The sequence below is a fragment of the Lactuca virosa genome, chromosome 9 (assembly GCF_052849685.1).
Source record: "Lactuca virosa cultivar CGN04683 chromosome 9, Lactuca_virosa_CGN04683_v6, whole genome shotgun sequence".
Lineage (NCBI taxonomy): Eukaryota > Viridiplantae > Streptophyta > Magnoliopsida > Asterales > Asteraceae > Lactuca > Lactuca virosa.
Genome location: NC_136434.1, coordinates 195,819,041 through 195,891,129, shown reverse-complemented (window position 1 = coordinate 195,891,129; position 72,089 = coordinate 195,819,041).

Genomic DNA, 72,089 nt, shown 5'->3' with positions numbered 1-72,089 from the left:
TGATATGCCAATCACTCGAAAGGCATTTATCTTTCATTGTTTCAACTCAACTGCTGTCATTCCCTCTCTGGACCCGAAGGTAGATCGGGATCTGTTGGAATTTTATCTGGAGTTCGCTCAGCCACATTTCTTGACCTGGAGCTCACAGAAGATTACTACGGTCAAGGTACTGAAGCCTTATTCAGCAGGAAAATTTGTCAATTTCAAGTTTAAAGTGACCCGAGGCTCTGATAGCTCGGTTCATAATTTTTCCCTGGCTGATCTACCAAACCTTAACCCTCACGATTGGATACTCCTTAATAATATTTTGCTGTCCAATCCTCAGGAGTATCAGCCAATCATTGACCACATCAAGCGAATGCTTGTTTGCTACATTCATGAAGTAGCAAAGATGGATCAAGAAATCGCATCTGCCATTCACAAGCGACCAACGATCAAACCAATTGGAAGAACTGGCAATGTGAACGCGATGGTCAAGGGTAAAATCGACCCAAAATTTCACACAGTGATGTTCGTTAGAGGCGAAAGTCAAAAATGTCTTTTTGCTCTTATTGATAAGCACCTGTTCTCAACTGCTTGCTTGGAGCATATTTTGGAGATCATTCATAGGTGTGATCAGAATTCTGCAGCCGACAAGAAGTTGTTTACTGATATGCTACGCTGGTACATTCAATTTCGGTAGACACTTCTTGCTATCATTCCTCGGCTGTTCAAGGTTGTGAAGAAAGTGAAGGCTACACAACAGAAATAATCTCTCGCCTCATTTGACGCAAAAGGGGAGATTGTTGGGTTGAATAGTTTTGCGTCATGGGCTCGGTCCTTAGCCTAGTTTTGCTATCCGGTTTGGGCCTGTCCAACCGTGATTGTTTTGTTTAGGGTTTAGTATTTAAGGTGCATGCATGCAGCCTTTATGGGCAGCGCTTTTATTATTATCAATTGCATTGTACTACAAACCCTAGCTCGCCTCTACAGTGGAAGTTCTTTGTCGAGCTCTGCTGAGGCGTGACTACATTTGAATCATTAAGCATCATTTGGTTCTATATTGTGTTCATTGTGTTTATTTGATTTTATTGTTCAACCTGTTGATGATCTAATCGATCTAAGAGTTTTTCAACTCAACAACTACATCCAACTACCTCCTCTGTCTCATATTCAGGTTGGGCTGATCCATAAGGAATCTCAGGCTCTTATGGTCAGTGTATATGGTACATCGAAAACCATAAAGATAGTGGCGCCAAATCTTGAGGGCGAATACCACCATTCTAGCTACAAATCATGGGTGGGATATCTCGTCTCGTGAGGCTTCATTTGCCTCGACGCATATGATATCATGTGCCCTCTCTGCATCAACACAACACCCATTCTTGATATGGATGCATCATAGTAGACTACGAAGTCCTCTACTCCCCCAGAAGGGCTAGCACTGGAGCTTCGCATAATCTCTGGCGAAGGGTCTCGAATGATGCCTACTGCTCAGGCCCCCAAGCAAAATTAATACCCTTCCTGGTCAATTTGGTGAGAGGAACAACAATCTTGGAGAAATCTCTGATAAACCTCTGATAGTAGCCTACCAGGCCCAGAAAACTCCTGATCTCGGATGGGGACCTCGGCACCTCCCACTGCATAGCTTCCTCAATCTTTGCCGGGTTGATCAAAATCCCATTCTGGTTAACGAGGTGTCCCAAAAACTGGACCTCTCGTAACTAGAAATCACACTTGGAGAATTTGGCATAAAGCCTCTCCATCCTTAACACCCCAAGAATCTCCCGAAGATGCTCCTCGTGTTTTTACTTAGGCCTCGAGCACACCAAAATATCGTCGATGAACACGATCACCGACCGATCCAACATGGTCCTACACACCCGGTTCATTAGGTCCATAAACGCTGCCGGTGCATTGGTGAGCCCGAAAGGCATCACCACAAACTCATAATGCCCATAATGAGTCTGAAGGGTCGTCTTCTGGATATCCTCCTCACAGACCCTCATCTGATGATACCCGGATCTCAAATCAATCTTGGAAAACCAAATGTTCCGTGTAACTGATCAAACAAATCGTCGATCCTCAGTAGTGGGTAACGGTTCTTGACCGTCAACTTGTTCAACTCCCGGTAGTCGATGCACATCTAGTGTGAACCATCCTTTTTCTTGAAAAAAAGGATCGACGCTCCCCACGGCGAGCTATTCGGTCTAATGAAACCCTTCCCCAACAGCTCCTGGAGCTGCGAGGATAACTTCTGCATCTCGGGCGGTGCAAGGCGATACAGTGCCTTGGCAATAGGTGCCGCCCCTGGAACCAGATCAATATGGAACTCCACCTGCCTCTCAGGAGGAACACCCGATAATTCCTTGGGGAAAACATCCGTGAAATCACATACTACTGGAACATCGGAAACAAAAATCGGCCTCTTTGTGACAACCCGCGTATCCACTACATACGCTAAAAAGCCCATGCATCCCAGTTGTAAACTCTTCCTTGCCCTGGTGGCAGAGGAGAAAGCTGATCCCGATCTAGTTCCCTCGCCATAAAACAACGAGTACCCCCCACTAGGGTCTCGTATCGTTACCATCTGACGCTCGCAGTCAATCACAGCTCCAAACCGGCTCAACCAATCCATGCCCACTATGACATAGACATCTCCCATCGCTATCGACACCAGATCTATCGGAAGCTCAACACCGAAAATCTCCAAAACACATCCCCGAAATACATCAGTGGAAAAAAACGCATACTCGTCGGCTATAGAAACCCATAGCGGTCGACTCAAAGCCTCGCGTCTAACACTAATGTGACGACTAAAAGATAAAGACACGAAGGATCGACTCTCACCCGAGTAAAATAACACCAAGGCAGGCACATAATTCACAAAAAATAGTACCTATATAAAACACAATATAAGCATAAACAGATAATAATAATATCATGAATAAGGAGGTACATACAAGCAACAATGTCAGGTGTTGTGCAGACCTCCTCTGCAGTCAGCTGGATGGCTCTCCCACGAGCTCCCAGAGCCTCGGCCTTCCCCGGCCGGCCATTAGTAACGCGCAAAGCAGCAGGAGCAGAAGCCTGGGCTGGTCCCTAAGTGAGATGAGGACACTCGACCTTTCGGTGGTCAGTCTGGTTGCAATGAAAGCAAACCGAATATCCCTTGGGGGCAATCCTTCGTCATATGCCCCTCCTTTCCATATTTGTAGCAAATCTCTGATTGGCAAAATCCCTCATGTAACATACACGTTTTGAAATCGTGTTTTAAGTAAATAATATTATGAAATATTATGTGATATTGAGTATTGAGTTCTAACAGATAGTTTTTACTAGAAATGAAGTAAAACTATGTTTAGAATCACTCATAAATTATTGGAAGTCTTATGAGATTCCAATTAAAAGCCAAATAGTGAAATTTAGCGAAAATATAAAATTTGAAATAAGTAAAATTTTATTATTGAAAGTTGTATATAATCTCGTTAGAAACATGTAGGCGAAAACCTCGTCGAAATCCGAGTTATAACGAAGAAGTTATGACCAATCGAAGATCCGCGACAAAACCGGCACGGTGCCGAATGACGTAAATAAGTGAGTTTTTGATAAACTACTTTTTAGCCTTAGTGATCTAAATGAAAGTCGTATTATTCGTTAAACCGAGAATTTTGATAAAAAGAACGCCAAAATCTGACTTCGTATGAGGAAGTTATGATTTTTCTAAGTTTCAGCTTAGCAGTAGACAACTAAAAACTCGAATTTTAGATTGAGTGATTTTTAGCTTACACAACCTAAACGAGAATCGAAGGTATCGTCATTAGCAGTACAACGGTAAAAAGTCTGACAAAAACGGACGTCGGATGAAGAAGTTATGAATTTTTAACGGATTTACCAGTCCCGGTCTGTTAAAAATAATAATATAAAAATAAACTCAAAATTTTCCGACGAAGTCTAAACGAAAGTTGTAGAGCATAAATTTCCCTACGCGTGCATATAAAGAACGTCAAAAACGGAGCCCGTATGAGAAAGTTATGGATTTTACAAGATTGGGCACAATTTTCGAGAATTTTCGCATGAATAGTGCCAGCCACGTCACCCTCGCTCTGAGCTGGCCACGTGTCCGAAGTTGCTGTGTGGCGCGTTCGAGAAGCGATGCGTGTCGCACATGGTCCAAAGTTGATCACGTGATTCTCGCATGCGTCCCTCGTGCCCGAACCGCGTGTTGTCTCCTGATTCGACCGAGGATGCTGTCCCGATCCGAAGCAAGTAGCCGCGTCATCCGACCAATCCGAAGCGCACACCTGTCCGACCCTCGCATCCGAGCCTCGCCGAAGCAGCCAGCTGGTCCGAGCCTTGCAGCCACCTTCCTTCTTCCCCTCGCTTCGGATCCGGACCTTCGCACTATAAATAGTGCATGCGAGATCTCCCGGGTAAAGTTTAAAAATTTGCCCTTTTTCACCCTTTTTCCATATTTTCACCACTTTGATATCCCCCGAAGCCCCGGGATTAATTCCAACACCCGAAACACGCCCCGAAATTCCCGAGAAGCCCGAAAAATTTATCTTTTTGGTTTCGAAGCCCAACCCTCGCAGGGCCCGGTTTTCAAGAAAACTCCCGGTTTTCAACGAAGGAAGTCGTATTTAGAGCCGAAGTGCTGCCCAAATTACTATTTTAACCCCGGTTATTTCACGGTGAGTTTAATATATAGGAACAATTGTATGTTATGTGTTATATGTGCTATGTGCTTTTCCATGATTATCATCTTGTGTTATTATTTCTGCTATTTTTATAGCAAGGCTGTACCTCTGACCACGAAGTGTATGACATAGGCATCACTTGGGTATTGGTATGAACCATTGACCATGAAGTGTATGACATAGATATCACTTTGGCTTCGGCAGTATGCTAAGATAAGGCTGAAAGCCTGAATATTCTAGAAAAATGATATTCCTGAGTATTTTCTGTGCCATTTGTGCTGAAACTTTATTGATTGTATATCAAGTATGGAAATTGTTATGTCTCATTGATTGATATGGAAAGCTTTTCGCATTATGTCTTTGTTGTTCCTTGATCCTCTTTGCCTCTGTCATATTGAAGTATATATATGGCATAACGTTATATTGTATCTATTATTGAACTCACTAAGCGTCACCGCTTACCCCTCTCAATGTTTAACTAATTTGCAGGAGATAAGCATCAAGTATAGTTATATACTGATAGAAGATTTTTGAATAGTTTGAAACTATTGTATTGATAGAAGATTTTCGAATAGTTTGAAACTATTGTATTTTGCACTCCCATATGTATAAATCTATAGAATCCTAGGAAGTTATGTAATATATAACACTTTGGAATAGTTGGTTTGTATCCACTAGTTTGTAATCACTTTATCAATATAAAATATTGTTTTTATGAATATGCACGTAGCATGTTTCGGAGTAACAATTGTTAAATATGAAAGTGTGGGTCTTTCAGTATTGAGGCAAGACTGTCATGAATGGTATATATATCACATAACGTTATATTGTATCTATTATTGAACTAACTAAGCGTCACCGCTTACCCCTCTCAATGTTTAACTAATTTGCAGGAGATAAGCATCCAGTATAGTTATATACTGATAGAAGATTTTTGAATAGTTTGAAACTATTGTATTGATAGAAGATTTTCGAATAGTTTGAAACTATTGTATTTTGCACTCCCATATGTATAAATCTATAGAATCCTGGGAAGTTATGTAATATATAACACTTTGGAATAGTTGGTTTGTATCCAGTAGTTTGTAATCACTTTATCAATATAAAATATTGTTTTTATGAATATGCACGTAGCATGTTTCGGAGTAAAAATTGTCAAATATGAAAGTGTGGGTCTTTCACCTCATTACTCTTGTCGCACTTGCCACAGGTGCGACCCTTCTGGCCTCCTGCTCTCGTATCAGCTGACTTAACTCGCTTGGTCGTCGGCTGCAACTGCACTGGTCTCATGTCTCTCCCCTGAGACTCTACATCCTCTCTAGTCTGAATCTCCAGCTCAATCTCCATCCTCCTGGCATTGGTATGTAGTTCAGCCAATGTCCGATATGATGAGTTTGCCACGAACTCCCGAATATCTCGCCTCAAAATGCTCAAGTACCGGCTCACACGTTCTTGCTCCGTAGACACGTGCTCAGGGTAGAACAACGCCCTCTCATGAAACATCCTCATAATCTCTGTCACTGTTTCTATCTTCTGCTTGAAAGACAGAAACTCCTGGGCCAATCGTTCCCTCTCTACCTGGGGAATGTACTCATCTCGAAATAATTGGGCGAACCTCACCCAAGTCACTGTTGCATGCTCTTCAGGAGAGTAATCAGTCGTCACAAACATCCACCAGTCCTTCGCTTCCAAGCGAAGCTGGTTCAGCGCAAATCAAACCTTCAGGTCCTCAGGGCATGAACAAGTATAGAAACATCCTTCGATATCTTAAATTCATCTCATAGCAGATATCGGGTCCTGGGTCCCTTCGAACACCGGTGGCTTCGTGTTACTAAACTCTCAGAACAACAACGAATCACCCCTCTGTGGCCTCTGTAACATCCGGATTCCAAGGTATCTTATTTTAATTATTTATCTTGAGTTTTATGGAGGGACTCGGCGAGTAGACGCTCAGACTCGCCGAGTAGGATCGCGAATTCTTGTCTGGATTAATGATCGGACTCGACGAGTCGATGTGTGGACTCGGCGAGTCCGCGCTGTAAAGTGAAACCCTAAATCTCAGGGCCTGAGCCCTATTTAAAGGCCCTTATGGCCGTCATTTGCGTCCACTACTCCCCTGTGAAAACCCTAGAGAGAAAAAGAGAGCTTAGAGAGCATTTTGGAGGCTAATTCTTCATCCTTTGGTGTGTTCTTGCAAGAAGGAGTGAGAAAATCCAAGCTAGATCGGTTGTGGAGCTTGGATTTGTGTTGTTCACACTGAGATTCACGTTTTGAGGTACAAGTTCCTTCCCATTTCATGTATTTGATAGATTCCTTGAATCTAGGGTTTCCTTTGCACAATTTTGAGTTAGATTGTGAAGCATATGAGGTCCCTTTGGGTATAGATGATAGATCTGGACTTTGAGAGGTCCAAAAGGTCCTAAGCTTCCAGCTTTATGAGGTTTCATGTGAGCCTTGAGAGTAAAACCCCATTTTAAAGGTTATTTCTCCATTTTTGGTCTTATAAGCATTGCATGAACGTAAAGTTTGAACCTTTAGGTGACTTTCGAGTGTTAGAAGGTTGGATCTACTGGTTGGTGAAGCAGATCTGACCTCAAAAGATCGTTTGAGTGTTTTCATGGGAGGAACTCGCCGAGCCCATAAGGGACCCGACGAGTCGAGTCGGGTTGCCCCGCGATTCACGACCTGTGATAACCCGTTGAGTGTAGGGTTGACTCAGCGAGTCGAGTGAGGACCAGGGGCGAAGAGGACATGCATGTACTCGCCGAGTCACACGAGTGCACTCGACGAGTCTGGTCAAGTTTTATTGTTGACTTTTGTTGACTTTTAGGGTTTGGTCAATGTTAGGGTCTTTGAGCCATGAGAGGGGTAAAATGGTCTTTTACCCTTCTGAGAGTACTAAGAGAGGGATTAGTCTAGCCTTGAGGGTTGTATTGATTAGAGTGCTTATTCCATGTGATTAGGCGGGGGGCTAAACCAGATTTTACCGAGCTCGAGATTTACCGAGTTACCCGAGGTGAGTCTTCTCACTATACTTTACCTAGAGTGGTAATTAGAGTTATGTGACAGAGTATCTTGTATGCTATTTATGTGATTGTGATACACTGCATTATTTCTATGTGATTCATGCCGTGTATGTTCCAGAGTTTACAGAGTTAGAACCGGAAGGTTCACAGAGTTAGGACCAGAGGGTCCACAGAGTTAGGACCGGAGGGTCCACAGAGTTACAGCCTCGAGTGGCTAATATATGTTATATGTGGTATTTTGGGGAACTCACTAAGCATTTATGCTTACAGTGTTGTGTTATGTGTTTCAGGTACCAGTGAGGATCGCGAGAAGGCGCCGGCATGATCAGTACACACATGAGGAGTTTTATACATTATGATCTTGGGGTTGTGTTTCTATGGATTGATATGTGATACAATGACGTTTTTATAATATTTATGAATGAAAGTATGTTTTTGAAAATATGAAAAATTGTTTAAAATTTCGGTGTTACAGCCTCGTAGCTACAAGGGCTGCGGCGGCTGCGGCAGCGGCAGTCTCCGTGACAGCAGCATAACGCTCGTCAAAAGTCTCAATCAACATGATCTTAATAAACTCGAACATCTCTGGAATGGCCTCCTTGATAACCGTGGCCACCTCCTCAGCAATGATCCTACGGATCTCCTCGTCACTGATACTCCCCCCGGGGGTTGCTACGAGTAATCACCATAGTCTCTCTGAAACACAACATAGAAGTCATCAGGGACTGGATAAAGCACACACACAACTACTCACCCCTACATGCTTCTTAGTATCCTAAGGTTCTTACTTGGTTCGTGTACAGATCTGGTGCTTTCAGTAGTATGGTCCCAATACTACCTTCTACACCAATCTGTAGTTGTCCCAAGTCCTCCACCTAGGATCCTAATTCACAAGTACTCTATACCTCACGTATATCTAACTACTCTCTCAACAGACTTATAACATCCTGTTTCAGATCGTCTGTGATTAGGGTTCGTGGGCTGCAAACCGGGAATGAGGAGGTCTCAGGGATGCGATGAGTTTCTAGAAGCACAGGGGATCTCGTCACCTTTCCGTGGGTTTGAGGTTCATGGGAATCAGGCTTATATCGAGGAAGCGATGGAAGTTTGAAGTTGTGGTAGGATAAGTCCCTTATTTGAGAAAGGTGGCAGCTGAGTACGCTGGGCGTACATATGTGTACGCTTAGCGTACTCGTGTGCGTGATTTTCAAGTGGAGCCACCTAGTACGTTTGGCGTACCAGAGGGTACACTGGGCGTACTACGCAAAAAGTGGAAACCCTAAGTTTGGATGTGTCCCTATATAAAGAATCAGATGGCCTCATTCCTGGCCACCATCCTCAGTCTATAAACCCTCTAAAACCCTAATCCTTCGTTCATGGAACTTGTGAATGAATTTGAGAGCCTTGAGTGGTTTTGGTGTGTTCTTGGAGTAAAGAAGGAGCTTTGGAGAAGAAGGAGTGAGAAGTCCAGGCCTTGGATCTGAGCATATCTGAGTTGGAAGCTTCATATAGAGGTATAAAGCTTCAATCTTTCTCATTCTTTTGTTTTGAGCATTATATTAGAGTATTTTAGGGTTTTTGTCCCAAAATGTGGAGACTTTATGAGATAGTGAGCTCCAGAGTCTATGATCAACCCCTTTGAGTGTGATTTGTAGTGTAATGTCAAAAATTCAATCTTGGTCGTTGGAATCAAGCCATGCATGAGTTATGAGCTTTTTGAGATAAGGGAACGAGTGTTTTGTGTGTTTGTGACCTTTCCAGCCATGCAAAGGCTTAAAGTCACTGATTTTATGGAGTAAGAGCCATTTGGGAGTCCAGATCTGGGATTTGAGTTAATGTCTTATCTGATTAAGACCAAATGAGTAGAAAAAGTGAATCTTGGGAGTACGCTGAGCATAATTCTTGTACGCCCCGCGTACTGCCCCAGTGTCCCCGATGGCCAATCTGGATTGTGAGTACGCTGAGCGTACCAAGGGAGGTACGCCCCGCGTAACCCCACTGTGGTCTTTTGGGCTAAGTCTCATATTGGGCCTTGAGTGTTGGGCATGGAGTTTGGGCTTGTTGCAATAGAGTTTTGGACCAGAGGATTATATATAAGTGCTTTGGGCCCTTGAGTTGGGCTTGCCATTTAGATTTGAGAGTTGGGCCTCGGGAGAGCCCATTTATTATTGGGCCTTGGTGGGCTCAATGGGTCTTAGGTTGTTGATGGTCGGGTTGGTGGACTTCCTTTAGACTTAATGAGTGAGCGTCTGGACTTAGTTCCTAATTGGGTTAATTGTGGATTTGGTTCAGAGTTAGAGGCCGATGCGTAGCAACAGCGTTTATAGGGGCTGTTCATCATCCGAGGTGAGTCTTCTCACTATACTTTACCTAGAGTGGTATTTATGTGTGACCAGAGGGTCGTATGTGCTTACTTGAGTTATGAATTTATCTGTGTGATATATATGCTATATTATGTGTTACCGAGACTGGACCGGATGGTCCAACGAGCTGTGAGACCGGAGGGTCCTCACTGACACCGGACCAGAGCAGTGTGTACGATCAGCCAGCGCCCGAACGGTGATTTCCCAAAATACCCTTATATTATGTGTTATGAGATATGAAATAATATGTTATGCATGCTAGAGTAGGCTAGGCATTCTTATTAGGACTAGAGTGGCCTGATTTGTGATGCCTTAGCCTAGGGGTTTTGCTACTAGGAGATGCTTGAGAGTGAGTAGATAGCAGCGATGAGCTTATGAGAGATCTGCTAGAGAGTAGACTATGCATAGTTAGAGTAGAGTACTTGGGATTTGGGATCCTAGGAGGAGGACTTGGGGTGAATACTGATGCGGTGTGGATGGTAGTATTGGGCCCGTACTACCGAAGACACCGGATCAGTGCGCGGCCCAAGTAAGAATCCTTAGGGTACAAGGGATCGAGTAGGAATGGTATATCGAGTGTGTGCACACTCGAGTGAGTCTATGATATTTTGTGATTGTATTTCAGAGAGACATCATGGTTGGGACACGCCACACACCTGAGAGCAGTGATGTTAGTGATGAGGAGATCCGCAGGTTGATTCATGAGGAGGTGGCTGCTGCCATCCGAGCCGAGATAGCAGAGATGTTTGGGTCTATCAAGACCACCCTGATCGAGACTTTTGACGAGCGTTACGCTGCTCTTACTGATGCTGCTGTTGCTGCAGCCACCGCAACCGTCGCTGCTGCGAGGCCGCAGGGGGTGACTCGTTGCTGTACCGAGAGTTCAGCAACACGAAGCCACCAGAGTTTGACGGGACGCAGGATCTGATCGCTGCGATGAGATGGATTTCTGATATTGAGGGATGCTTTTATACGTGTTCTTGCCCAGAGCATCTGAGGGTTCGGTTCGCGCTGAACCAGCTTCGCTTGGGAGCGAAGGACTGGTGGAAGTTTGTGACAGCGCACTACTATTCTGCAGAGCTTGCCGCGGTGACCTGGGAGAGGTTCACCGCTATGTTTCATGATGAGTACGTTCCCCCGGCGGAAAGGGAACGTTTGGCCCAGGAGTTCTTGACCCTCAAGCAGGGTACCGAGTCTGTTACAGTGATCACCAGGATGTTCCATGATGGGGCGATGTTCTGCCCTGAGCACGTATCTTCCGAGCAGGCACGCATGAGTCGGTATTTGAGCATTTTGAGGAGAGACATCCGCGAGTTCGTGGCGAACTCGTCGTACCGGACATTTGCCCAGCTTTAGGCAAATACCCGGAAGAGGGAGATTGAGCTCGAGACTCAGGCCAGGGAGGAGGCGGAGTCTAAGGGAGGGATCGGCGACCGGCACAGTCCCAACCGGCAGCCAAGCGGGCCAAGCCCGCCGATTCGAGATCAGGGAACCAGAAGAGCCGCACTTGTGGCAAGTGCGGCAAGAGTCATGAGGGGGTTTGCAGAGCAGGGTCTTGCTACAAGTGTGGCAAGGAGGGGCACATGGCCAAGGATTGCCCCAAGGGGTTTGCAGTCTGTTTTCACTGCAACCAGACCGGACACCGGAAGGCCGAGTGTCCGCAGTTGCGGGGGTCAGCCCAGGGAGCATCACATGGATCTGCCCCTGCTGCCGTTCGAGCTGCAAAGAGTCGGCCAATGAAGGCCGAGGCGCCAAAGGCTTGCGGGAGAGCCTTCCAGTTGACAGCGGAGGAGGTCCGCGCAGCGCCAGATGTTGTGGCTGGTATGTATTCTTTCACCTATTTATTTTGAGTTTATGGTGTTATGCTTATATTATGATATGCGTAGGTACATTTCTTGTGAGTTCTGTACCTGCTTTGGTGTTATTTGACTCGGGTGCGAGTCGGTCTTTTGTGTCGTTAGCCTTTAGTCAGCACATCAGTATCTGTCGAGAGGCGTTGAGTCGACCTTTGCGAGTTTCCGTAGCTGACGAGATAGCGGTGTATGCCACTGATGTGATTCGAGGATGTCTACTCGAGATCTTCGGCGTTGAGTTTCCGATTGATTTGGTCCCGATTGCGATGGGAGATGTCTGTGTCATCGTGGGCATGGACTGGTTGAGCATGTTTGGAGCGATTATCGACTGCGAGCAACAGTTGGTGACCATACGAGACCCTAGTGGGTGAGTTCTTACGGTTTATGGCGAGGGTACCCGTTCTGGGTTAGCATTTTGTTCGGCCGCTAGAGCGAGGCAGAGCCTACAGCAGGGCTGTAGTGGGTTTGTGGCTTATGTGGTGGATACGAGAGTAGATGCAGAGAGACCGAGGTTGGTCGATGAGGTCCCGATAGTGCGTGAGTTCCCGGATGTTTTCCCCGAGGAGTTGCCGGGTGTGCCTCCCGTGAGGCAGGTAGAGTTCCGTATCGATTTAGTTCCAGGGGCAGCACCTATCACCAAGGCGCCCTATCGCCTTGCGCCACCAGAGATGCAGGAGTTATCCTCACAGCTGCAGGAGCTGCTGGGGAAGGGATTTATTCGGCCGACTAGCTCACCGTGGGGAGCGCCGATCCTTTTTGTCAAGAAAAAGGATGGTTCACACCGGATGTGCATTGATTACCGGGAGTTGAACAAGCTGACGGTCAAGAACCGTTACCCCTTACCGAGGATCGACGATTTGTTCGATCAGTTGCCGGGAGCATCTTGGTTCTCCAAGATTAATCTGAGGTCTGGATATCATCAGATGAGAGTGTGTGAGGAGGATATCCAGAAGACAGCATTCAGGACTCGTTATGGACATTACGAGTTCGTGGTGATGCCTTTCGGACTCACCAATGCACCAACGACGTTCATGGATCTCATGAACAGGGTGTACAGACCGATGCTGGATCGGTCAGTGATCGTGTTCATTGATGATATTTTGGTGTATTCGAGATCTAGAGAGCAGCACGAGGAGCATCTGAGAGAGATTCTCGGGGTATTGAGGACGGAGAGGCTTTTCGCCAAATTCTCCAAGTGTGATTTTTGGTTACGAGAGGTCCAGTTCTTGGGGCACCTCGTTAACCAGAATGGGATATTGGTCGATCCGGCCAAGATTGAGGCAGTTATGAGATGGGAGGTGCCGAGATCACCCACCGAGATCAGGAGTTTTCTAGGATTGGCCGGCTATTATCGGAGATTTATCAGGAATTTCTCCAAGATCGTCGTGCCTCTCACCAGGTTGACCCGGAAGGGTGTTGCTTTTTCATGGGGTCCGGAGCAGCAGGCGTCGTTTGAGACACTTCGCCAGAGATTATGCGAAGCCCCAGTGTTAGCCCTCCCGGAAGGGATGGAGGATTTTGTGGTGTATTGTGACGCATCGATATCAGGGTTGGGTGCAGTACTTATGCAGAGGGGGCATGTGATAGCGTATGCATCGAGGCAGCTGAAGCCTCATGAGACGAGGTAGCCCACTCACGATCTGGAGTTGGGGGCAGTGGTGTTCGCCCTCAAGATCTGGCGTCACTATTTGTATGGGGTTCGGTGTACCATATACACGGACCACAAGAGCTTGAAGTATTTGATGGATCAGCCCAATCTGAATATGCGCCAGAGGAGATGGTTGGACGTGGTAAAGGATTACGATTGTGAGATCCTGTACCACCCGGGCAAAGCTAATGTTGTAGCTGATGCCCTGAGCCGTAGGGCGGAGAGTGCCCCGATTCGAGACATTTGTATGCGGTTGACAGTGATGACTCCGGTGATGGACACCATTCGGGAGGCCCAGGCAGAGGCCGCGAGACCGGAGAACCGTAAGAGAGAGCAGGTGATTGGGTAGGTACCTGAGTGCGTTACCGATAGTCGCGGGCTTATGACCTTTCAGGGTTGGATTTGGGTGCCGTATGCAGGCGGGGCTGCACCACCTTGATGGAGGAGGCGCATAGATCGAGATTCTCGATCCATCCCGGGGCCACTAAGATGTATTTGGATCTGAAGAAAGATTATTGGTGGCCCTGTATGAAGAGGGATGTCGTGTGGTTCGTAGAGAGGTGCTTCACCTGTCGCAGGGTGAAGGCCGAGCACCAACGTCCGCATGGCAAGTTGCAGCCACTTGAGGTTCCTCTATGGAAGTGGGAACAGATTTCTATGGATTTCATCACCAAATTGCCGAGGACTGCGAGGGGTGTCAATGCAATTTGGGTGATCGTCGACCGGCTGACGAAGAGCGCCCACTTTCTTGCTATCAGTGAGAGCTCTTCTGCAGAGAGGTTGGCAGAGTTGTATGTGAGGGAGGTGGTATCGCGGCATGGAGTGCCAATCTCGATTGTGTCAGATCGGGATGTACGTTTCACTTCCAGGTTCTGGAAGAAGTTCCACGAGGAGTTGGGCACGAGGCTGCATTTCAGTACCGCTTACCACCCACAGACGGACGGACAGAGTGAACGGACGATTCAGACGCTCGAGGACATGCTTCGGGCATGTGTGTTGGACTTCGGAGGGAGTTAGGATACGTATTTGCCGTTGGCTGAGTTTTCCTATAACAACAGTCACCATCCGAGCATTGGTATGCCTCCCTTCTAGTTGTTGTATGGGAGGAGGTGTCGGACACCCATCTGTTGGGGAGAGGTAGGGCAGCGAGTGATGGGCAGCACTGAGATAGTGCTTCAGACGACAGAGCAGATACAACAGGTCAGGCAGAGGTTGTTAACAGCTCAGAGTCGCCAGAAGAGTTACGCGGATAGGCGACGATCCGAGCTCGAGTTTCAGGTTGGAGACTTCGTACTCCTGAAAGTATCTCCTTGGAAAGGAGTGATTCGATTCAGGAAGAGGGACAAGCTGGGGCCCCGGTATATTGGGCCGTTCAGGGTGGCCGAAAGGGTGGGCAGGGTAGCATATCAGTTGGAGCTACCTGCGGAGTTGAGTCAGATACATGATACCTTCCACGTGTATCAGCTGAGGAAGTGTATAGCCGATGAGTCGGCGGTGGTACTACTGGAGGATGTTCAGGTGGATGCGAGCCTGAATTATGTTGAGTGGCCAGTCGTGGTGGTGGATCGGAAGATCAAGGTTTTGAGAAACAAGGAAGTGCCACTGGTTCTGGTTCAGTGGCGGCATCGAAAAGGGTCCGAGCTGACATGGGAGCCGGAGGCGGAGATGCAGAAGCTTCATCCAGAGCTGTTTGTGGAATGAGACTTCGAGGGCGAAGTCTGATTCTTGTGGGGGGGGGGGGAGAATTGTAACATCCGGATTCCCAGGTATCTTATCTTAATTATTTATCTTGAGTTTTATGGAGGGACTCGGCGAGTAGACGCTCAGACTCGCCGAGTAGGATCGTGAATTCTTGTCTGGATTAATGATCGGACTCGACGAGTCGATGTGTGGACTCGGCGAGTCCGCGCTGTAAAGTGAAACCCTAAATCTCAGGGCCTGAGCCCTATTTAAATGCCCTTATGGCCGTCATTTGCGGCCACTACTCCCCTGTGAAAACCCTAGAGAGAAAAGAGAGCTTAGAGAGCATTTTGGAGGCTAATTCTTCATCCTTTGGTGTGATCTTGCAAGAAGGAGTGAGAAAATCCAAGCTAGATCGGTTGTGGAGCTTGGATCTGTGTTGTTCACACTGAGATTCACGTTTTGAGGTACAAGTTCCTTCCCATTTCGTGTATTTGATAGATTCCTTGAATCTAGGGTTTCCTTTGCACAATTTTGAGTTAGATTGTGAAGCATATGAGGTCCCTTTGGGTATAGATGATAGATTTGGACCTTGAGAGGTCCAAAAGGTCCCAAGCTTCCAGCTTTATGAGGTTTCATGTGAGCCTTGAGAGTAAAACCCCATTTTAAAGGTTATTTCTCCATTTTTGGTCTTATAAGCATTGCATGAACGTAAAGTTTGAACCTTTACGTGACTTTCGAGTGTTAGAACGTTGGATCTACTGGTTGGTGAAGCAGATCTGACCTCAAAAGATCGTTTGAGTGTTTTCATAGGAGGAACTCACCGAGCCCATAAGGGACTCGACGAGTCGAGTCGAGTTGCCCCGCGATTCGCGACCTGTGATAACCCGTTGAGTGTAGGGTTGACTCAGCGAGTCGAGTGAGGATCAGGGGCGAAGAGGACATGCATGTACTCGCCGAGTCACACGAGTGCACTCGACGAGTCTGGTCAAGTTTGACCGTTGACTTTTGTTGACTTTTAGGGTTTGGTCAATGTTAGGGTCTTTGAGCCATGAGAGGGGTAAAATGGTCTTTTAACCTTCTGAGAGTACTAAGAGAGGGATTAGTCTAGCCTTGAGGGTTGTATTGATTAAAGTGCTTATTCCATGTGATTAGGCGGGGGACTAGACCAGATTTTACCGAGCTCGAGATTTACCGAGTTACCCGAGGTGAGTCTTCTCACTATACTTTACATAGAGTGGTAATTAGAGTTATGTGACAGAGTATCTTGTATGTTATTTATCTGATTGTGATACACTACATTATTTCTATGTGATTCATGCCGTGTATGTTCCAGAGTTTACAGAGTTAGAACCGGAAGGTTCACAGAGTTAGGACCAGAGGGTCCACAGAGTTAGGACCGGAGGGTCCACAGAGTTACAGCCTCGAGTGGCTAATATGTGTTATATGTGGTATTTTGGGGAACTCACTAAGCATTTATGCTTACAGTGTTGTGTTATGTGTTTCAGGTACCAGTGAGGATCGCGGGAAGGCGCCGGCATGATCAGTACACACATGAGGAGTTTTATACATTATGATCTTGGGGTTGTGTTTCTATGGATTGATATGTGATACAATGACGTTTTTATAATATTTATGAATGAAAGTATGGTTTTGAAAATGTGAAAAATTGTTTAAAATTTCGGTGTTACAGCCTGGTAGCTGCAAGGGCTGTGGCGGCTGCGGCAGCGGCAGTCTCCGTGACAGCAGCATAACGCTCGTCAAAAGTCTCAATCAACATGCTCTTAATAAACTCGAACATCTCTGGAATGGCCTCCTTGATAACCGTGGCCACCTCCTCAGCAATGATCCTACGGATCTCCTCGTCACTGATACTCCCCCCGGGGGTTGCTACGGGTAATCACCATAGTCTCTCTGAAACACAACACAAAAGTCATCAGGGATTGGATAAAGCACACACACAACTACTCACCCCTACATGCTTCTTAGTATCCTAAGGTTCTTACTTGGTTCGTGTACAGATCTGGTGCTTTCAGTAGTATGGTCCCAATACTACCTTCTACACCAATCTGTAGTTGTCCCAAGTCCTCCTCCTAGGATCCTAATTCACAAGTACTCTATACCTCACGTATATCTAACTACTCTCTCAGCAGACTTGTAACATCCTGTTTCGGATCGTCTGTGATTAGGGTTCGTGGGCTGCAAACCGGGCATGAGGAGGTCTCAGGGATGCGATGAGTTTCTAGAAGCATAGGGCATCTCGTCACCTTTCCGTGGGTTTGAGGTTCATGGGAATCGGGCTTATATCGAGGAAGTGATGGAAGTTTGAAGTTGTGGCAGGATAAGTCCCTTATTTGAGAAAGGTGGCAGCTGAGTACGCTGGGCGTACATATGTGTACGCTTAGCGTACTCGTGTGCGTGATTTTCAAGCGGAGCCACCTAGTACGTTTGGCATACCAGAGGGTACACTGGGCGTACTACGCAAAAAGTGGAAACCCTAAGTTTGGATGTGTCCCTATATAAAGAATCAGATGGCCTCATTCCTGGCCACCATCCTCAGTCTATAAACCCTCTAAAACCCTAATCCTTCGTTCATGGAACTTGTGAATGCATTTGAGAGCCTTGAGTGGTTTTGGTGTGTTCTTGGAGTAAAGAAGGAGCTTTGGAGAAGAAGGAGTGAGAAGTCCAGGCCTTGGATCTGAGCATATCTGAGTTGGAAGCTTCATATAGAGGTATAAAGCTTCAATCTTTCTCATTCTTTTGTTTTGAGCATTATATTAGAGTATTTTAGGGTTTTTGTCCCAAAATGTGGAGACTTTATGAGATAGTGAGCTCCAGAGTCTATGATCAACCCCTTTGAGTGTGATTTGTAGTGTAATGTCAAAAATTCAATCTTGGTCGTTGGAATCAAGCCATGCATGAGTTATGAGCTTTTTGAGATAAGGGAACGAGTGTTTTGTGTGTTTGTGACCTTTCCAGCCATGCAAAGGCTTAAAGTCACTGACTTTATGGAGTAAGAGCCATTAGGGAGTCCAGATCTGGGATTTGAGTTAATGTCTTATCTGATTAAGACCAAATGAGTAGAAAAAGTGAATATGGGGAGTACGCTGAGCATAATTCTTGTACGCCCCGCATACTGCGCCAGTGTCCCCGATGGCCAATCTGGATTGTGAGTACGCTGAGCGTACCAAGGGAGGTACGCCCCGCGTAACCCCACTGTGGTCTTTTGGGCTAAGTCTCATATTGGGCCTTGAGTGTTGGGCATGGAGTTTGGGCTTGTTGCAATAGAGTTTTGGACCAGGGGATTATATACAAGTGCTTTGGGCCCTTGAGTTGGGCTTGCCATTTAGATTTGAGAGTTGGGCCTCGGGAGAGCCCATTTATTATTAGGCCTTGGTGGGCTCAATGGGTCTTAGGTTGTTGATGGTCGGGTTGGTGGACTTCCTTTAGACCTAATGAGTGAGTGTCTGGACTTAGTTCCTAATTGGGTTAATTGTGGATTTGGTTCAAAGTTAGAGGCCGGTGCGTAGCAACAACGTTTATAGGGGCTGTTCATCATCCGAGGTGAGTCTTCTCACTATACTTTACCTAGAGTGGTATTTATGTGTGACCAGAGGGTCGTATGTGCTTACTTGAGTTATGCATTTATCTGTGTGATATATATGCTATATTATGTGTTACCGAGACCGGACCGGAGGGTCCAACGAGCTGTGAACCAGAGGGTCCTCACTGAGACCGGACCAGAGGGTCCAACGAGCCATGAGACTAGAGGGTCCCACTGAGACACATAGACCGAAGAGTCTTACAGAGTTATAGCCTCTAGTGGCTAATGTGTTGTATGTGGTATTTTGGGGAACTCACTAAGCCTCATGCTTACCGTGTTCTGTGTTATGTGTTTCAGGTTTTTCTCAGGATCGCGGGAAGGCACCGGCTCGATTGTACACACCAGAGAAAGAGTTATGTTTTGAGGATCCTGGATATTAATCAAACAATTATGGGGATGCGTTTTGTAAACTTAGTAAATGGGATTTTGTGAAATGCGTTATGAGAATTATATGATTTTAAAATGAAAAAAAATGTTTGGAAATTTACGGTGTTACAAGTTGGTATCAGAGCCTTGGTTTGAGGGATTCGGATGCACCTTCGGGTATATCTGGACTCACACTGAGGATTTGAGAAAAACTTTCAAAAAGAAATGATTTTTCTAAAATGAGCAAGAGTTTCTAAGAGAAAAACGAGAAGGAGCAGTGTGTACAATCAGCCAGAGCCCGCACAGTGATTTCCCAACATACCCTTACTTATTTGTGTTATGAGTTATTATTGAGATATTAGTGATGCATGCTAGATGATAGGCTAGGTATTTCATATTTTAGGGCTAGAGTTGCCTGATTTGTGATGCCTTAGCCTAGGAATTTTGCTATTTGTGATGTGCTTTGAGTATGTGCAGAGTAAGAGTATCCAACAGATATCTTTTAGAGAAAACTTGAGTAGAGGAGTAATCTAGGAGAGATACCTAGAAGAGCATCAGAGGAGCCTATTAAGAGAGTAATTAGATACCCGCGAGGGGTAGAGTTGCTTGAGTTCGGTGATACCATTTGAGTGTGAGTAGAACAAGTGGAGTGGTAACCTAGAGTGGTTTTACGTGTTGGTAGAGATTATTCGATGCCCGCAGGCTGCTTGCTTCGTGCTTTGTGGAACTATTGATGATGAGAGTCAGCTACTAAGTGAATATGACGATATTCAGGAGGTAGGTGGCTGGCATCATAAGGAGTTCTTCAGCAGCTGATGGCAGAGAAGTGAGGGAACCTAGGAAGAGCCTAGGGAGTGGCCTTAGTCAGATGAGTACGCTGGCAGAGGAGAGTGCTCGCTGGAAAGCGACCAGGTTTAGCGGGATTGGTGATCGAGAAGGTTGAGGAGCTACTTAGGAAGTCTGGGACGATCCGTGTGGAAAGTACAGGTAGATGTGGCAGGTAGTATGGGCCCGTACTACTGAAGCAGAGGACTTGTACTCGAAACAGGGAGAACACCATAGGTTCTAAGTAGCATATTGAGAGGAGATAACATGGTTCGAGTACCATGATTTGTGGCGGTTAATGAAGGGTTTTAGTATACTACAACATCCTATGGTGCACATACAACCCTAAATACCTTGGATCTATGTTTTCACTAATTATACATGCAAATGGTTTCCAAGGCATTAAACCTATAACTGGCATGCAATTTTTCATAAACAATACAAGATACTAGTTAGAGTAACATACCTTTTATGTGGCTTGAAGTCTTGATGTATTTGGTGTTGCTTGAAAGACTTTGGCCTTTAAGAGTTTAGTGCCCCAAGTGTTGCACCTCAAATGGAATCACAACTCACCTAGAACAAAGGTGACTCTTGCGAGAGAATTCCATGTACCCAAAAACCTCCATATTTCACTAAGAAAAGAAACACTTTCAAGTGGTGATTTTGGGCAATAGAGTATGTATTTATATGTGGTATTTCAAGGGACATGGGTATAACCCAAATCCATACCCATGGGTATTATGATCCATGGTTCATGTGACCCAACTCTTTATGTATCCATACATAAACTTGGTCCAACATGGATCATAAGCCCAACACATATAAATATAACTAATTACCATAATTAGTCCCAAAAGATTTGATTAGTCTCTTTTGATCACTAAATTAATTCCAAATTAATTCTTGATCAATACTAATTAAAACATATTATTTCATATTAATATATTATAACTTACAATATACTAACAAATCATATATAACCTTCTCTCAAGAGTTAATCCTAACAAATTGTCCTGGTGTTATGCAAACCAAATGGACCATGCTACTCTCAGGTCGAATACATACCAATAATATTAATAGGCTTAGACATCTAATCCAACAGTCTTCCACTTGGATAAGTCTAAAACTATTATTGCGTATGAATACAATATCCCGACTAGCAATCGTAGCTCTTAAAAGCCGCTGTCGAACTCTGACCTAGTCAATGACTTATCCATAAGATAAGGGATCATATATTCCTCCATTCTAGATATCATATAGACTGAGACATGGATTATAATCATTCTCTCTGTGCATTTGTTGTTTCCCGATTTCCGATTTATGATGACTGACTAATTGTGAAGGGTCCAGTTAATGGTTTGGTCTAGGCTTTCATTGTATTTTGTTCAGTAGGAGTCTGTAATACAGTTTGTGAGTTGTTTATGTGTCTTTGGTCAGAAAATGTGTTTACGACCGTAAACAGAGTTTACGGCCGTAAACGGTTGTAAACCCTGTTTGCGGTCCTGTCTAGTATAAATAGCAGAGGTGTAGGTCATTGTGCGGTTGTTGATGCCATTGCGTTTACAGGGTGTTCCATCGAGTTGTACCTGACGTTTTTCTGAATATAAACGTGTGCAAGCTCAATTTCTTTTCTTCTTATTCTTCTATCTGTGATTGTTTGTTGCTTGATCATTGGTAAAGATCCTTTTCAGGACCTTACAATTGGTATCAGAGCAAAAACCGGTGTCAAAGCTTCATTCAATCGAGATTTGGGCTGCTTAAACTGATATTCTTATCGTTCGAAGATTGGTTTTAGTGTTTTAGTGGTTAAAGGAACTGAATCTACTGCAAAAACGTGTTTTTGAAGGCTTTCTGGGAGTTTACTGCCAACCGTAAACCCTATTTACGGTTGTAAACTCAAGATCTTCAACAACTGTAAACTGTGAATCTTCAAAAACCGTAAACCAAGCTTCATTAACCGTAATCGCTTAAACCGTAAACGTACAAACCGTAAACTCATCAACCGTAAACGTAGTTTACGGTCGTAAACAGCTCAACCGTAAACCCAGTTTATGGTCGTAATCACTTAAACCGTAAACCAAGTTTACGGTCATAAACTCTTCAACCGTAAACCCAGTTTACGGTCGTAATCATCATCAATCCTTAAGCTCTTTTGTGACTTCAATCTACTTTAATTTTAAATGGAATCTCAAAGTCAAAATCATTTTCACGAACATGATACTGTCATGGGCACTACTACGCGTATTCCAAGATTAATGTCTGCAGATGGTTTTCCTGAGTGGAAGTACAGAATTGAAAAATACATTAAAATGAAGGATTTCAAAGTCTGGAGAAGCATTCTTAGAGGCCTTGTTAGAATCACTATGACAGTCGGAGGCCAAGTGATTGACAAGGCTATTGAAAACTACATTGATGAGGAGTTTGAGAAAGTTGAAGAACAGGAAAGGGCTTTAGCCATTCTAACCATGGCATTATCTCCTAATATTGCTCAAGGGTTCCGAGAGCACACTTCAGCTAAAGATTTGTGGGAAGCCCTAATTGAGGTATATGAGGGCAATGAAGATATGAAGGAGAGTCGCCAGGACATGTTGAGACAAATGTTCAATATGTTCAACTACATTCCAAGAGAGACTCTTGAGGCTCAGCTGCAACGGTTCACAACTCTCACCACTGACATGAACATATCTGGGATTTTCTTGAACAAGTCAGAAATTAACAAGAAACTTCTAAATGCTCTTCCTAGATCATGGGATATGAATGTTGCTGTGATTAAGAAGACCAAGGATCTAAACCGCCTCACTCTTGCTGAAATCATGGCGATCATCAAAGCTTGTGATATTGATGACAAACAGAAAGAAATAAACCATGTGAACTCGTACTCTACTGCAAACCTTGGAATCTCATCCAACAATGCTCTCTCATCAATCATGACTTCCTCAGGTCAAGCTTTTGCTGCTCAACAACCTCAGATTCAAACCTTTGCTGCTGCATCATCCATTCCTCACTCTCAAAGCCATCCATTTGTCACTCCACAAGTTGTTCCCTCCCCAAATGTGCCTGTTGTAGCCTCTTCCTCAAACACTAAAGACACTGATGAAAATCTGGCTCTAGCCACTGGTAGAGGTGCACAAAACCTGAATCCGATCCGATCCGATCCGGTTTCGCTTACATCATCAAAAATCCGATCCGGTCAAAATCCGATCCGGTTCCAACCAAAATCCGAATCCGATTCTAATCTGATTTGAAACCGGTTTAAAACGATTTTAGTGGGTTTTAATCGGGTTTTGGGGCGGATTTGGATCCGGTTTTTAGCGAATCCGGTTTACGATCCGGTATCAAATCCGATTTGGAATATAGGATTAGGATCCGATTGAAAATCCGGTTTTAAATCCGATCCGATCCGGTTTGGTCAAAACCGGTTTTGACCCAATCCGGTTTCGGATTGGATCCGGTTTTGAATAGTGAAACCGGTTTTTGTGTGCATCTCTAGCCACTGGGCTTGTTAACTGCTACAATGCCTTTGTAGCTGGAGAGCTTCCACCTCAACTGTCATTTGCGGACCTGGATCAGATTCATCCTGAAGATGTGGAAGAGATGGACATTACATGGCAGATTGTTATGGCTGTTTTCAGGGCCAAGCAGTTTGCTAAGAAGACAGGGAAGAGCAACTGGGGCATGAATACTGACAAGAAGGTGGGATTCAACAAGGGCATGCTGCGATGTTTCAACTGCCACGAGCCAGGTCATTTTGCTCGTGAGTGTCCAAAACCAGATCGTAGGACGAACAACAACATGACGATGGTTGCAGTGGGAAACAACCGTGCAGGTGGTGCAGTTAATGGTGAAACTGCTATGGTCGCTCAGTCTTTTGACTGGGAGGACCAGATTCAGGCTTTGAATATCTCAGGGCCAGAAAATGCTCACCTAACTCAGAGTGATGATGCTTCCTTGAAGAATGATGCAGCTGATCCCGAAGCAGAAATGATGGAGCTGCAGTTTGCCCTAATGGTGTCTTCTACTTCCGAGCCCAGGAAAAGTGAGGTAAATCTACCATCTTGTTCTCAGGCTTGTAATGAATATGTCAAACTTCTTCATGATGAAATTCAATTATTACGTAGAGAAGTAGAGGACCTTAGATATGAGGGGTATCGGCTTAGGAAAGGACATAAACCCCTTAAGGCCCAGTTAGAGACAAAAATAAAGGACTTTAAGAGAATTCAAACAGAATACAGTGAAAAATGTGAGCTTTATGATTATGTTAAGAGACAAAATGATGAGTTAATTACCGAGCTTGATACATTGAAAAGAGAATTTGAAACTACAAATTTTAATTTTAGAAAATTTGATGGATCAAGCGAGGTAGTTGCCAACATGATTGATCACTGCATGCAGTTCAAACGAAATCAGTCAAAGGGTTTAGGATTTGATAGTGTACCTCCTCCTTATAATCATACATATCAGTATCAACCCTTATCCAAGGATGAGATTGCCAATGAACCGTTTATGGTTTATGGGAAGCCATCTGGTTTCGTTTCAGGAGGATTTATTAATGTTGAAAGTACTGACATTTCTACTTCCCCTGCAGATCAACCATTAGATCAGGCAAAGCATGCAGCTGGATAATTTTTTTCTGTTTCTGTTTCTGTTCCTAATTCTGATATTTTTGTTTCAAATGAAAATGTTTGTGATTCTGATGTTAAGACTGATAATGTTTCGTGTGATGTTTCTACTTCTGCTACTGTTGAACTTAATTTCTTTGATATGTTTGATGAATTGTTTGGTAATTCTGATGCTTGTGATTCTCATGAAAACCCATCAATTCCACAAGTCACACCATCTGAGGCACCCTCACTTATCTCACAACCTATTTCTCATGCATGTTCTTCTGAGAAGAGTAAGAGTGTCTGTCAAGAAAACAAATCTGAGAAATGTAGTACAAGTTCAAATAATAAACAGATTTGTTTTAATTGTGGTGTTGGTGGTCATATAGCTAGGAATTGTCAAAATATGATCTTTGTGAACTATATGTCACCAAGAGGAGAGAATGAATCTCGAGGAAGGTCTTTAATTAGAAAATCCTCAAGAACTCGTTCTCGAAATGATGATTGGAAAGATGATCGAAGCAGAAAAAGGGCTGTTTTTCAAAAGAATAAAAAGGTTTTTACTAACAAAGCTCAAAATAGTTTGCCAAAACCGAACAAGGCCCCGCCTAGATCGGTTTCGTCAAAAAGCAATTCTGGATCTTCAACCACTTCTGGTAGAACATCCAGAGGCTCAGTGCAAACTCAAAAGGAACCTATTTCAAAACCACCTGAGAATGTTGTAAAATCTAAATATCATTGGATGCCCAAAACAATTTCCAATCCATCGTCTACATCCTCTGAAGTGATTAGGAATGAGGATCCTAATTTGAAATCTTTAAAAGATAAATCAGAGAAAGCGAAAAGGAAACCCAAGACAGTGATGACCTGGGTTCCCAAATCTAAATGACCCTGCTCATTTTGCAGGGACAGTTGCGGAGGAATGTCGTCCGTCCCTGGTACGTCGACAACGGCTGCTCCCGGCATATGACTGGAGACATCTCCCAATTGAGCGACATTCAATCTTTTAATGGGGGTTATGTTTCCTTCGCGGGCGGAGATGGTGGCAAGATCACTAAAAGAGGAACTGTTACAAATGGAGTGCTAAGCTTGAGAATGTCAACTTTGCTCCCGAGTTAAAGCACAGCTTGTTGAGTGTTTCCCAAATTTGCGACAAAGGCTATTCTACCCACTTTACCGATAAAGAATGCATGATTCTCAAGCCAGGCATGGTCATCCCGGAAGAGTGGATTCTCGTCAAATGTAAGCGGGATGGGAATGCTTACATTATTGACATGAACAGCAACATCCCTGAACAAGTCACTTGACTATTTTCAAAAGTCTCCGAACAAAACGCAATGCTGTGGCACCGACGACTCAGTTATGCTAACGCGAAAAACCTGAATCGCCTTGCTAAGAATGAGATGGTACGAGTCTTACCTGTCAGGGACTTTATTACATTTGAGAAGTGTGTGTCCTGTGCCCAAGGAAAGCATCATAGAAAACCACACCTGCCCAAGCAAGTCAACTCAATCAGTCAGGTGCTCCAACTATTGCATATGGACCTATTTGGTCCGGTCAACGTCCTGAGCATCAACAGAAGCTCGTACTGTCTAGTTGTGATCGATGATTTCTCTCGTTTTACGTGGGTCTTTTTCTTATCCAACAAAGCGGGGGTTGCTGATCTGATAAAGAAGTTCATTGTGATGATTGAGAAACAAACCAACAACCAGGTGAAGGCGCTTCGTACTGACAATGGAACTGAGTTCAAGAATGCGGTTCTTGACCATTTTTGCGCAGAAAAGGGGATCGTGCGTCAATACAGCTTTGCTCACACGCCTCAACAAAATGGCGTTGCTGAAAGGAGAAATAGAACTTTAAAAGACGCTGCAAGGACAATGCTTTGTGATTCAAAATTACCTGTTTTCTTTTGGGCCGAGGCGATTAACACTGCTTGCTACGTGCAGAATCGTGTTCTAATCAACAAAGCACAGATGAAGACACCGTACGAGATTCTCTATGGACACAAGCCTTCAGTCATCCATTTCCATGTATTTGGCTGCCCTTGCACCCTTCTTCACTTGGAATCCAACCCTAAATTCAATGCCAAAGCCGATGATTGTTACTTTATAGGGTATGCTGCGCGCACCGCGTATAGGGTTTACAATAAGAAGACTAAGCAGATTGTTGAATCCTATGACGTGCGCTGGTTGGAGGAGAATGAAACAGACGCTCGAGTGGGTCCTGACTGGTTATTTGATTACACATCGCTTTTCAAATCCTTAAATGTGTCTTCAGATGGCTCAAATGGATCCTCTTCTGGTTCAAAGATTGTTTCTGAAGACGAAGACGAAGAAGTTGTTTACAGACCTCCAACGGTTGAGGGGGAGTCCTCTGCTCCATCTGAGGGGGAGTCCTCTGCTCCACCTCAGGGGGAGTCATGTGATCGACTTGATAGTCCAGAGTCTAAAGTTCAAGATGGAACTCCTGATGCTGATGCTACACCTCTTACCCCTATTGAAAGAGAGTTCATGTCTAGAGATGCTTCCGCTGTCAATCGAACTTTTATGGAACTACTCTTTCCTGAAGAAATTGCTAATGAGTTTGTAGTAGATCCATCCAATATGGATCAATCAGCAAATGATGGAGGTTTCAACATTCACACTCTTCCTGTTTCACTCAATGATATCAGCCAAGATATTCCTTCAAGAATTCAACGCGATCATCCGATCGATAACGTCATTGGCCAGGTGGGTGACGGAGTTAAAACCATAAGTCAGAGTGGATATGTCAATGCATGTCTCTATTCTTGCTTTATATCTCAAATAGAGCCCAAGAACGTTAACATGGCTTTGAATGAGCCCAGCTGGGTAGATGCGATGCATGAAGAGCTAAATCAGTTTGAAAAGCTCGGGGTTTGGAAGTTGGTTGAGTTACTGAAGGGCAAAAGGTCTCTTGACACGCGTTGGGTCTATCGTAACAAGCAAGACGATTCTGGTGTAATAGTGCGCAATAAAGCAAGGTTGGTGGTTCGCGGGTTTCGACAAGTTGAGGGTCTTGACTATACTGAGGTTTATGCTCCCGTGGCTCGATTGGAGGCTATTCGTATCTTTCTCGCATACGCTTCCTACATGAACTTCACGGTCTACCAAATGGATGTCAAGACTGCCTTCTTGTATGGCAAGGTGAAGGAAGAAATTTATGTTGATCAACCCCCTGGGTTCGTTAACTCCAAGTTTCCTAATCATGTCTACAAGTTGGACAAGGCATTGTATGGGTTACATCAAGCTCCTCGAGCATGGTATGCGACTCTAACAAAGCATTTGCTCGAACATGGATACTCTTGCGGCACTATTGATCAAACTTTATTCATCAAGCATGTTGGTAATGATCAGATACTAGTCCAGATCTACGTTGATGACATTATCTTCGGGTCTACCTGTCCAGAGCTTTGCAAAGAGTTTGAAGGCGTGATGAAAAAGCGGTTTGAGATGAGTTCACTGGGTGAAATGACCATGTTTCTGGGGATTCAGGTCAAACAAAATTCAACCGGAATCCTGCTACATCAAGCTAAGTATGTGGAGGATATTCTTGAGAAGTTCGGGTTTCAAGACGCGAAACCTGCATCGACACCAATGGCTGAAAGACCCCTGCTGAATCCAGACATTGATGGCGAATCCGTAGATCAGACACACTACAGATCGATGATCGGATCGTTGATGTATCTTACTGCAAGTCATCCCAACATCATGTTTGCAGTTTGTCAATGTGCTCGCTATCAGGCTAATCCTAAACTCTCTCATCTTATTGTTGTCAAAAGAATTTTTCGGTACATCAAAGGCAGCCCAAAATTGGGTCTTTGGTATCCGAAAAATTCTGAATTTGATTTATATGCTTTTGCTGATAGTAATTATGGAGGCAGTGAGCTTGACAGGAAATCAACATCAGGAGGGTGCCAATTCCTTGGCGATATGCTGGTGTCGTGGCAGTGCAAGAAACAGCATACCGTCTCTACCTCAACAGCAGAAGCGGAATATGTTGCTGCATCTGCCTGCTGTTCTCAAGTTATCTGGATCCAACATCAGCTATTGGACTACGGTTTGAATTATCTAGAAACCCCAATTCACTGTGATAATGAGGCCGCAATTCAAATAACTAAAAATCCTGTCCAACACTCCAAAACCAAGCACATTGATATCAAAATTCACTTTATCAGAGATTGTTATGAGCGCTCGCTCATTAGGCTAGAACAGGTTCCCACTGCCAATAATGTGGCGGGTCTGTTCACCAAGCCTTTTAACAAAGCTCGATTCGATGTGCTTGTGAGATTTTTAAAAATGATTCGTTTTGGGGATTAAATTTTTGTTATTCATTAGGTTAGTTTAAATTTGCGCATTTTAGTGTTTTCATTCTCACCCATGCACAAATTTAGGGGGAGAAATAAACAAAAACCAAACAAAAATTGAAAAATTAAAAAAAAAAAAATCCAAAAACATCTTGTTTCTGTTTTATTTTTTTCAGAAAACATTCAAAAATCCAAAAACATTAGAAAATCAGAAAATCCAAAAAAAAAAAATATGTTGGTTATGAAATGAGTTTGAGGGAGATGTTTTGGGAAGTGCTATAATCATGTGATAACAGGCAATCTGAATCTGTGTAAGGGACTGAATCTGAATTGTCTAGGCTCTGTGTTTGATGCGTTGGTAGGCACGAAAGATTCTAAATGGACATGACTAGGCAGAGTTGAACTTAAGGAATTCATAGACTTGACAAATCTTGACCTAGTTAGATCCGTTTAGCCTGACAATACGACGCTTGGATAGGTTGAACAGGGAGATATATATATGGGAATCTACTGGTCACACTAAAGAACCTGTACTTGGAACCGTGGATTAACTTTTCCTCGATGTGCGGATTCTGTCCTTAATTCCGGTATTGATGGGGTGACTGGTGAATTCTGATGAATTAGGTCTGTAGAAAATTGTTTTCTTTCTCTATCTGTCTATTAGTCATATGTTACCTCCTCTGTGTGACTCAAAATCCGACCTGGACTGTAACATATGCAATTCTATTTCTCTGCATCCTCTATCTATGCAATTCTTTCTATCTGTTAGCCATATACTGTCTCCTTTGCGTGACTCATAATCCGACCTGGTACACAGTATATGCACCATTCTACTTCTCAATCCCTTTAAAACTTCAGTTAGTCATATGTTCTACCCTCTGTGTGATTGGAAGAGATCCGACCTGGGTGTATAGCATATGCATTCTAAATCTATCTTCTCTCTTAATGATTGTCTGCTCACCCGATGTAAGGAGTATTCTGGAAGTCCTTGATTACTGGAGCATATCAGGAAGCGGGAAACATGTTCCAGTACAATTAAAATTGAACACTCACAGATTGTCTATAGATCTCGCTGCTAAATTTAGGTGGACAACAATATCCCTGGTCGTCGTCAGCTGAATGGTCCTTAAGATATAGTATCTAGGAACTTAGGATCACTTTGTCCTATAATTAATAGTATGTCCTAATTTTGTCACAATTTTTCGTGTTTAAGTGGACCACAATACCGACGATCAACCAGACAAAGACGTGAAGATAGACGGTACCGACAAGTGGAGTAAGGCTGTCTAACAACTTTGATCCCATTGTCACAAGATAATTTTCAGTGAATTTTGAGATAAATTTTGTCTGTGTTTATTCTAATTTTATTTTTATTTTTATTTTATTTTTATAATTGTCAAAAATTTAATTTTTAAATCTTTTAATTCTTAAATTTTAGAAATTAGTTTATTTTATTTTCAGTTTAATTTTAATTTTACTTTTATTTTAATATCCTCAAAAAGTTTTATTTTTGAAAATTTAATCGGGATTTGGACTGTGCATAATACTGTGTGGGAGACAGATAAACTCTAAGAAGGTATAAAAGGTTAGGTTTACTGCTGTAAACCCTTTTCACCTTCCTTTTCTCCTTGCGGCCGCAAACTCTTTCTCTCTCTACTCTCTCTCATCCTCGAAATTTTCTGTGAGATTTTGCGAAATCAGTAAGTTCACTTCGAAGGTATGCTAAAACCGACTGGGGAAAAGCTATTGGTTCATCGATTCGACTGAAACTGGAGGATTAATCGTCGTTTATGTGTTCGTCGGCGTTTACGGTTTGGGGAGATTCAACGACCGTAAACTCCTTTTGGGCTTACGACCGTAAACTCCTCTGAGTTTACGACCGTAAACTCAGTTTACGGTCAGGTGACCATTGCAATGGGTTTACGGCCGTAAACCCACTTTGGACCGTAAACTCTTGTTTGACCAATATTGACCGTAAACTCAAATTATTTTGATCAAAATAAATTTTTTTAGGCCAAAATAAAATTGTTTAATTAAGAAAACTTAAAGCTTTAATTGTTTAAATACTTTGTTTTCTTACTTGGCCTGGTTTAGTGCAGATCAATGGCGAGTCTTAAGTTTGCTGACATGCATAACCTGGAAATTGTGTTGGATGAGCCTCCTGTTGCTCATGGAGATTTCAGATCAATGATCTACAAACTAAGAGAATGCTGCCTGGCTTGTGCCATCACTGTGAATCCAATCATTTATCAGAACATTGTCAGGGAGTTCTGGCAGACGGCCAAGATGTCAAAAGACAATGGTGCGTTCGCTGTTAAAGCTGTGGTTAAAGGATGCAAGATCATAATCACTGAGTAGTATATCAGAGAAACATTGCTGATCAATGATCAACCCGATTTTCCTACTGAAATTGGGATTGATGATGTTCAAAAGGTTCTCAAAAGGATGGGATATGAGGGCATCTACCCTCCCATGGTGAAGAAGCTTCTGCCTCTCTACTGGAGATTTTTGGCGCATGTGTTCGTGAGCTGTATCTCGGGGAGGAGATCAGGAGCTGATGAAATCTCTCTCAGGAACATAGGGGCAATCATTTCACTGGCTGCTGGCATCAAATTCAACTTCTCGAAGTTCATTTTGGATGAGTTCTTGGTAAATATCAATGCTATAAGCCGGGAGACCAGAGATGCATTCTTGCTATATCCGAGATTTATTCAGATGTTCATCGACAATCAATTCCCAGAGATGATCAAAGATGGTGACAAGCTGGATATAAAGTCATTAGGCCCACAAACGATTGGTCTCATCAAGCAGAATCGAAAGGGCAAAGTCGTCTTCCAAGGCCTACATCCTCTCGTGAAATTCGAAAAATTTGCTGAAATAGATGAATCTTCCAAATCTCATGGAACGTCTGACAAGATGTCTTCTGAGCCCACTTCCTCCGAGAGAGTTGTTTCTGAAGATGTCATCACAGTTTCGGATCATGATGAAGAAGAAACTCCAGCTGCTAATGCTCAAGTAGCTGAGGAACACGAATTGACATCTGTTCAGGTACAAGGAGATTACAAATGAGGGGTCTGGAACGGAGACTGATTTGTACGAAGGCCTCGACCTCACAGGATTCGATAACGATGAAATTCCTCTCAACTTCGGTAGCAATGAAGATTTCATGACCGACGTAAAACTCAACACACTGCTTGAAAATATCAATGAAGTTGCTCATTCAGCAACGGAGATAAGGGAAAAACAAGACGTTCTCAAAGCCATGCCTCCTCCTTCCAATCCAACGGCGGAAATAGCAATTCCTATGGTGACAGTATTAGGGATTCCTCCCCTTGATGTTGTTTTACCTACATCTGAGCCATTGGAAAGTGATCACCCAACTACACAGGCCTCTCAACCTCCAACAAAAAGACGAAGACTTGACCCTAGACAGGGAATTCTTGACTCGGGTACACTTCAAAGTTTTACAGCTCCACCAACAACAACTCCTGTTATCGTTTCATCTGAAATTGTCAGTGAAGGTCCTAGTACCTTCTATGAAGCTGGTGGCTCTTCCTTCCCCACAGATTTCTCTCCTCCTAGGCCAGAGCATGATGTTGCCTCGGTTAAGTTAGCCAGGCTTTTGGCCAGAGAACAACTCACAACGCCTCCCTCTCATGGCAAAGGAATTTCGATTGGGGGTGGCAGCTCAGGAGAAGAGAATCCTTCACTCCTTGGACTCCAGAAAGAGATCGATGCTCTGAATCAGAAAAATGTTGATTTAGATCAGAGAAATATTGAGCTGGATATCAAGGTCGCAGACCTTCAGACTGAGAATACAAAGCTCAATATTCAAGTGGCCGAACTTATCGAAGACAAAGCTCTATAGTCGAAGCAAATTACTGACCTTCAGACGCATTTCGGCCTGTTGACCGCCAGCTACTACGATCTTAAGAAGAAGTTGGAAGAAAACTTTGGCGACAAATTCAAGTCATCTGTTGACGAGCCAAAGATCTATCTTCCTGATCAAGATACTCCCATAGTTCCACAACCTACAAGGACGACCACCGTCGTTAATCGTTTTGAGAAAGAACCGGCTCAGGCTCCAAGTGTAATGGCATTAAAACGCGCTAAATTGGCCAAGTCAGCTGAAAAGGGTCAACTTCTATTCAAAAGGAGCGCATATCATAATGCCCCCCCTGGGATCAACCACAGATCACCGTTACGGATCTGGGCGAACATCGTTTCAGAGACGTTTATGGTGATAGGTCAGGAATCATCTCGTGGGGATTCCATGACACTATGAATATGTTTATGGTGAGAAGAAAGAGCGCCAATACTGAATTATACAAAGATGCTCACGATTTTCATTCCTTTACTAGGATTGATCTTACGGAGCTGTCTAAAGCTCCTTTCTCAAATCCATCAAACAATCCCAGGGCGACTCAGTTCAAATCATTTTTGGAAGATCAAGTAGCTAAGGGCTTCCCTTCGATGAAGACTGCTGAGTCTATAATCAAGGTTTACTCTAACGTCATTGATCCCAAAACAAGTCAGCCCCTTCGGTCAGTGACATGGCCCGCTACTGCTCAAGTTAAGAAAATTCCCGTTCTTCAAAATTATCCAGATGGATCTCTCGCATCTATGCTATATTGGGTGTATGATGAATCCACAGCTGCTGCTGTCATCAAGCTTAAAGACGATTGTATCCGCTTGTATGACAAGAGGGATTTTCTTCAATTTGGTAAGTGGGATATACATCAGCTCTCCGTTCATCAGATCGTGGTGGCTGAAGAACTTTTTGAGTCCGCTGCAAAGGAGTACACTTCGATGGTTGCTGAGATTATCGAGAAAGAGATGTGGAACGGAGCTATGGGAAAATCTGATGTGTTGGTGGTCGACAAAAGCTGAGTCCAAGCTAGCACCAAACCAAGGGGGAGATTGAAGGGTCCAGTTAATGGTTTGGTCTAGGCTTTCATTGTATTTTATTCAGTAGGAGTCTGTAATACAGTTTGTGAGTTGTTTATGTGTCTTTGGTCAGAAAATGTGTTTGCGACCGTAAACAGAGTTTACGGCCGTAAACACGTTTACGGCCGTAAACCCAGTTTACGGTCGTAAACCCTGTTTGCGGTCCTGTCTAGTATAAATAGCATAGGTGTAGGTCATTGTGCGGTTGTTGATGCCATTGCGTTTAAAGAGTGTTCCATCGAGTTGTACCTGACGTTTTTCTGAATATAAACGTGTGCAAGCTCGATTTCTTTTCTTCTTATTCTTCTATCTGTGATTGTTTGTTGCTTGATCATTGGTAAAGATCCTTTTCAGGACCTTACAAATTGAACAAATCAAATCAGTCCAGGCCCGGCCGAGCACTTACGTTTGTCATCACTAAATCATCACGGGGCCCACAAATATAGCTTTTATCCCTCTAAGGGTAAAAGGAATGGATAAACTTCAACTCATATGCTTGCTCTATATATTTATCAAATCACACACAAAATTGTGTTTTATAACACCAAGTTACTGGTGCGTTTTCACATAATCAATGTGTAACCGACTTGTAGACTGCAACTCATATCTCTTGGTTTGAAGAATATAAGATATTATCGTCTCATGATCACTCGTGATAAAATCCATGAAGTGATTCAAATGAGCGTGGGTTTAATCCAATACTCGAATCTCATTCCAGGAGCACTCATGAATACTTGCAGCTATGTCTAGGCCACCTAGACATACTACAGACCCATTCATGACAGTCTTGATTCATACCTACATCAAAAGTATGATTGACTGTGGAGAGTTTGAATAACCTAGTAATTCGGGAAGTCAAAACATGCAAAGTGAAACACAAGAATAATACTAATCCTATATGGCCCCAAGCACCTTTGAGAGTAAATAAAACACCTTTTATTTAAACACCATATTGATTACTCATTATTCATTGTATAATGTTTCGAATAATCAACTTTATATTTGAATCAAAACAATAGTCATGCCATGCTCCAAGCATGCACACTATGTTTGTCCAAACAATAGTTTTGCCATACTCCAAGTGTGCACACTATGTTTGTCTATGATCCTTACTTTGTGGAATAGATCAATTGAACATAATTCCAATGATTCTCATTTCACAATCCCAATTCCTTATCGTAAATGTAAGAATTCCAAATTCCTGCCATTTACCGAAATATGTTAGATTCTAAACTTGTATGCATTGATCCTCTTGTAATGACTATACACAAAGTCACAAAGACTTGCCAACAGACATTACAGAGTATTCCAATGGAGATCAGTTCCATGGAGACGAAGTCTCAAATTTAAAGTACATTCCTTTGAACATCCTTCTTGCATTAAGTTTTCTAACCTTACACAGATTTAATGAAAAACTTCCACATATGGAAACATTTCCATATTCCCATTTTGACTATCACTTCTGAACAAGAGTTGCCTCCTTTGAGAATATATCAATATGGTCCTTTCAAAAATTTACACCGTACTTCCAACTGTCCATGAGCAACCAATCTTTGGTGAACCTCAGATTGTCCTCGACAATTGCTTAATCATTTTAGTCATATCCAATTCTATACCTTTTCCCCTCTTAATTCCCTAGGCATTTGGAAAATTTAGAAAGGATAAATATTATAGCACATGTAATAGATCCTATACCCGAAGCATATGGGACACGATTCATGATGTCTCGCATAAAGACATGATCCTAGACCAGTCTTTTTCTACAATATTTTTTATATGCCATGTTTTCATAATTCGACTATGAAGAGGGATGCCGTAATCATAATCGAATTTTGAGAACGCAATATATATAGAATTTTCTTATTTTGAACCATTCCAACATAAAATTCATATATATATATATATATATATATATATATATATATATATATATATATATATATATATATATCATTGTCTAAAGATGATTAAAAATCTCAATCTAAGCTTTTAGAATTGAAATGAAGTATAATTTCCTCTCCCTTAATTATAGCAAAACAACTTTTCCCAATTGAAACTTTTGTTTTCTATAATTAACATTGCTAACTTGCAACACTTATCATAATTATCATGCTCCCACTAACATGATAATTATTAGTATAACAATTATGCTCCCACTAACTTTGACATGTACTCAGAAATCAGTTAGACTTCTAGAAATCAATACTTTATTGACTTTCTTTCCAAAGTTCAGATTTTTGATACGAGAAGCTTTGATATGACTTTATCAAAATCATACACATTTCCTTAGATAGCTCACATGAGTGTCTAAACAATTTTTAAACCTATCAAAAGGGATGCCGTAATCATAGTCTCAATTGTTTAGACCTTTTCCATTTCTCACAAGTCCATGTTAGTGTGTCGGTTAACCACACACGCTCCACTAACGACTTTGAGAATGCAAATATCACAATTGCTATCTACTTAAAATCTATTTAGTGAAAGCGTTTCCTCACCATCATCGTCATGAATAGGAGAGAAACCTTATGACACTTATATTTTACGGTGTATGTGTTCCTATCCATGTGAATTAGTCATAACCATAATCAGAAGACAAAGTTAGTGACAAATCCATACTAAATGGACCGAACTTGTTTAATCTTAATTTCTTGCCACCTGGTAGCACAAGGCCTACCATTGCTTCCAAGTAGTTATGCAAACAACTTAGAACTCATAGAACTCACATGCATATTCAACTTTAACTGGAATGGGCACATAAATAAGAATATGTCAACACGATAGGTTGCAAACCTCAAGTCGTGTGCTAGTGATGAACAACAGGTTTTATTCTTGATTAGTTCTTGAAACTTTTTCAAGATCTTTAAGACTCCCACTGACCTCTTGACATATAAGATTCTTTTGTCAAGAACCATTCCTTGACAAAACAAATATTCAAGAGTTAGTGTGGATTCTTATCAAGATAACACTTCACACAATTCATCTCAGTTGGTCTTTGTCTTATCCAAGACATCACAACTTACCAACTTCAAATGTACAATAATAAGAAACATCTTATTCTACATTTGACAAGTGTTATAAACCTTCTAAAGATTATATCACTCAAGTTACAATCTTGGAGCATCACTCTAAGAATTGTTTTGGGACGAAGTATGATTCATCTTCTTGATTTAACCATTTCAACAATTCACGATTCCTCTTCTTAGCCAAACAAATGCACTAAGATGTCCTTAGAGAATCAATTGTGATATGGTTTCATAATCACCAAGATAATCATAAACAAGATACACAAGTACTCTCCCATATTTTCAGACTGGAGAAACTTTTATCTTTCTTCCTAATTTGATTCTTCTCATCCGTTCTGCCTTACATTGAAACTTTTCCAATGTTTTAGAATTACACTTAAACTTGTAAGCATAACCATATTTACTAAACTTTAGTAAATCATGACGAATAGTCTTATCGTTCTCTATGATGGACCTGACCAGCGCACACGCAAGTGTACCCGATCCCCTAATCCTTCACTTGACTCACATGTACATGTGATCAAGGAATTAGTCTTAATTTCCCAAAGATGAAAAATTCTCATTCATCATACAATACAAGTTGCATGATTCTATGTTTCTATCCAACTGAAACTTGGGTGATGAGAATCTTTCCTTATTTGGTAAATTATGACACTACCACAAACGAAAGAATCAAATCCATTTTCCAATATTGCTATCAATGGAATCATATAAACAACAATTTTTTTCACAAATGCCATTGTAAGGATATTTAAAAAAAATAAAATTAAAACCTTTTCTTTTATTTTAAAACTTGCGGAAAAACTTATCCTTACAATGCAAATGCATATGAAAACAATGTTGTTATTTATTCCTAAGCAATTTATCACAACTCTTAAGCAACAGCTCAAAATTCTGATCACCGAACCATGCGATCGAAATTCATCTTCGCGATCAGAATCAGCATATTCTTCCTTTAATCTTCCTCTCTTTTCTTTGATTTTTTTTAAAACATCAAAATGCGACCTAGTCACATCATGTAATAAGAATCTCAAAAGAGGAACTTAATAGAGTTAGATAGTGGACTTTATCCGAAGTAGAGTCAAACTTTTTGACTTTACCATCCTTATGATCTTTCAGGTAAATAGGGCAGCTTCGCAACCAATGCCCCTTCTTTTGGCAATAGTAACATATGGGCTTTTTGGGAATGGTACACGGGACTATCTCAGACTTAGCCTTTCTCTTTACCATTTCATCAACCGAGTTGACTATGGCCGATCTGTTTCCATTGGGAAAAGAAATCTTTTCTGGATTTCCAATGTTACCATTGTCAATGTCTATGGAAGTTTGGGAAGTCGATCTTCCAATCAAATTTGCGTTACCAGTGCTCCAAATCATTGTTGATTCAACAGCATAAACCAAATAGGTAAGATCATTAAGGGTCATGTCATGGTCCGTCACATAGTAGTCCTTAAAGAACTCACTATGTGACTCAGAAAGTGATTGAAGAACCTAGTCAACAACCGACTTCCTCAAGACTTTGACACCCAACTCTCCCGGCTTGTCAATATGTGACTTCATCTCCAAGATGTGAGCACACATAGACTTTCCTTGCCAATAGGGCTTGAGTGACCTTGAATTTTTCAAGAACTTGTGGGTTAGGGAGAATAATTGGAGAATAATTGGAGAAGGTGGAGGAAGTGAAGTATGATTTCCATGATCCAACCACGGGACATTATCTTCATTAGGAAAGCTTGTTCCAAGAGATTTGGGAAGATCATAGTTGTCTGAACCAGACATCTACAATGGGAGAAATTCAAGTTAGTTGATTTAAGTCCTTAATATAACACTCAATATGAAATATTAAGGCTAGGACCGAACACAACATTTTATAACTTGGAAGAGGGATGTCGTAGTCCAAGCTATAAAATATTTGAAGGTAGGCAAATGACGATTCACCAATTTCCACCATGAAAAACGAAATAGGTATTAGGTTTTAATTGGTTTGAAACTCCTAGATCTTTTGAGATTCATTGAACTTTTCAATGGCATGTTTAAATCTCGATTGTGCCCTCTCAAGTTTGTGACTGGGATGCCGAGGATCACAAACAAGGTGTGAATAACCATGCAAATTAACTTGGTACCCTTAATATTTATCACCTAATCGATGTGCCGTTTACCCACACGCGCTCCACCGATATATGATAAACATTAATTCACCCTTTGCCACTCTTACTAGTCCATGTTAGTGTGTCGATTACCCACACACGCTCCACCAACGACTTGGTAAGGTACAAAGTGTAATTTCATGGGTTAGCACCAAATTCACATTTTCCTAAGTAACTAAGATTGGGAATTTATAAGTGTTTAGTTACTTAGTATTTATCATTATACTTTTAATGAAGGGAGAATTAATGTCTTGTCAAACCCGTTCGGCTAACGACCCTCCACCAGTCAACGAAGCGGTGGGTGAGAGTGGACACCCATTAAACTGCCATTTTATAGGCAGTAACCTTATACCCCCTTATAGACCGGCTTCGTGAATGAGGCCTTCTAACGGTAAGACTGACATACTCTTATACATATATATAAATATTAAACCTATAATATTATAATAGTATAAGGATTAAATTTTAAACTACTAAAATTCTAAGGGTTCAACTTGGAATTAAAGTATTCATGGGGGGAAACTTTACAAATTCCAAAACTTTAGGGCAAGTTTTGAACAATTCAAAAACTTTTGGTTTCCATAACTTATGAGTTTAAAGTAGTTTTAATGGAAAAACTCTTCAAGTTCCATAACTTGAGGACAAGTTATGGAAGACTTTAAAACATTTAAAAAAATGAGACTCTTCATTTTCATAACTTATGGAAATCTTATGAGTTTTAAAAATCATAAATGAGACTTTTCATATAACTTGAGGACAAGTTACAAAAACACATTTTATGAAAAACTTTTAGATCAATTTGGATAGAAAACAAATTATCACATAATTTTTTTATTAATCTAAACTAACTCATAAGAACACGATAATTCAGATATTCAATCTTCAAGAAATTAGCATGAACATATAAACTAATACAAATCTTGAAATTATGACAATTATCTTAGAAATTGGATTAACATGATCATTACCACATCAAAAACAGGTTTATAAGTTCAAAATTAGCTTAGGGTAATGTTCCTAGTCCAGTTCTAGCCAAAAAACTCGAATATATGCTGTCAGGGGCTCCAACTCGCCGAGTGCAAGAACAAACTCGACGAGTTGGATGAGTTTGTACATGGACTCGTCGAGTCCCTCAATGGACTCGTCGAGTCCCCTGTCCAGACAGCAAAAAATTCAATTTTTTCAGCTTTTTTCCAGCAATTTGCATCAAGTATAATTGAAAACAAGTCTTGGCTCTGATACCACTGAAGGGTTTTAGTATACTACAACATCCTATGGTGCACATACAACCCTAAATACCTTGGATCTATGTTTTCACTAATTATACATGCAAATGGTTTCCAATGCATTAAACCTATAACTAGCATGCAATTTGTCATAAACAATACAAGATACTAGTTAGAGTAACATACCTTTTATGTGGCTTGAAGTCTTGATGTATTTGGTGTTGCTTGAAAGACTTTGGCCTTTAAGAACATAGTGCCCCAAGTGTTGCACCTCAAATGGAATCACAACACCTAGAACAAAGGTTACTCTTGAGAGAGAATTCCATGCACCCAAAAACCTCCATATTTCACTAAGAAAAGAAGCACTTTCATGTGGCGATTTTGGGCAATGGAGTATGTATTTATATGTGGTATTTCAAGGGTCATGGGTATAACCCAAATCCTTACCCATGGGTATTATGATCTATGGTTCATGTGGCCCAACTCTTTATGTACTCATACATAAACTTGGTCCAACATGGATCATAAGCCCAACACATATAAATATAACTAATTACCATAATTAGTCCCTATAGATTTGATTAGTCTCTTTTGATCACTAAATTAATTCCAAATTATTTTTTGATCAATACTAATTAAAACATATGATTTCATATTAATATATTATAAGTTATATTATATTAACAAATCATATATAACCTTCTCTCAAGAGTCCATCCTAACAAATTGTCCTGGTGTTCTGCAACCCAAATGGACCATGCTACTCTCGGGTCGAATACATACCAATAGTTATGGGCTTAGACATCTAATCCAACAGTTAGTGCTTCTGGTTTACCACTTGTCCCGTGGTGGTTGATTAGTCTGAGATCAGATGATAGAGTGTGGGGCCAGAGGGCTATTTCGAGCAAGTTTTAATGGGGTATACCTTGAAAGGGAAATCGAGTTCGTTTCCGAGGGATTTTATTGGTGAAATGTTAGTTGGAGTCGCAAGGCTCAGGGATGAGTAGAGATGATGCTTATTGGAGGATCGAGGTCTGAGTCGAGCCATCAGATGATGGATGAGACGTCACCTTCTGTGGCAAGAGTTGCGTTGCTCCCGTTTCTGGGAGAAGCGAAGGAGATATCGAGCTTCCGGGTTCAGAGTTTGGAAGTAAACCACGTGGGGTAGCATATGGTGGTGACCTTTTCATCAGAGTATTTGGGCAGATTGTCTGTTGTGAGTTATTTCTTGTACCATGGAGTCATTAGTGGAGGCTGTTGGGTTTTGAGCATTCTAACACTCCTAAGGTGTTCATGCAACCCTAAATACCTTGGATCTATGTTTTCACTAATTATACATACAAATGGTTTCCAAGGTATTAAACCTACAACTAGCATGAATTTGATATAAACCATATAATATACTAGTTAGGATAACATACCTTTTTGATAGAGCTTGAAGTCTTGATGTATCTAGCCTTAAGATCTTAGCCCCAATAGTGTGGAAGCCTCAAGTGGAATCACAACACATCATGAACAAAGGATGAACTTGAGAGAGAATCACCATGCACCCAAAACCACCATGAACTCGAAGAATACACTTGTAGCGATTTTGGGCAATGAAGTATGTATTTATATGTAAGATTTATAGGGTCATGGATATAACCCAAATCCATACACATGGGTCTTATGATCCATGCTTCATGTGGCCCAACTCTTTATGTATCCATACATAAACTTGTTCCAACATGGATCATATGCCCAACACACATGAATACAACTAATTAACATAATTAGTCCCCATAGATTTAATTAGTCTCCTTTTGATCACTAAATTAATTATTGATCAATACTAATTAAAACCATATGATTTCATATTAATATATTAGTACTTATAATTTATTAATAATTCATATATAACCTTCTCTCAAGAGTCCATCCTAACAAATTGTCCCGATGATATACAACCTAAATGGACCATGCTACCCTCGGGTCAAGTGCATACCAATAATAGTTATGGGCTTAGACATCTAATCCAACAGTCTCCCACTTGGATAAGTCTAAAACTATTATTGCAAGTACGACTTCATAACCCAACTAGCAATCGTAGCTCTTAAAGTCGCTGTCGAACTCTGAACAAATCAATGACGCGTCCATTAGATAAGTGATCATATATTCCTCCATTCTAGATATCGTATGTACTGAGACATGGATTATAATCATTCTCTCTGTCCATTTGTTGTTTCCCGATTTTCGATTTATGATGACCGACTAATTGAACAAATCAAATCAGTCCAGGCTTGGCCAAGCACTTAGGGTGTCATCACTAAATCATCGAGGGGCCCTCAGATATGGCTTTTATCCCTTTAAGGGTAAAAGGAATGGATAAACTTTGACTCACATACTTGTACTAACTACTTGTTGAATCATACACAAAGGCACGTTTTATAAGATCGAGTTACCAATGCGTTTTCGTGCAATCAATGTATAACCAACTCATAGTCAACAACTCATATCTCTAGGTTTGAAGAATATAAGATATTATTGTCTCATGATTCACTCATGATAAAATCCATGAAGTGATTCCAGGAGCACTCATGAATATTGCAGCTATGCCTAGGCCACCTAGGCATACTACAGACCCATTCATGACAGTCTTGCCTCAATACCTACTTCCAAAGTATGATCGACTGTGGATGGTTTGAATAACCTAGTTATTACGGAAGTCAAAACATGCAAAGTGAAACACAAGAATAATACTAATCCTATATGGCCCCAACAATTTGAGAGTAAATAAAACACTTTTTATCTAAGCACCATATTGATTACTCATTATTCATTGTATAATGTTTCGATTTATCAACTTAATACTTGAATTAAAACAATAGTCATGCCATGCTCCAAGCATGCACACTATGTTTGTCCAAACACTAGCTATGCCATACTCCAAGTATGCACACTATGTTTGTCTATGATCCTTACTTTGTGAAACAGATCGATTGACAATATTTCAATGATGCTTATTTCACAATCCCAATCCTTACTTTGTAAATGTAAGAATACCAAATTCTTGTAATTTACTATGATCTGTTAGATTCTAAACTTACATGCAATGATTCCCTTATAATGACTATGCCCAAGCCATAAAGACTTGGCAACAAACATTACAAAGTATTCCAATGGCGATCAATTCCATGGAAATGAAGTCTCACATTCAAAGGACATTCCTTTGAATATCCTTCTTGCATTAAGTTTTCTAATCTTACACAAATTTAAAGAATAACTTCCAGCTATGGAAAAATTTCCATATGCCCATTTTGACTATCACTTGTGAACAAGAGTTGCCTCTTTTCAGAGTATGTCAATATGGTCCTTTCCATAGTTTAACACTATACTTCCAACTGTCCCTGAGCAACCAATATTTGGTAAACCTTAGATTGCCCTCGACAATTGCTTAATCATTTTAGTCATATCCACTTCTAATCCTTTTCCCTCTTAATGCCCGAGGCATTTGAAAATTTTAGAATGGATAAATATTATAGCACATGTAATCGATCCTATACCCGAAGCATATGGGACCTGATTCATGCTATAAAATTTTTATTTTCCATGTTCTCAAAAATCGAACTATGAAGAGGGATGCCGTAATCATAATCGAATTTTGAGAATGCAACATATATAGAATTTCCTTATGTTGAACCATTCCAACATAACATTCATATATATCCTTGACTAAAATTGATTAAAATATCAATCTAAGCTTTTAGAATTGGAATGAAGTATAAATCCTCTCCCTTAATTATAGCAAAACAACTTTTCAAAGGGAATTGAACCTTTTGTTTTCTATAATTAACATTGCTAACCATAATAATCATGATCCCACTAGCACAATGATTATTATCTTACTAGCACAACACTTATGCTCCCACTAGCTTTGACATGTACTCAGAAATCAACTGGACTTCTAGAAATCAATACTTTATTAACTTTCTTGCCGAGGTTCAGATTTCTGATACAAGATTGCTTTGATAAGATTTTATCAAAATCATACACCTTTCCTTAGATAGCTCACATGTGTGTCTAAACAATTATGAAGATGGATGCCATAATCATAATGTTTAGACCTTTTTCCATTCTCACAAGTCCATGTTAGTGTGCCAGTTAACCACACGCGCTCCACTAATGACTTTGAGAATGAAAATATCACAATTGCTATCTACTTAAAATCTACTTAGTGAAATCGTTTCCTCACCATCATTTTTGATGAATCGGAGAGAAACCTTATGACACTTACATTTTTTATGGTGTATGTGTTCCTATCCATGTGAATTTGTCATAGTCATAATCACAAGACAAGGTTAGTGACAAATCCAAACTCATATGGACTGAACTTGCACAATCTCATTTTTATTGCCACCCGGTAGCACAAGGGCCTACCATCGCTTCCAGGTTGTTATGCAAACAATTGAGAACTTACAGAACTCACATGCATAGTCAACTTAAACTGGAATGGGCACAAAAATAGAAATATGTCAACACAATGGGTTACAAACCTCAAGTTGTGGGCTAGTGATTATCAACACTAGGTTTCATTCTTGATTAGTTCTTGACACTATCTCAAGATCTTTTAAGACTCCCACTGTCCTCTTGACATATAAGATTCTCTTGTCAAGAACCATTCCTTGACAAAAAAAATATTCAAGAGTTAGTGCGGGTTCTTATCAAGTTAAACACTTCATACAATTGGTCTTAGTTGGTCTTTGTTTTATCCAAACCATCACAACTAACCAACTTCAAATGTACAAGAATAGGAAAAATCTTAATCTACATTTGACAAGTGTTATAAACTTTCTAAAGATTATGTCACTCAAGTTACAATCTTGGAGTATGACTCTAATAGTTGATTTTTGGAATGAAGTATGATTTATATTTTGATTTAACCATTTCAACAATTCATGATTCCTCTCCTTAGCCAAAAAAATGCACTAAGGTGTCTTTAGAGGATCAATTGTGATATGGTTTTATAATCACTAAGATAATCATAAAACAAGATACTCAAGTACTCTCCCATCTCTTCAGATTGCAGAAACTTTTATCTTTCTTCCTAATTTGATTCTTCTTATCCGTCCTGCTATACATTGAAACTTTTCCAATGTTTCAGAACTACACTTAAACTTGTAAGTATAACCATATTTACTAAACTTTAGTAAATCATGACGAATAATCTTATCATTCTTTGTGATGGACCTGATCAGCGCACAACCTAGTGCACCCGATCCTTTAGTCCTTCTCTTGACTCACATATACATGTGAACAAGGACTTAGTCTTAATTTCCCAAAGATGAAAATTCTCATTCATCACACAATACAAGTTGCATGATTCCAAGTTTCTATCCAACTGAAACTTGGGTGATGAGAATCTTTCCTTATTTGGTAAATTATGACACTACCATAAATGAAAGAATCAAATTTTATTTTCCAATATTGCTTTCAATGGAAACAACGATTTTTCACAAATGCCATTCTAAGGATACTTAAAATAAATAAATCAAAACTTTTTTTATTTTAAACTTGCGGAAAAATATTATCCTTACAATGCAAATACATATGAAAACTATGTTGATATCTGTTCCTAAGCAATTTATCGTAACTCTTAAGCAGTTGCTCAAAATTCTGATCACTGAACCATTTTCGCGATCAAAATCAGCATACTCTTTCTTTAAGCTTCCTTTGATTTTCTAAAACATCAAAATCTAATTAGATTACATTATGCATTAAGAATCTCCAAAAGATACTTAATAGAGTTAGATAATGGACTTTACCTGAAGTAGAGTCAAACTTTTGACTTTACCAGATCTTTCAGGTAAATCTGGAAGCTTTGCAACCAATGCCCGTCTTTTGGCAAAAGAAACATATGGACTCTTTGGAAATGGTACATGAGACTATCTCAGACTTATCCTTTCTCTTTACCATTAGGTCAAATGACTTTACCATGGCCGATCCCTTTCCATTGGGAAGAGAAAGCTTTTCTGGACTTCTAATGTTACCATTGTCAGTGTCCATGGAAGTTTGGGAAGTTGATCTTCCAATAAAATTTTGCTTTACCAGTGCCCCAAATCATTGTTGATTTAGCAGCATCAAGCAAATATGTAAGATCATTAAGGGTCATGTCTTGATTTGTCATCAGGGTGTGACTGAAGAACCAAGTCAACAGCCAGCTACCTCGAGACTTCGACACCCGACTCTCCCGGCTTGCCGATAGGGATTGAGTGACCTTGAACTTTTCAAGTATTTGAACTTGTGGGATAGGGAGAATAATTGGAGGAGGTAGAGGAAGTGAAACATGATTTCCAGTCCCATTAATGCACAACAAAGGGATTAATCTTTCACCTTGATTGCCATGTGGGATATCATATTCAATAGGAGAGCATGTTCCTAAAGATTTGGGAAGACCATAGTTGTCTTAACTAGACATCTATAATGAGAGAAATTCAAGTTTAGTTGATTTAAAGTCCTTAATATAACACCCAATATGAAATATTAAGGCTAGGATCCAACAACCTATTTATAACCGGAAGAGGGATGCCATAATCCAAACTATAAAATAGTTGAAGGTAGGTAAATGACGATTTACCAATTTCCACCATGAAAACGAAATATAATTAAGTTTTAATTGGATTTGAAACTCCTAGACCTTTTGAGATACATTGAACTTTCAATGGCATGTTTGAATCTCGATTGTGCCCTCTCAAATTTGTGACTGGGATGCCGAGGATCACAAACAAGGTGTGAATAACCATGCAAATTGACTTGGTACCCTCAACTTTATCACCTAATTGATGTGCCGGTTAACCACACACGCTCCACCAATCTATGATAAACTTAAGTTACCCTTCGCCACACATTGTCAGTCCCATGTTAGTGTGCCGGTTAACCACACACGCTCCACTAACGACTTAACAAAGGTGCAAAGTGTAATTTCATGCGTTAGCACCATTTCACAATTTCCTAAGTAACTAAGATTGAGAATTTATAAGTGTTTAGTTACTTAGTATTTATCATTATACTTTTAATGAAAGTAGAATTAGAGTCCTATCCTACCCGTTCGGCTAACGGCCCTCCACCAGTTAAGGAAGCGGTGGGTGAGAGTGGACACCCATTAAACTGTCATTTTATAGGCAGTAACCTTATTCCCCCCTTATAGGCTGGCTTCGTGAATGAGGCCTACTAACGGAAAGATTGATTTTATCTTATACATATCTATATAATTAAAATTATAGTAATAGTATAAGGGTTGAATTTTAGACTTTTAAAATTCTAGGGTTTGATTTGGAATTAAAGTATACATGGGTAGGTAACTTTGCAAATTCCAAAACTTGAGGGAAAGTATTGAAACTTTTTTAAAACTCTTGGATTTTCATAACTCATGAGTTTAATTAAAGTTTTAAAAACTTTAATGAAAAGACTCTTGAACATCCATAAGTTGAGCACAAGTTATGGAGTCATAAAACAATTTAATGAGGAAAAGACTCTTCATTTTGTAACCTATAGCACTTTTATGAGTTTTAAGATTCATAAATGCGACTTTTCATATAACTTGAGGACAAGTTACAAAAACACATTTTATGAACTACTCTTAGATCAATTTGGATTGAAAACAACTAACACATAATTTTTCCATTAATATAAATTAACTCATAAAACAAGGTGACACAAAACTTTAGGTAATCCATAACTTGAGGACAAGTTATGGAGTCCATACAATTTCATTAAGATCAAGAATTACACTAACAAACAATTTGCATATAATTCCTATGATCTACCAAAACTCATAAGCATGAACAATCCACATCAACAATTTTCAAGAATCATATAAACATATATAAAACTTGAAACTTTGATAATAACTTTCAAATTGGTTTACCATAATCATTACCACATCAAAAACAGTTTTTATAAGTCCAAAACAGTTTATGGTAATGATTCTAGACCAATTTCAGCCTTAAAAGTAGAAAATATGCTGTCAGGGGCTTCTACTCGTCGAGTGTATGAACCTAATCGACGAGTAGGATGAATTTCTTCATGGAATTGGCGAGTCCATCAGTGGACTCGACGAGTCCAGTGCCCAGGAAGCCAGAATTTTCGATTTTTAAGCTATTTCAGCATGTATAACTTGAAAACAAGTCTAGTCTCTGATACCACTGTTAGGTTTTGAACTTTCTAACACTCCTAAGGTGTTCATGCAACCCTAAATACCTTGGATCTATGTTTTCACTAATTATACATACAAATGGTTTCCAAGGTATTAAACCTACAACTAGCATGCATTTGATATAAACCATATAATATACTAGTTAGGATAACATACCTTTTGATGGAGCTTGAAGTCTTGATGTATCTAGCCTTAAGAGCTTAGCCCCAATAGTGTGGAAGCCTCAAGTGGAATCACAACACATCATGAACAAAGGATGAACTTGAGAAAGAATCACCATGCACCCAAAACCACCATGAACTCCAAGAATACACTTGTAGCGATTTTGGGCAATGAAGTATGTATTTGTATGTGGGATTTCTAGGTTCATGGATATAACCCAAATCCATACCCATGGGTCCTATGATCCATGGTTCATGTGGCCCAACTCTTTATGTATCCATACATAAACTTGGTCCAACATGGATCATAAGCCCAACACACATGAATACAACTAATTAACATAATTAGTCCCCATAGATTTAATTTGTCTCTTTTTGATCACTAAATTAATTCTAAATTAATTCTTGATCAATACTAATTAAAACCATATGATTTCATATTAATATATTAGTACTTATAATTTATTAATAAATCATATATAACCTTCTCTCAAGAGTCCATCCTAACAAATTATCCTGATGATATGCAACCCAAATGGACCATGCTACCCTCGGGTCAAGTACATACCAATAATAGTTATGGGCTTAGACATCTAATCCAACAGAGGCTGAGATGGAAGAGACACAGGAAGGTGCCTTTATGAGTGTGGCATGCTTTTAGCAGCAGTTTCAGGTGGTTAAAAGGAATGTATCGGGGCGGTGGACCTCGTTGTCATGTTGTGTATCGGTTGTGAGAATGAGGTCTCGTGATTTGATGATGATTCCCATGTTGGGAGGCTGGTCGAGGAGTCAGATATGAGGTGTGTGATACTGCATTATTTCCGGACTGAGGGTCAGGGTTATTTCGGAACAGTTGAGGTATCCGACAGTGTGTTAGTCTGAGGTTTCAAGATGACTAGAGGCAGTCAAGTTAGGAGGATTCTGTGATTCTTGTCTGAGTTACGGGATATTTGGAGTTGCTTGGTTTCCATCGGGAAGATCATTGAGTATTTGCGTGGTACGTTCCAAGAGTCAAGTGTGATGTGCCTGGTGAAACAGTCCATGGAGTAAATTGTTGGTATGCCAACTGGTGATGGTTCGAACCCTGAGTGGGGGAGAACTGGGTATTCATTTAAGAAGATCATCAATTCGTTCAAGTGCAACTGATTATGGAAATCTGCGGTGCGGGCACATGAAACCTGGGATATTGGTGGATGCGGCGAGGTGCGAGGCGGGATGATGTATGAGTATGTGCTTAAGGGAGGAGGAGTGAATCCACGGCAGGTGGCCGTTGGTTAGAGGATTTATTATGGCTAAAATTTTTTGGGTTTGCAAATGTTGAGTTCGAGGCGGATGGGTCGCTGAGTTCCGGGTACAATAGCTGAGATTTGCGGGTATAGGTATAGATTGTAATCTATACTCCAGAAGAGGGCAGCAGTTGGTTTGTCGACCAATTTTAGAATCGGTATGAGTAGTTCCTATGGGCGGTGATCAGTAGAGGGTGGAGCTTCGGATTTTCGTCAACGTGTATTCAGTAGTTGACGATTCCTCCGTGTTTCAATTTGGGATATGGGAGTATTTCGAGGTTTCGAGTTGTGTAAGTGGAAGACCAGTGGTAAAGGAAAGACCGCGTGAGACGTTGTGATGGTGTGCTGAGGTACCCGAGTGTGATGTCCTAATTTTTGGTCATGTTAGGACTCGAGTTGTGAGATGGCGAGTGGAGTTCCGAGTGATTTTGTTCCAGTGGGAACCCATCAGTTAATTGTCGCTGGAGTGAGACTGTCTAAGGGTGTATCTGTGTTGAGACTAGTGCCTTGCCTGCAAGAACTAACATCATGAGTGGTGGTGCATAAGCGGGATGAGTGTAAGCACCTATCTATGTCTAGCTGTGGAGCATGTTTTGGTGAAATTAGTGTGGTGATGACTTGATGATGAGGTTATGGGGTGACAAGGGAGCAAGTGGATCCGGGTGGGAGTAATCACTTGGGATTATCAGGAGAAACCGTGGAGTGAGCCTATGGTGAGTGAGTGAGCGAGAGAGTGTTGTATGACTACGGGGAGCTGTAGCATCCATGAGTCAGTGGAAGAGAGTGTCGTGATACTACGGGGAGCCGTAGTATTCACTGGATAGTAGGAGAGGACTCTGATACTGCAGGGAACAGTGCTATTCACTAGTCAGTGAAGGAGTGTCGTGATACTGCGGGGAGTCGTAGTATTCACTGGTTAGAGAGAGAGTGTTGTGATACTGCGGGGAGCTGTAGCATTCACAAGTCAGTGAGAGAGTATCGCAAGACTACAGGGGAGGCCGTAGCACTCAGTAGTCGATAATGGTGAATATTGTTCTGCCGGGAGCTGTAGTATTCACTAGTCAGAGTATGGCGCAGAGGAGTTCTTAGGCTTGGGTAGCCTTACCACTTGAGTCTTCGGGAGCCTGGTAGCCGAACCAGGGGAGAGACGGGGGTCTCCGTGTCAGTTGGGAATTGTTATATCCCAGTTTGAGTAGGGATTATCGTAATTGAAAGGAATTCGAGAGATGGTATGTGCATAAATCCGTGAGTTTTGGGTCATGAGGTTAGTACCAGATTGGAAACAAGTGGTTCCAATTCTGATGTTGAATCAGACTCTCGAGCTTGATTCTGGATCCATTCGTGTATTGAATAGGAAAGATGAGGTTTCAGATTCGTGGATGGGTTTTATTTTGAGGGGGGTATTGACCTCCATGATATCTTAGGCTAGAGTGGACCAGTTTTGTTGGTATGGGAAGAACCGCGGGGTGCATGGAACCAGTGGGTAGTAGACGACAGAGGTCGGAGGTGAGTTAATTTCATATGAGTTGTAGCATTCACTTGGGGTGAAGCGAACTTCGTGACTTGTGTGTCGCGATTAGCCGATATAGTTATCGTGAGAAGGAAGTCGGTGAGACGTTTTTGGTTGGCAATGAGTAACCTTTGGAGGTTCATCTTTTGGGTCGGGAGCTGACCTGATGCTCAGTGTTGACGGGGATAATTGAGAGGAAGTTGGGGCTTATGTCTATAGATATCAGAGGATACTTCCAAGCGAGCATAATCTTTTCTTGTGTTTGAGTTTTGCGGTTCTTTCCTTCCAATGAGTTCTGATAGTTGTTCAGGTGGTGGGTCCTTAGGGGATTATGACCTTTCCATTCCTTTTGAGTTGCGATCGGGAACGATTAGAGAATCGGAGTTGGAAGAGTTTTCTTAGAATATGTTAGTCCATGGGCGATTAGCAGAATGATGTTTTGCGAGGGTGGTCTGGCAGGGAGATAGACCACTAGAGTTTCAAGTTCTGGAGAGTCAGATCAAGTATCGCAGAGACAATTGGGTATGTCCTTCTTTAGGGTCGGGATTCCTTGTCGGGTTCAGGTGCTTTTGGATGAGATTGTTGTAGTATATTGGGTCTTTTCGGTGGTGCTTCTCGGGTTTGGGTTCGATCTATGTGTTGATAAGGAGCGATTTCGAGGGCGAAATCTAAGTCAAATGGGGGAGAATTGTAACATCCTGTTTCGGATCGTCCGTGATTAGGGTTCGTGGGCTGCAAACCGGGCATGAGGAGATCTCGGGGTTGCGAAGAGTTGCTAGAAGCATAGGGCATCTCGTCACCTTTCCGTGGATTTGAGGTTCATGGGAATTGGGGTTATATCGAGGAACCGATGGAAGTTTGAAGTTGTGGAAGGATAAGTCCCTTATTTGAGAAAGGTGGCAGCTGAGTACGTTGGGCGTACATATGTGTACGCTTAGCGTACTCGTGTGCGTGATTTTCAAGCAGAGCTACCTAATACGTTGGGCATACCAGAGGGTACGCTGGGCGTACTAGGAACAGAGTGAAAACCCTAAGTTTGGATGTGTCCCTATATAAAGGATGAGATGGCCTCATTCCTGGCCACCATCCTCAGTCTAACCCTCTAAAACCCTAATCCTTCGTTCATGGAGATTGTGAGTGCATTCGAGAGCCTTGAGTGGTTTTGGTGTGTTCTTGGAGTAAAGAAGGAGCTTTGGAGAAGAAGGAGTGAGAAGTCCAGGCCTTGGATCTGAGCATATCTGAGTTGGAAGCTTCATATAGAGGTATAAAGCTTCAATCTTTCTCACTCTTTTGTTTTGAGAATTATATTAGAGTATTTTAGGGTTTTTGTCCCAAAAGGTGGAGACTTTATGATATAGTGAGCTCCAGAGTCTATGATCAACCCCTTTGAGTGTGATTTGTAGTGTAATGTCAAAAATCCAATCTTGGTCGTTGGAATCAAGCCATGCATGAGTTATGAGCTTTTTGAGATAAGGGAGTGAGTGTTTTGGGTGTTTGTGACCTTTCCAGCCATGCAAAGGCTTAAAGTCACTGACTTTAGCCCTGTCGAAAATACCCGATACCCGAATTACCCGCCCGATTTTTTCGGGTATCGGGTAAATTTTTTTGGGTAATCGGGTAACCCGATTTTTTTTCGGGTCGGGTAAAGGGTACATTTTTTGGGTTTCGGGTATACCCGAATTACCCGAATTATTTTAAAAATTCTTTTTTTTTGTAGAGCTTGTACTATATAGCAGGTATTTGATCACGCTTAAACTAACTATCATTATTGGAAAACATGAATCTATTTATTATGACAATATGACACTAACAATATTAAAAGTAATTGTTTATATATCATCATGTTCTTTAAAACTTAACTATTTTCTAGATTATAGTTTTTATTGCAACTAACAAACTTATTATCTTGACGAAACTTCAGAACATGACAAAACTTATGGCTACAATTATCTTAAACATTTTAAACTTTTAAATTAAGATCTTTAAATATTTGTTTTTTTAACATCTTATTAGATTAGATTAAGTTGTTAAAAAATTACTTCATATCTCAGGTATTATTGACTAAAAAATCTCAATGTTCAAAGCTTGAGTAACTTCGTTTATGTCTCGTTTGTTTATATAAACAAGACTAATAAAGCACGACGTATTTATTTCATTAAATTTATTTTCAGGTGAAATTCAAAAAAAAAAATTATATATTTCGGGTAATACCCGAATTACCCAAACCCGACCCGATACCCGAATTACCCAAACCCGATTTACCCGAATTTAGTTTGGGTAGGGTAACGGGTATTTTTTCCAACATGAAAAACCCGAATTACCCGACCCGAATTACTCGAAACCCAAAAAAATTACCCGATCAACACCCCTAACTGACTTTATGGAATAAGAGCCATTAGGGAGTCCAGATCTGGGATTTGAGTTAATGTCTTATCTGATTAAGACCAAATTAGTAGAAAAAGTGAATCTGGGGAGTACGCTGAGCGTAATTCCTGTATGCCCCACGTACTGCCCCAGTGTCCCCGATGGCCAATCTGGATTGTGAGTACGCTGAGTGTACCAAGGGAGGTACGCCCCGCGTAACCCCACTGTGGACTTTTGGGCTAAGTCTCATATTGGGCCTTGAGTGTTGGGCCTGGATTTTGGGCTTGTTGCAATAGAGTTTTGGACCAGGGGATTATATATAAGTGCTTTGGGCCCTTGAGTTGGGCTTGCCATTTAGATTTGAGAGTTGGGCCTCGGGAGAGCCCATTTATTATTGGGCCTTGGTGGGCCCAATAGGTCTTAGGTTGTTGATGGTTGGGTTGGTGGACTTCCTTTATACCTAATGAGTGAGAGTCTGGACTTAGTTCCTAATTGGGTTAATTGTGGATTTGGTTCAGAGTTAGAGGTCGGTGCGTAGCAACAACGTTTATAGGGGTTGTTCATCATCTGAGGTGAGTCTTCTCACTATACTTTACCTAGAGTGGTATTTATGTGTGACCAGAGGGTCGTATGTGCTTACTTGAGTTTTGCATTTATCTGTGTGATATATATGCTATATTATGTGTTACTGAGACCGAACCGGAGGGTCCCACTGAGACACATAGACCGGAGGGTCTTACAGAGTTATAGCCTCGAGTGGCTAATGTGTTGTATGTGGTATTTCAGAAATCAGCTGGACTTGTATGATAATTATTCCTGAAATACCTAGCCTACCATCTAACATGCAACTCTAATATCTCAAAAGTATCTCATTTTATAATATAAACAAGTAAGGGTATTTTGGGAAATCACCGTTCGGGCTCTGGCTGATTGTACACACTGCTTCGTCTCATTTCCTCTTAAAATCTTTGGCTTGTTTAGAAAATCATTTCCTTCAGAAAAAGTTTCTCAAATCCACAGTTTGAGTCCAGACATACCCGAGGGTATATCTGAATCCCTCAAACCAAGGCTCTGATACCAAATTGTAACACTCTATATTTTCAAATAAAATTTTCATTTTTAATTCCTCACAAAACACAGTTTAACATCTCTCGTACTCAATTTATAAATGTTTCAAACACAAGACATGAAAATCGTTTGTCAAATATCCCAGAATCCTCAAAACACAAATCAACTAGCTGGTGTGTACAATCATGTCGGCGCCTTCCCGCGATCCTGGGATGTACCTGAAACACATATCACACAACACTATAAGCACGAAGCTTAGTGAGTTCCCCAAAATACCACACACATATAATTAGCCTCTCATGGCTATATCTCGATAAGGACCCTTCGGTTATGTGTCTCACTGCATACCCTCCGGTCTCACAGCTCGGGTTGGACCCTCCGGTCCTATATCTCAGTGACGACCCTCCGGTCTCACAACTCGGTTTGGACCCTCTGGTCCTATCTCAATAAATGCACAAAATAATATACAACATAAATCACAAAGATAGAATGCATAATATCACATATCTCAGTATAAGCACATAAGACCCTCCGGTCAATAACGCAGGTAAGACCCTCTGGTCGCACAATGATTACCACTCAGGTAAGTATATTGAGAAGACCCACCTCGTATGTAAAGGAAAGTATGTCTCTCACTACTCTGCCTATCATATATCGCAATCATCTCTAATTAATAATTGATATTAACAACGCCCAAAGATGTTAGGCTAATTCCTCTTCTAAATCTCAGAAGGGTAAAATACCATTTTACCCCTTCATGGTCTCCAAGTCCAGAACTTGACCAAACCCTAAAAGTCAACGGAAGTCAACACTCAAGTCAACAGTCCATGTTGACTCAACTCATCAAGTACATTTATGTGACTCGTCGAGTTCCTTCAGTTCTCCGAAAACCGGGAAAGTTCGAGTCAACTCGCCGAGTTGTCTCGCCAACTCTTCGACCTTGCAGAGTGTCCAGAATATCGGGTAAAACCCTAACCAACTAGTTGAGTTGGCTAACCAAATCGTCGAGTTCCTTCAGCCCCTTTTCTCATTCAGACGCTTTTAAGAGAACCCAAGGCTCCAAACCATAGATCTAGTCTTTTTAGGGATAAGATCCCACTTAAAGCTGCAAGCTTTACATCCATGCATGGCATCTTGGGGCTAACTTGCCAAAACAACGCTCAAGAAGGAATTTAAGGCATGGAAGTTGGCCAAAGCTTGATAAATCTTGAGTCCTTAGGCCTAAGGGGCCTAGTAGTGTCCATATCTGAAGTCTCAACTTCAAAGCATGCTCAAAACCATAACTAAAGAAGATGCTAGAAATGGCCATAAACTCTCTAATGGAGAGATCTAACAAACAAGTGATCAAGGTAGCGAATTTTTACCTTCAAATGGTTGCTACAACTGAATGGATGTCGGATCTATAGACTCCTTCTCGTTCCAAGCTCTTAAATCTTCGAGTTTCTCTAAGGAATGCACCAAAACACACACTCTTAGCCTTACACACTCTCAAAATGGAAGGTAGCTCGATTAGGGTTTGTCTCTGGGTGATTAGGTGATCAAGGAGGTTGGGTAGAGGACTTAAGGTCCTTTAAATAGGGTGCAAACCCTAAAAATTAGGGTTTTCACACTCAGCTCCTACTCGTCGATTTGAGTCCTCCAACTCGTCGAGTTGGTTCTAAAGTTCAAGCGACCATCTCAGTCCCTACTCGACGAGTTGGGGCCTCCAACTCGTCGGGTTGACCTATCAATATGAATATAAAATAATTTAAATTTATACCTGGGAGTCGGGATGTTACAACCACAGTCTCTGTATTCTGGCGAAGGTCCTGGAACTGGCTTGCCAACTGCTGCACCTCAATAGCCGGTGCAAACTCCCTTTGAAACCTCTGAATAAAGTCCCTACAGCTCGGGTAACTTCCTCCCACCAATCTTGGGCTCTGTCCCTCAGTAGGCAGGATGTGAATCCCACATTTTCCTCCTCAGGGAAAAAGCTTGTGCACTGAGCATTCTTCATGTAAGCGATCCAACGACGGATAGTGATGGGGTCATTAACTCCAAAGAACTCAGGAGCTCCACATGCCTTGAACTCCTGGAATGAGGGAGCTCGGGCCCTAATCTGACCCACAACAATCTCAGATCGAAAATTCATGAGCCTCTTATCTATCAACTCCATAATCCCCTCATTGATGGTACCGAACAGCATAGGGGTAGCATCCAAAATACCACGAGTAACCTCAGCCGATATGAACTTGTGCATCCTCTCAACAACTGGATCAACACCTGAACCTCCACAAGTAATTATCATCATCTTCAAACTGAAATACAACATATAAACAATCAGTTATGAATCAAGGGAAAACATTCCCAACACAAAGGCCTCCTTAGAGTTGTCAGGTCTGCCCTCGTCTCAGGTACATGTCTTGTGCTTCCAGTAGTATGGGCCCAATACTAACTTCCACACCTACATTTACCTTCCTCAAGGTTAATCCTGATTCCTCTAAGTTACCACAGTACAACCATACACAAATCTTATGTTACATAACATAGATATCCTAGAATCTCCTAGGAACTCTCAACTCTCATCACTCGCAGTACCAAGAACCATAATTAACACCGATGGTTGTCTTATGCATGCAAGTTGTATACAAAAGAGGATCACATATATTGTCAAATGAAGATTCTACCCTAAGTCCACAACCAAACAAGGAACAGGAAATTAGGCTAAATCGATCATTCTAGGGTTGTACAATCCTAATCATATACAACTTTGAAAGCATACACTTAGCAATTAGCTGAGCTGATATCAATTCCAAGTAATACATGACATCAAGTTCTATTGGGCTATAAGGCATCACATAAATCAGAAAATTCTATCATATGATTCCTGAAGGTATCCTCAGCCCTAATCTAGCATGCAATTTTCATATCAAGCACACTAATCATAACACATAAGTATGGTTAACTTGGGAACCACTTACTTGAGCTCGGCTGATCGCAAGCACCACACCCCCTCTTTTTTTATAAAACGTTTTTAGAAGTTTAACTTTTCATTTTTTTAAGAAAATTATCATTTCCTCAGTTTGAGTTCTGACACACCAGTAACTATGCCCGAATCCCTCAAACCAAGGCTCTGATACCAACTTGTAACGTCCCAAAATTGTAATTACTTTTTTTTTCATTTAAAGATCATTCAAAAGATTCATTAATCGTTCGGAATCCTTACAAATCATAGTATTAAATCCTCAGAGTACAATTTATTTCAAATGCAAAAACTGTGAGGGGAGGATGTTGTGCTATCACGTCGGGCCCTTCCCTTTAGAAATGGAAGTACTTAAAACCATAAACAAAATCTGTAAGCATAATGCTTAGTGAGTTCCCCAAGTACCAAAACCGCAAATGAAAGAAGATAAATGCTATGGTACAAATCATAGTCTTTCCGTTCAATGCTGAGGGCCAAATCCCGTTCTTTCATGATAATGCCAGGGGCTAGAACCTGGTCTTTCATATAACTGCCAGGTGCCAGATCCTAGTCTTTCATGCAAATTTCAGGGGAGATCCTGGTATATCATACAAGCATCACAAAGACATCCAAAATTCTACACAACAAACAATGGGTCGGTATTGGTGCCTTCGATCCTTGGATTTAGTGAGGAAACTCACATCAACTGCTGAAAATCCCAGAAAAACGCTCGGGCTGCTGGACTAGAGAAATACACGTGCTACTAAATAGTAAAGTCCCAATTAATAATTGAGACATATCCCAAACTAAAAACCTACAACACTTGCCTAATGTCCGAGATAAAATGGGCCAAGCGAGTCTTCAAAGCCCAATAAAATCCTAGGCCTAAACCCAAGGATCATCCAAGGTATAAAATGAGTCTAACATCTGAAGTGGCCCAACCACAAGAAAGTCCATATTCCAACCCAAATACCAAGCCCAATGGTTAAGGCCCAAAACATACCTAAAAATGGACTGGGTTGTACACTCGGCGTACAAACTGGTACGTGCAACGTACTCGGACGAAATGGGAGGATCGCGGTTAGGATGCAGTACGCACAACGTACAGGGAGTTACGCACAACATACACACTCCTCATGAAAACCATGCAACAATGTCTTAAATCCTTAAGACCCAATGACCAAAACGTAGATCTGAACCCATTAAGACCCTAAGGCCATAAAGTTGCAAACTTTATGCCTTTGCATGGCTACAATAAGTCCAACACCAAAAACCTAGCCTATTTAACGCTTTTCTACACTCTAACTCTTGTATTGGGACAAATCAAGGTCCAAGCTTGCGTCTTTATGACTTGAGATGCCTTAAAACGTCTAGAAAGACACCTTGAAGGCTTAGGAGTACCTCATAATCATCAACCCCTAAACTTTGGGGACAAAAGGAAGAAAACAAGCCTTAACTAAGATCTAAAGAAACACAAGCCAAGTTTGGAGCTTTATACTTCCAAATGGTGCAAAATGAAGCAGTGATATTGGATCCAAAGTCTTGAGGTCAAAGCTTTCTCCTTGAAGATCCTTCTTCACAACCGAGGAAGCACACACTCACTATAAAAAGCTCTAAGTGCTCAATGAACTAGGGTTTGCAAACAGGGTTGAACTTGGGATGGAGGCTAATGAAGGGAAAGGTCTTGGGGCCAAAATGGGGTTTAAATAGTGCACAAACCCTAATTATAGTGTTTTTTGTCTGAACCACGTACGCTCAACATACCGGAGTACGCACAACGTACTCATATTAGACCTAGTATGCTTAGCGTACCAAGGCGTACGCCCCACGTACTCGAGCAACACCAAAAATCAAGGACTTTGACATCGGGGACCCTTTTTGCAACAAAATCAAAACTCAAGGGTTCAAAGCAAACCTGAGCACTATAGATGTTACATAGGTGTTCTTTTTAGAGGTATCCACACTTTTCCTCTGACCGGGAGGTCCGTTTGGAGGTGGTGGAAGATTCTAAAATGTGAGGACTAGAAGAAGAAGATAAATTTGGTTGTGTAGACATGATTATCGAGAATTATGAACACCACGACCCCACGGTGGGCCCCAAATTTTTTTGGTCAAAAATCAACCAAATAAAGATCAAGCAAATTATATGAGAGGTTGTGGTGTTGTGGTTGAGGTGATTAATGTAATTAGAACAATGTTTCACAACTGGTTTACAAGGAAAGCCCTTGATCCTTGATAGGATCTCCAGTATAAAACCTTGAGAGGTGATAATAATCACCTTCCTTGTTTGATTTTATTGATTTGGATGAAAATTATAGAAAAATGATGAAGATACGAATACAAGTGTTTCAGTAGCTTAAGGTAGTAGGTGTTTGAAGATTGTGCCCATTATGTGTGTTTTACCGGTGTATATGTAGTCTAGGTCAAGTAAATGAAAGTCCGATATTTTCGAGATCATGCCGAACTGGTATTTGCAATGTGATTTAACTTGGTATTCCCTAGTTTTAAGCTTTTTGATGTGGTTCTTCATTCTGAATGAGTCTTATGTTGACCATTTCTGCGCATGTGAGAAATAAACAAGAAATATAGTCGTTAAACTTGTTAGGAAATAATAATGGTGATGTTCAGGATCCTGATGTATGTTTGGGATCCTGAGACTCCTTTAAGATCTGGGATCCTGGATAGGTTTAAGGATCCTTAGATATCTTTGAGATCCGGGATCCTGGATAGGATTGAGGATCTTAGCCCTAACAATGATGATGATATTGAATCTATTAAAGGAGTTGCAGCTGAAGAAGTGGTTGTTGAAGATAAGTGTGAAAGTAAAAAAGAAAGTAATGAGAACATTTAGGTGGAGAATGCGATTCTTGGACTTAAAGCAATCAATGAAAAATTCCTCTCGGAAGACCAAACGATAAACATGTCTTCTGTGTGTTAGCCATCAAACCTACTCGATTTGTTCAAACAAAGCATAGAAAAGGCTGAACTTCAATTGAATATAGCGAATGATGCAGACCAAGCTTCTCAGTCAACTCATCCCTCCGATTCCTGCTCCGAAAATTGCACATGTTGATGATTGTCCTCCCAGCACAAAACCAGACGAACTACCTGAGGAAACTTTGATTTATCCTCCCTCGTAACTAGTTATCACTTCAATCAGTCAACAAGTCATCTCATCTACCATACCTATGAATCCTCATGCCAAAGACAAAGGAAAATGAATCTCCTTGAATTAAGAAGAATTGAAATAAGACTGCTAAGGACACTTAAGGGGAGATTGCTACTACCTGAAAGTGTTCATTAGACAATCCAAGATATGAAGAGATTCCGAGATGACAAAGCAATTATGAGATGGAGAAGTGATTGTGAAATCACTTCTCAACCGAGAAGAATATAATTCTGAGATAGCTTTCTTATCCAAGATGTCAAGACTCCAAGATCACTCCTTCTTTCCGATATGGAATGTTGTTGCGAACGAGAACTGAAGATTCCAAAATGAAGAGACCAGTTCTGAGATGACAAGCTCAATAACTCCTTGGATTTGCACCTGGTCAAATTTACCTAACAACAAGAAAGTTCTTTTGGTTGTATTCCATATTTAGTATTACATAGGATCAGAGAAAATCCACTTTATCATGATTTTGGTTTCTGATGCAAGTTTCTCATTGTTCTATGTATTTGTCTTTAGTTGACTCCTTAGCCTATAAAAGGGGTGTCATCATGTATCAGAGTATGCAACTATTCACATATCTCTTCAATATAAATCTTCAATTCTCTTTCAAATTTTTGTTAATATTCTCTCTTAAATTCTTCTTGTTCTTAACTTCTTAATTACTTTACGTTGACAGTACTTTGTTTTACTTAATCTTCTTGAATACTTTGTTGAAGTTATTTATTACTAGTCATGACTATTTAACCATACTTGACTGATCCTAATTACTAGCAATCATTGATATTGAAGATTATTAATTCAAGGTAAGGTTTGCGCACTTCAAGAGAGTTTTAATCCCTCACAATATTTAAAAGATAGTTGATTCGTATACAACATTTTTTTCCATACAAAACAATGAGATGCTTTTTTTTTGCATATTGTAGAACTTCTCTAAAGCAAAAATTGTTGTGTATGTTAAAAAAACTATTATATAGGACTAAGCAGTTATCGCGGTCAAAAATATAATAGCGGTCACCGGCCGCTATTTGAAATCGTGGTTCTCGCGGCGGTATAACGGTGATATAGCGTTTTTTATATTATTTAGAATTTATATATATTAGAGTATTAATCAGTAAATCATACTTTAAAGTTCAACCCAATCTGGTTAATTAGTTAATCAGTAAATCATAATTCACATATCATATTTAGTTAATCATACTTCACATTCATAATTAGTTAATCATACTTCACAGACCGGTTACCAATGTCCCAGTTAATCATACTTTAACACAATTAACAAGAAAACATATGCGATACTTACTATTTTATCATACTTTAACACAATTACAGTTATCAAACAAAATGATTAAGCAATTTGATAGTTAATCATAATGTAGTACTTCAAGTTTTCAACACAATTAGCAAGACAACACATACATGGTTTCAATGAAAGTTATGACAGTCACAAAATTACAATTTTATTCAATAGAATGACACAAAAGTTTTGGCTTGGGCTAAGGAAAAACAATTTTATTCAATGGAATAGCACAAAAAAATGTTTTTTTTTATGTAAAATAGCCCAAAAATGGAATTTATTCAAATAGCGGTTATAGTGCCGCTATAGCGGTGACCATAATCGCGGTAAATAGCGGTAAATCGTGGCGCTAATAGCGCCACCTCTATTCTAAACCGCTATTTTGAAATAATGTTTCGTTACCTCCGCTAACCGCTATTCTCGCGGCGGTATAGCGCTGATATAGCGTTTTTTATATTATTTAGAATTTATATATATTAGAGTATTAATCAGTAAATCATACTTTAAAGTTCAACCAAATCCGGTTAATTAGTTAATCAGTAAATCATAATTCACATATCATATTTAGTTAATCATACTTCACATATCATAATTAGTTAATCATACTTCACAGACCGGTTACCAATGCCCCAGTTAATCATACTTTAACACAATTAACAAGAAAACATATGCGATATTTACTATTTTATCATACTTTAACACAATTACAGTTATCAAATAAAATGATTAAGCAATTTGATAGTTAATCATAATGTAGTACTTCAAGTTTTCAACACAATTAGCAAGACACCACATACATGGTTTCAATGGAAGTTATGACAGTCACAAAATTACAATTTTATTCAATAGAATGACACAAAAGTTTTGGCTTGGGCTAAGGAAAAACAATTTTATTCAATGGAATAGCACAAAAAAATGTTTTTTTTTATGTAAAATAGCCCAAAAATGGAATTTATTCAAATAGCGGTTATAGTGCCGGTATAGCGGTGACCATAATCGCGGTAAATAGCGGTAAATCGTGGCGCTAATAGCGCCACCTCTATTCTAAACCGCTATTTTGAAATAATGTTTCGTTACCTCCGCTAACCGCTATTCTCGCGGCGGTATAGCGCTGATATAGCGTTTTTTATATTATTTAGAATTTATATATATTAGAGTATTAATCAGTAAATCATACTTTAAAGTTCAACCCAATCAAGTTAATTAGTTTATCAGTAAATCATAATTCACATATCATATTTAGTTAATCATACTTCACATATCATAATTAGTTAATCATACTTCACAGACCGGTTACCAATGTCCCAGTTAATCATACTTTAACACAATTAACAAGAAAACATATGCGATACTTACTATTTATCATGCTTTAACACAATTACAGTTATCAAATAAAATGATTAAGCAATTTGATAGTTAATCATAATGTAGTACTTCAAGTTTTCAACACAATTAGCAAGACAACACATACATGGTTTCAATGGAAGTTATGACAGTCACAAAATTACAATTTTATTCAATAGAATGACACAAAAGTTTTGGCTTGGGCTAAGGAAAAACAATTTTATTCAATGGAATAGCACAAAAAAATGTTTTTTTTATGTAAAATAGCCCAAAAATGGAATTTATTAAAATAGCGGTTATAGTGCCGCTATAGCGGTGACCATAATCGCGGTAAATCGCGGCGCTAATAGCGCCACCGCTATTCTAAACCGCTATTTTTAAATAATGTTTCTTTACCTCCGCTAACCGCTATTCTCGCGGCGGTATAGCGGTGATATAGCACTTTTTATATTATTTAGAATTTATATATATTAGAGTATTAATCAGTAAATCATACTTTAAAGTTCAACCCAATCCGGTTAATTAGTTTATCAATAAATCATAATTCACATATCATATTTAGTTAATCATACTTCACATATCATAATTAGTTAATCATACTTCACAGACCGGTTACCAATGTCCCAGTTAATCATACTTTAACACAATTAACAAGAAAACATATGCGATACTTACTATTTTATCATGCTTTAACACAATTACAGTTATCAAATAAAATGATTAAGCAATTTGATAGTTAATCATAATGTAGTACTTCAAGTTTTCAACACAATTAGCAAGACAACACATACATGGTTTCAATGGAAGTTATGACATTCACAAAATTACAATTTTATTCAATAGAATGACACAAAAGTTTTGGCTTGGGCTAAGGAAAAACAATTTTATTCAATGGAATAGCACAAAAAAATGTTTTTTATGTAAAATAGTCCAAAAATAGAATTTATTCAAATAGCGGTTATAGCGCCGCTATAGCGGTGACCATAATCGCGGTAAATCGCGGCGCTAATAGCGCCACCGCTATTCTAAACCGCTATTTTGAAATAACATTTCTTTACCTCCGCTAACCGCTATAGCGCCGCTATTGACTACATAGATATATGAATCATCTCCCATTTTAAAAAAGGTATGGATATCATGGTTTTATTTATTAAATATGCATGTTTTATATGATTTTTTAGGTCAATGTCACTATAACCGAACTAACTTTTTAGTTTCGGTTTAAAAGGTTCCTGATGTATTTTGTGGGAAGTCTAGGATTTTAAACATTGGAAACTAGTATCAAAAACACCTTTCCTGAAAAATTGAAGGGATAAATCGGTTACTCTGGTGGTGGAGCATTTTAATTGGCCTTTGAATCATAATAATAGGTCTATGGGGAATTGAGTGGCATCCACATGCATAATTCTATTAAAATTATTAATTTTTTGAAATAAAAAACAAGAGATGATCAATCTTCAATTGTATCTAAATCTACCAAATAAAGAACAAAGATAAATCAGATCCATTGGACACTCATCCTTATTTTCCATTTACCACTCTGACTCTAAGTTGTATATACACATGTCATTAAAATCCTTTCATAATATGTAATCCTTTAATTTTCTTAAGTTTTCAATCAAGTCTTACAATTTATATTATTATTAATAGATTTATTGATATATAGATTATGATATAGATTATGATTGTTTGAAGAGCATTCAATAAAACCACATAGCATTGCCAACAACTACCACCGTGCACCACCATGAAACCCCATCAACCACCATCACCATCTATCTCCCACCCACGTCATCATTCAGTCTTTCAGATCCGTATCAAAAACCTAGAAAATCCGTAAATCATATATCAAACCAAAAACTACCACGGTTAGTCAAAGAATTCATGAAACAAAAATAAACCTAATGATGTCCTCGAGATCCAAATAAGACTCCAACATTGAAACCCAAAAATGATAGAAATCGAACTCTAAATCTTCTTTTTAATCGAAACCCAAATCGGAAAAATAAAAAAGCATGGTCCACCGTAGTTGCTCTTCCCTTACCTACGTCATTCTTCCTAACGTCATCTCCTTTAGTCCTTTTGAAATAGAACTCCATTGTTGAAACCCTAGAACGTCGCCACTGATTCACAAATCGAACTCCAAACATGAATTCTCCGGTCCTGGAGAACGGGGGAGATGCAAAAATAAACTAAGAACATAAGTTGAATTACTATGGGAGGTGAACATGTCGTGGTCCTTTTTATTTAGGGGGTGTTTGAGATTTCATTTAACAATAAGTTATTGACTTATTGACTTTTTAAAAATTTAAGTAGTTAACAAAGATGTTTGGCGTTGTAATAAAGACTTTTAAAATAACGTTTTATAAGCCTTTCAAAAATGAGATTTTAATATGTTAGAATTTCAAACTTTTCAAAACTCTATAACTTTTTAAGTTGTTAAAGTCAAATTCTCCTTAAAACATATATAAGTTAAGACAAACACATTTTAACTTATCGACTTATTGATTTTCTCACAATAAAAGTTAATCGAAACACTTTTTAAAAAAAACTCATTTTTTCACTACCATAAGTCAATAAATCTTTTACCTAAAAGTCATTTTAAGGTTTAAAATGAAATCTCTAACCCTTCTAAAAACCTAAGAAGATGGTTGGATGGGGGAAAATGACTTACAAGGGTAATTATCTTTTTCGCTTTGTTTACATTTAGGTAACTTCTTTATTTATTGACACATTTAAGCATTTAACTTGCTATATGTGTTCACATATTGCCATTGTCACCGGCTATAACAGGTGACAATGGTAATATGTGAACAAAGTAACAAGTTAAATGGTTAAATGTGTACAAAAAAAAAAAGTTGCCTAAATGTGAACAAAACGAAAAGTTAATTACCCTGATAAGTCATTTTCCATACTTTTAATAAAGATTTTATTTTTCATATTTGTTTGTATTGTTTTTTTCAATCGTTATTTTTAAAATATTCATAATTTCCTAAATATTAATTAAATATTTATCAATTTTAAACTTTACTTTTTAATTAATAAATATGTTTTTGTTTTGTGAAATGTTTTATATAGCCTCTTATATTTTTTTTTCTTTTGTTTTGAAGCATATACAATATTTTTAATGTAAATAGCATCTAACAATAAAATTAAATAAATTAAATATGTAACAATAAGTATGGAGGGTCTTTTAAAAAATTAAAAAGAAAATATTACTTACCAAATAAAAAAAAACTAAAAAATCTATATAATGTAAATATTTTAAAATTATTCCAACTTTTTAATGCTTTTTACTTAGAAGTTTATAAACTTTTAATTTTTTTAATACAACGTTTTAAACTAGTATTTAACGAAAGTATTTTAAAATGTTACAAAAAATATTAAATTATCATACAAAATCTGTGAAACACTTTAAAAATATTGTGAAGAAAGTTTAGAAATAAATGTATGAAAGTTATAGAAAAATTGTATGAAAATGTAAAAAAACAAGTAAAAAACTTGTAAGAGAATTTTAAAACATTTATAAAATATTTGGTTTAAAAGCACTTGTATTAAAATTATATGAAAGTATAAAAAAAAATTGAAAAAAAAAATTATAAGCAAAGTTTAAAATATTGTATTAGAAAAACCTATAAGAAAAAAATATCATAAAAATGTTGTAAGAAATTATAAATTTTTTTAATAAATTTATAAAAAAATGTGAAAAACTATCATAAAAATGTTTTAAGAAATTATAAAAAAATTTAAGAAATTTATAAAAAAAAAATTGTTCACATTTAGACAACTTAATTTTTTTTGTACATATTTGACCATTTAAATTGTTAAATATATTCACATATTACTATTGTCACATGTTATAGTAGGTGACAATGGTAATATGTGTAAAAAAAATGAAGTTACCTAAACGTAAACAATACGAAAAGATAATTACCCTCGCATGTCATTTTCCGATTGATGGCTATGACGCTGTGGTTGCTTCGGTGAGTTGGATTTTGTTTTTTGTTTTTTATATCATTTGAAAAAGATAAAGTCGCCTTATATACACCGGTTATTACAATTTACAGGTCAATTTAGTAGATAAATATATAGTTTGTCTTTAAATTGTCATAAAATAACCTTTGGAATATTTTAAACTAAAAAGCAAGATTTTATAGGGCTGGGCAACTGTGACGTTATTTATTTATTTATTTGTTTATTTTGTTATTTTGGAATAATAGGCTATAAAAAGAAAGGGCAAAAAAAAGATGATCCTACAAACAAAATTTTAATTAGAAAATAAAATAAAACCAAGGAGTCAATATATACGGTTGATGAACCCCAAACAACATCAATTCCCAAAACGAATATGCTTTCCAATATCCAATTCTGTTTTCTTTGATTCTGTAGAAGCGTCTACTGATGTTATTTGTCTTCCTTAGTTATCCGTATATTATTGGAAAAATAAATGCTTATGCGATTTACTTTTTCTTTTATTAGATTTGATAATAACTGAAAAAAGAAATGTCTATGCGATTCTTTTTTCTTTTATTAGACTTGATGTTAATCGATACACATGCACATGAAGATCGGCTCTCTGGTACGGATTCGGTCGGATTTGAAAATTGATCCGGCTAGGGAATGTCACCGGAGGCAAATAGGATGGGAATTGCAACCCTCTTCACCCCCACCCCCGAAATTTCTCCAATCCCACTCCTCCCCCCCCCCCCCCCCCCCCCCCCGGCCCCGCCTCTAAAAATTGGATCCGGTTAAAAATGACGTAAGGCATGACACAAGAAAAAATTATTAAAGAAGACACATTGTTGAAAATAACAATTATAGATTGTCTTTATTCAATTATGTAAAAGTGTCGGTAAATGTGTAGTATTATTATATATGTGACATAAAGTCTTATGTAAAGTAGTTTGTCTTCTTGCAATCAAACGATTGCAATAATGTAAAGATACCGTGTGTAAACGGCTCTTTGGAGCCTATATAAAGGGCTTTGCCCTTAGTGAATAAAACAGAGTGATTTGAGATTATAAGATTTGAGTTGTTCTCAATCTTCTTCTGTTGAAATAGATTTTCTATTTCTGAATAGCAGAACCCTATCCAAACATATCCATATATTCATATAAACATATCAAACCCAGACAATCAATCCATCGTCAATCCATTCCGACGCATCATTCAGGTATATTCTGTCTTAATTTTATTAATTCCGCCATGTTTTTCGATTTGGTATCAGAGCTAAGTAACGTTCTTATTATTCTTATTACTAGTTTGCATATTCAATCTATCGTTAATAAGAATATATGCATATGCAGCATCATAAACATGATAAGCATCATAAACATGATAATGAATAACCATTGTTTTTAAATATTCATATTTAAAAAAATTATCAACAATTAAAATATTTATCGTAAGAAGTTTTAATACTATAAATATGTCTCAAGAAATAGAAAATTCACCAATAGTTATTAATAACGAAGAAAATGAATCTGGATACACTTTTGATGCTTTAATTAATAAAAATAACATCAATAAAGATGCTATAAGAAAATCAAATTTCACACTATCCGAAAGACACAATTTTAGATATAACACATTTAAAATTTCTTTTCTAGAAAAAATATTATATATTATGGAAAAATTATAGGAGAACAAGCAATACCTATAGAATTAACTCAAGGAAATATTACTATACCCATAATAAATAAACAACAAATTAGAAATAGATTATCTCATATTAAAGAAACAGATAGAATAAAAATTGCTTATATTCATATATCAACTATTTAAATAATCTTAAAAAGTACTGTAAATAATTTAAATACACCAATAGAATTAGAAATCAGAGATGATTGTATAATTAATAACCAAGAAAGTATTATTGCAAAAGGAGAAGGTAATTTAATTGAAGGAAAAATAAAATTTGATAATAATATTCAATTAGGATTAAGTCTTAAAGATAAAAATTTAAGTAATAGTATTACTGTACGATATAAATTATTAAGACAAAATTTTATGATAAAAGGTAATCATCCATTTACTATTACATATCAAATAAATTATGCATTAACAAATTCTCATCATAGTATTACATTTAAAACAGAAGATAGAATTTATATAGATAAATTATTTACCCCTTTATTATCCCTTGAATCACCAAATATGACTAATAATAGAATATTCAATGAAACTAATTTTCAACCAATAATAACTACCCCGTTAATAAAAAGAAGTCAAATTATAGAACCTCCATTTTCAACTATAATAGGTAGATCTTCTATTTCAGAATGTCAGCCTTCAACATCTAATGAAAATAACGATGAAAAGTTAGAAGATATTAAAGAAATGATTAGATCATTAAGTTTAAGAATATGACAGAATCATCTAGTAATTCTCTAAAATATTTTAAAACACTTGAAGGATCATATCAAAATACAAAACCATGTATACCAGATAAAGAAATGATTATAGAAATACCACAAAATTTACCACAAGGAACAATATATAACATCGGTCTTCCTGAAGAAGATAAATCAGTAGGAGAAAAACTAAATATAATTAGTCAAAAATTAAACAATATTATAGAAGTAGAAAGTTTAATTGTATTAAAACAAATCCCTGAATTATTACAGAATTTAACTCAACAGAAAAATCTACTTGAAAAATATTTAAAAATAATAAAAACAATTAAAGAAGAACCACTCAATGAAAAACCACTACTTAAAGAAAAACCACTTACCATTAAACGACCTTTCACATGGTAAAATAAAAATGAATAATAAAACCCAAATATACTATAATTACAATAATAAAAAAAAATTATGGAGTTATAAAAACAAAAATCATACTAGTAAAAATTGGAAAATTAAAAATAAAAAATACTAACAATCCAATTAATTTTCTTTCATATACCTTAATAAAATGAGTTCAAAAGTACAAATTAATTCTTCAAAAGATAACATGCTTTGGACTAATATATTAAAAAACCATTGGAAAATAAATTCTAATATCTCTAATACCATTAAACATTTAGAAAATACTTTATCATATGAAGAAAACTATTTATTAGAATTACAACCAGTAAATAAAGAATATAATAATCAATTAAAAAAGATATCTAGATTACAAGAAGAAATTAAGAAATACAAAAAATCACAAAATCGAAATCTAAAAACAATACGCAATGTTTCAACCACTCTAACAAACACAACTTGTTAATATAAAAGTTTTACAAGAAAAAGCATAAATTAAAAGAAATTTATAAACTAATCCTAAAATGAGTAAAAGAAAAACAAATATTAACCCAAATAGTACCTTTATTACAACCAAAATACAAGATAAAGAATTAGTTTCATATATAGATACAGGAGCTACTTTATGTTTTGGAAGAAAAAAGATATTAAAATTTTGGAAAAAATTAGAAAAACCATTAAAGATTACAATTGCTGATAAATCAATTCACAAAATTTGGTTCGTAGGAAGAGATATAGATATAGTAATTGAAAAAACACCATTTAAAACTCCAACTATATATAAACATGATTCAGGAATAGATTTAGTTATAAGAAATAATTTCCTTAAATTATATCAACAATTTATACAAACAAATGACGATATAAGTCTCAATCATCCAACAAAAGGTATTATAAAAACTGCAATTATCAAACATTATGATCTTATTAAAATAATCAAACAAGAGGTTGGCTTTCAATTACGCATATTACTAACATTTGCTAAAGAAATTGCTGAAAAACAACTCGAAGAAGTATGTAGCGAAAACCCGCTAGATCATTTAAAAAATAAAAATAATCAAGAAATAATAATATTATTAAAAAACCCTAATGATGAAGTTAATGTTCCAAATAAAATTCCATACAACATAAAAGATGTTTCTGAATTCAAACAGGAATGCACTGAACTATTAGAAAAAGGAATCATTCGACCTAGCAAGAGTCCTCATTCAACACCTGCATTTTATGTAGAAAATAATAATGAAATAAAACGAGGCAAACGAAGAATGGTAATCAATTATAAAAAAATGAATGATGCTACTATAGGAGACTCATATAAATTACCACAAAAAGAATATATTTTAGAAAAAATAAAAGGAAATACACATTTTAGTACATTTGATGCAAAATCTGGATATTGGCAGTTACGTTTACATGAAAATACGAAACCACTAACCGCTTTCTCATGTCCTCCTCAGAAGCATTATGAATGGAATGTTCTTCCATTCGGTTTAAAACAGGCACCTGCAATATATCAGCGATTCATGGATGAAACCTTAAATGGTTTAGATCATATTTGTCTTGCATATATTGATGATATAATTGTTTTTACAAAAGGAAACGAACAAACACACATTGATGCAGTCATCAAGGTTTTACAAAGAATTAAAGAAAAGGGTTTAGTTTTATCAAAAAAGAAATCAAAAGTTTTTCAAACTACA